The sequence below is a fragment of the Phyllobates terribilis genome, unplaced genomic scaffold (genome assembly GCF_046119375.1).
Source record: "Phyllobates terribilis strain yellow unplaced genomic scaffold, ASM4611937v1 Scaffold_5__5_contigs__length_657084704, whole genome shotgun sequence".
Taxonomy (NCBI): domain Eukaryota; kingdom Metazoa; phylum Chordata; class Amphibia; order Anura; family Dendrobatidae; genus Phyllobates; species Phyllobates terribilis.
In genome coordinates, this window is record NW_027362765.1 from 360,502,486 (window position 1) to 360,574,574 (window position 72,089).

A 72,089-nucleotide genomic window follows, 5' to 3' on the forward strand; every position below is an offset into this window, starting at 1 on the left:
GTAAGTAATATACACGATAGAGAGGGAGGAAGGGGATGAAGCTGCAGCAATATAGTAAGTAATAGACACGATAGAGAGGGAGGAAGGGGATGAAGCTGCAGCAATATAGTAAGTAATATACATGATAGAGAGGGAGGAAGGGGATGAAGCTGCAGTAAATAACAGACAAGATAGAGAGGGAGGAGGAGGATGAAGCTGCAGTGATATAGTAAGTAATAGACACGATAGAGAGGGAGGAAGGGGATGAAGCTGCAGTAATGTAGTAAGTAATAGACACGATATAGATGGAGGAGGGGGATGAAGCTGCAGCAATATAGTAAGTAACAGACACGATAGAAAGGGAGGAAGGGGATGAAGGTGCAGCAATATAATAAGTAATAGACACGATATAGATGGAGGAAGGGGATGAAGCTGCAGCAATATAATAAGTAATAGACACGATAGAGAGGGAGGAGGGGGATGAAGCTGCAGCAATATAGTAAGTAATAGACACGATAGAGAGGGAGGAAGGGGATGAAGCTGCTGTAATATAGTAAGTAATAGACACGATATAGATGGAGGAGGGGGATGAAGCTGCAGCAATATAGTAAGTAATAGACACGATATAGATGGAGGAGGGGGATGAAGCTGCAGCAATATAGTAAGTAATAGACACGATAGAGAGGGAGGAGGGGGATGAAGCTGAAGTAATGTAGTAAGTAATAGACATGATAGAGAGGGAGGAAGGGGATGAAGCTGCAGCAATATAGTAAGCAATAGACACGATATAGATGGAGGAGGGGGATGAAGCTGCAGCAATATAGTAAGTAATAGACAAGATAGAGAGGGAGGAAGGGGATGAAGCTGAAGTAATGTAGTAAGTAATAGACATGATAGAGAGGGAGGAAGGGGATGAAGCTGCAGCAATATAATAAGTAATAGACACGATAGAGAGGGAGGAAGGGGATGAAGGTGCAGCAATATAATAAGTAATAGACACGATAGAGAGGGAGGAAGGGGATGAAGGTGCAGCAATATAATAAGTAATAGACACGATAGAGAGGGAGGAAGGGGATGAAGCTGCAGCAATATAGTAAGTAATAGACACGATAGAGAGGGAGGAAGGGGATGAAGATGCAGCAATATAATAAGTAATAGACACGATAGAGAGGGAGGAAGGGGATGAAGGTGCAGTAATATAATAAGTAATAGACACGATAGAGAGGGAGGAAGGGGATGAAGCTGCAGCAATATAGTAAGTAATAGACACGATAGAGAGGGAGGAGGGGGATGAAGCTGCAGTAATGTAGTAAGTAATAGACACGATAGAGGGAGGAAGGGGATGAAGCTGCAGCAATATAGTAAGTAATAGACACGATAGAGAGGGAGGAAGGGGATGAAGATGCAGCAATATAATAAGTAATAGACACGATAGAGAGGGAGGAAGGGGATGAAGGTGCAGCAATATAATAAGTAATAGACACGATAGAGAGGGAGGAAGGGGATGAAGCTGCAGCAATATAGTAAGTAATAGACACGATAGAGAGGGAGGAGGGGGATGAAGCTGCAGTAATGTAGTAAGTAATAGACACGATAGAGAGGGAGGAGGGGGATGAAGCTGCAGCAATATAGTAAGTAATATACATGATAGAGAGGGAGGAAGGGGATGAAGCTGCAGTAAATAACAGACAAGATAGAGAGGGAGGAAGGGGATGAAGCTGCAGTGATATAGTAAGTAATAGACACGATAGAGAGGGAGGAAGGGGATGAAGCTGCAGTAATGTAGTAAGTAATAGACACGATATAGATGGAGGAGGGGGATGAAGCTGCAGCAATATAGTAAGTAACAGACAAGATAGAGAGGGAGGAGGGGGATGAAGCTGCAGCAATATAGTAAGTAACAGACACGATATAGATGGAGGAGGGGGATGAAGCTGCAGCAATATAGTAAGTAATAGACAAGATAGAGAGGGAGGAAGGGGATGAAGCTGAAGTAATGTAGTAAGTAATAGACATGATAGAGAGGGAGGAAGGGGATGAAGCTGCAGCAATATAGTAAGTAATAGACACGATAGAGAGGGAGGAAGGGGATGAAGATGCAGCAATATAATAAGTAATAGACACGATAGAGAGGGAGGAAGGGGATGAAGGTGCAGCAATATAATAAGTAATAGACACGATAGAGAGGGAGGAAGGGGATGAAGCTGCAGCAATATAGTAAGTAATAGACACGATAGAGAGGGAGGAGGGGGATGAAGCTGCAGTAATGTAGTAAGTAATAGACACGATAGAGAGGGAGGAGGGGGATGAAGCTGCAGCAATATAGTAAGTAATATACATGATAGAGAGGGAGGAAGGGGATGAAGCTGCAGTAAATAACAGACAAGATAGAGAGGGAGGAAGGGGATGAAGCTGCAGTGATATAGTAAGTAATAGACACGATAGAGAGGGAGGAAGGGGATGAAGCTGCAGTAATGTAGTAAGTAATAGACACGATATAGATGGAGGAGGGGGATGAAGCTGCAGCAATATAGTAAGTAACAGACAAGATAGAGAGGGAGGAGGGGGATGAAGCTGCAGCAATATAGTAAGTAACAGACACGATATAGATGGAGGAGGGGGATGAAGCTGCAGCAATATAGTAAGTAATAGACAAGATAGAGAGGGAGGAAGGGGATGAAGCTGAAGTAATGTAGTAAGTAATAGACATGATAGAGAGGGAGGAAGGGGATGAAGCTGCAGCAATATAATAAGTAATAGACACGATAGAGAGGGAGGAAGGGGATGAAGGTGCAGCAATATAATAAGTAATAGACACGATAGAGAGGGAGGAAGGGGATGAAGCTTCAGCAATATAATAAGTAATAGACACGATAGAGAGGGAGGAAGGGGATGAAGCTGCAGCAATATAATAAGTAATAGACATGATAGAGAGGGAGGAAGGGGATGAAGCTGCTGTAATATAGTAAGTAATAGACACGATAGAGAGGGAGGAAGGGGATGAAGCTGCAGCAATATAGTAAGTAATAGTCACGATAGAGAGGGAGGAAGGGGATGAAGCTGCAGCAATATAGTAAGTAATAGACACGATAGAGAGGGAGGAAGGGGATGAAGCTGCAGCAATATAGTAAGTAATAGACACGATAGAGAGGGAGGAAGGGGATGAAGCTGCAGCAATATAGTAAGTAATATACACGATAGAGAGGGAGGAAGGGGATGAAGCTGCAGCAATATAGTAAGTAATAGTCACGATAGAGAGGGAGGAAGGGGATGAAGCTGCAGCAATATAGTAAGTAATAGACACGATAGAGAGGGAGGAAGGGGATGAAGCTGCAGCAATATAGTAAGTAATATACACGATAGAGAGGGAGGAAGGGGATGAAGCTGCAGCAATATAGTAAGTAATAGTCACGATAGAGAGGGAGGAAGGGGATGAAGCTGCAGCAATATAGTAAGTAATAGACACGATAGAGAGGGCGGAAGGGGATGAAGGTGCAGCAATATAGTAAGTAATAGTCACGATAGAGAGGGAGGAAGGGGATGAAGCTGCAGCAATATAGTAAGTAATATACACGATAGAGAGGGAGGAAGGGGATGAAGCTGCAGCAATATAGTAAGTAATAGTCACGATAGAGAGGGAGGAAGGGGATGAAGCTGCAGCAATATAGTAAGTAATAGACACGATAGAGAGGGCGGAAGGGGATGAAGGTGCAGCAATATAGTAAGTAATAGTCACGATAGAGAGGGAGGAAGGGGATGAAGCTGCAGCAATATAGTAAGTAATATACATGATAGAGAGGGAGGAAGGGGATGAAGCTGCAGTAAATAACAGACAAGATAGAGAGGGAGGAAGGGGATGAAGCTGCAGTGATATAGTAAGTAATAGACACGATAGAGAGGGAGGAAGAGGATGAAGCTGCAGCAATATAGTAAGTAATAGACACGATAGAGAGGGAGGAAGGGGATGAAGCTGCAGTAATGTAGTAAGTAATAGACACGATATAGATGGAGGAGGGGGATGAAGCTGCAGCAATATAGTAAGTAACAGACAAGATAGAGAGGGAGGAGGGGGATGAAGCTGCAGCAATATAGTAAGTAACAGACACGATATAGATGGAGGAGGGGGATGAAGCTGCAGCAATATAGTAAGTAATAGACAAGATAGAGAGGGAGGAAGGGGATGAAGCTGAAGTAATGTAGTAAGTAATAGACACGATAGAGAGGGAGGAAGGGGATGAAGCTGCAGCAATATAGTAAGTAATATACACGATAGAGAGGGAGGAAGGGGATGAAGCTGCAGCAATATAGTAAGTAATAGTCACGATAGAGAGGGAGGAAGGGGATGAAGCTGCAGCAATATAGTAAGTAATAGACACGATAGAGAGGGCGGAAGGGGATGAAGGTGCAGCAATATAGTAAGTAATAGTCACGATAGAGAGGGAGGAAGGGGATGAAGCTGCAGCAATATAGTAAGTAATATACACGATAGAGAGGGAGGAAGGGGATGAAGCTGCAGCAATATAGTAAGTAATAGTCACGATAGAGAGGGAGGAAGGGGATGAAGCTGCAGCAATATAGTAAGTAATAGACACGATAGAGAGGGCGGAAGGGGATGAAGGTGCAGCAATATAGTAAGTAATAGTCACGATAGAGAGGGAGGAAGGGGATGAAGCTGCAGCAATATAGTAAGTAATATACATGATAGAGAGGGAGGAAGGGGATGAAGCTGCAGTAAATAACAGACAAGATAGAGAGGGAGGAAGGGGATGAAGCTGCAGTGATATAGTAAGTAATAGACACGATAGAGAGGGAGGAAGGGGATGAAGCTGCAGCAATATAGTAAGTAATAGACACGATAGAGAGGGAGGAAGGGGATGAAGCTGCAGTAATGTAGTAAGTAATAGACACGATATAGATGGAGGAGGGGGATGAAGCTGCAGCAATATAGTAAGTAACAGACAAGATAGAGAGGGAGGAGGGGGATGAAGCTGCAGCAATATAGTAAGTAACAGACACGATATAGATGGAGGAGGGGGATGAAGCTGCAGCAATATAGTAAGTAATAGACAAGATAGAGAGGGAGGAAGGGGATGAAGCTGAAGTAATGTAGTAAGTAATAGACACGATAGAGAGGGAGGAAGGGGATGAAGCTGCAGCAATATAGTAAGTAATATACACGATAGAGAGGGAGGAAGGGGATGAAGCTGCAGCAATATAGTAAGTAATAGTCACGATAGAGAGGGAGGAAGGGGATGAAGCTGCAGCAATATAGTAAGTAATAGACACGATAGAGAGGGCGGAAGGGGATGAAGGTGCAGCAATATAGTAAGTAATAGTCACGATAGAGAGGGAGGAAGGGGATGAAGCTGCAGCAATATAGTAAGTAATATACACGATAGAGAGGGAGGAAGGGGATGAAGCTGCAGCAATATAGTAAGTAATAGTCACGATAGAGAGGGAGGAAGGGGATGAAGCTGCAGCAATATAGTAAGTAATAGACACGATAGAGAGGGCGGAAGGGGATGAAGGTGCAGCAATATAGTAAGTAATAGTCACGATAGAGAGGGAGGAAGGGGATGAAGCTGCAGCAATATAGTAAGTAATATACATGATAGAGAGGGAGGAAGGGGATGAAGCTGCAGTAAATAACAGACAAGATAGAGAGGGAGGAAGGGGATGAAGCTGCAGTGATATAGTAAGTAATAGACACGATAGAGAGGGAGGAAGGGGATGAAGCTGCAGCAATATAGTAAGTAATAGACACGATAGAGAGGGAGGAAGGGGATGAAGCTGCAGTAATGTAGTAAGTAATAGACACGATATAGATGGAGGAGGGGGATGAAGCTGCAGCAATATAGTAAGTAACAGACAAGATAGAGAGGGAGGAGGGGGATGAAGCTGCAGCAATATAGTAAGTAACAGACACGATATAGATGGAGGAGGGGGATGAAGCTGCAGCAATATAGTAAGTAATAGACAAGATAGAGAGGGAGGAAGGGGATGAAGCTGAAGTAATGTAGTAAGTAATAGACACGATAGAGAGGGAGGAAGGGGATGAAGCTGCAGCAATATAGTAAGTAATATACACGATAGAGAGGGAGGAAGGGGATGAAGCTGCAGCAATATAGTAAGTAATAGTCACGATAGAGAGGGAGGAAGGGGATGAAGCTGCAGCAATATAGTAAGTAATAGACACGATAGAGAGGGCGGAAGGGGATGAAGGTGCAGCAATATAGTAAGTAATAGTCACGATAGAGAGGGAGGAAGGGGATGAAGCTGCAGCAATATAGTAAGTAATATACACGATAGAGAGGGAGGAAGGGGATGAAGCTGCAGCAATATAGTAAGTAATAGTCACGATAGAGAGGGAGGAAGGGGATGAAGCTGCAGCAATATAGTAAGTAATAGACACGATAGAGAGGGCGGAAGGGGATGAAGGTGCAGCAATATAGTAAGTAATAGTCACGATAGAGAGGGAGGAAGGGGATGAAGCTGCAGCAATATAGTAAGTAATATACATGATAGAGAGGGAGGAAGGGGATGAAGCTGCAGTAAATAACAGACAAGATAGAGAGGGAGGAAGGGGATGAAGCTGCAGTGATATAGTAAGTAATAGACACGATAGAGAGGGAGGAAGGGGATGAAGCTGCAGCAATATAGTAAGTAATAGACACGATAGAGAGGGAGGAAGGGGATGAAGCTGCAGTAATGTAGTAAGTAATAGACACGATATAGATGGAGGAGGGGGATGAAGCTGCAGCAATATAGTAAGTAACAGACAAGATAGAGAGGGAGGAGGGGGATGAAGCTGCAGCAATATAGTAAGTAACAGACACGATATAGATGGAGGAGGGGGATGAAGCTGCAGCAACAAGATAGAGAGGGAGGAAGGGGATGAAGCTGAAGTAATGTAGTAAGTAATAGACATGATAGAGAGGGAGGAAGGGGATGAAGCTGCAGCAATATAATAAGTAATAGACACGATAGAGAGGGAGGAAGGGGATGAAGCTGCAGCAATATAGTAAGTAATATACATGATAGAGAGGGAGGAAGGGGATGAAGCTGCAGTAAATAACAGACAAGATAGAGAGGGAGGAAGGGGATGAAGCTGCAGTGATATAGTAAGTAATAGACACGATAGAGAGGGAGGAAGGGGATGAAGCTGCAGCAATATAGTAAGTAATAGACACGATAGAGAGGGAGGAAGGGGATGAAGCTGCAGTAATGTAGTAAGTAATAGACACGATATAGATGGAGGAGGGGGATGAAGCTGCAGCAATATAGTAAGTAACAGACAAGATAGAGAGGGAGGAGGGGGATGAAGCTGCAGCAATATAGTAAGTAACAGACACGATATAGATGGAGGAGGGGGATGAAGCTGCAGCAACAAGATAGAGAGGGAGGAAGGGGATGAAGCTGAAGTAATGTAGTAAGTAATAGACATGATAGAGAGGGAGGAAGGGGATGAAGCTGCAGCAATATAATAAGTAATAGACACGATAGAGAGGGAGGAAGGGGATGAAGCTGCAGCAATATAATAAGTAATAGACACGATAGAGAGGGAGGAAGGGGATGAAGCTGCAGCAATATAATAAGTAATAGACACGATAGAGAGGGAGGAAGGGGATGAAGCTGCTGTAATATAGTAAGTAATATACACGATAGAGAGGGAGGAAGGGGATGAAGCTGCAGCAATATAGTAAGTAATAGTCACGATAGAGAGGGAGGAAGGGGATGAAGCTGCAGCAATATAGTAAGTAATAGACACGATAGAGAGGGAGGAAGGGGATGAAGCTGCAGCAATATAGTAAGTAATATACACGATAGAGAGGGAGGAAGGGGATGAAGCTGCAGCAATATAGTAAGTAATAGTCACGATAGAGAGGGAGGAAGGGGATGAAGCTGCAGCAATATAGTAAGTAATAGACACGATAGAGAGGGAGGAAGGGGATGAAGGTGCAGCAATATAGTAAGTAATAGTCACGATAGAGAGGGAGGAAGGGGATGAAGCTGCAGCAATATAGTAAGTAATAGTCACGATAGAGAGGGAGGAAGGGGATGAAGCTGCAGCAATATAATAAGTAATAGACACGATAGAGAGGGAGGAAGGGGATGAAGCTGCAGCAATATAATAAGTAATAGACACGATAGAGAGGGAGGAAGGGGATGAAGCTGCAGCAATATAATAAGTAATAGACACGATAGAGAGGGAGGAAGGGGATGAAGCTGCTGTAATATAGTAAGTAATATACACGATAGAGAGGGAGGAAGGGGATGAAGCTGCAGCAATATAGTAAGTAATAGTCACGATAGAGAGGGAGGAAGGGGATGAAGCTGCAGCAATATAGTAAGTAATAGACACGATAGAGAGGGAGGAAGGGGATGAAGCTGCAGCAATATAGTAAGTAATATACACGATAGAGAGGGAGGAAGGGGATGAAGCTGCAGCAATATAGTAAGTAATAGTCACGATAGAGAGGGAGGAAGGGGATGAAGCTGCAGCAATATAGTAAGTAATAGACACGATAGAGAGGGAGGAAGGGGATGAAGGTGCAGCAACATAGTAAGTAATAGTCACGATAGAGAGGGAGGAAGGGGATGAAGCTGCAGCAATATAGTAAGTAATAGTCACGATAGAGAGGGAGGAAGGGGATGAAGCTGCAGCAATATAGTAAGTAATAGACACGATAGAGAGGGAGGAAGGGGATGAAGTTGCAGTAAATAACAGACAAGATAGAGAGGGAGGAAGGGGATGAAGCTGCAGTGATGTAGTAAGTAATAGACACGATAGAGAGGGAGGAAGGGGATGAAGCTGCTGTAATATAGTAAGTAATAGACACGATAGAGAGGGAGGAAGGGGATGAAGCTGCAGCAATATAGTAAGTAATAGACACGATAGAGAGGGAGGAGGGGGATGAAGCTGCAGCAATATAGTAAGTAATATACATGATAGAGAGGGAGGAAGGGGATGAAGCTGCAGCAATATAGTAAGTAATAGACACAATAGAGAGGGAGGAAGGGGATGAAGCTGCTGTAATGTAGTAAATAGGCAGGATAGATGGTGAGGAGGGGGATGTAGCTGGTGCAATAATGTAGTACAAAGTAGATAGAGGAGAGAGGGAAGAGGGGGATGTAGCTGCAGTAATGTAGTAACTAGTTTACAGGATAGAGAGGGATGAACCTGCACTAATGTAATAAGAGACTGGATAGAGGGGCAAGAGAGGTATGTAGCAGCAGTAATGTAATAAATAGCAGACAGAGGAGAGGGGAGGAGGGGGATGTAGCTGTAGTTTCATTCTGACACCCATGCATTTGGATCCATGGCCTAAAAGCTTTGGCGTTCTAACACTGAGGCCTTATATCACCCAAGATATACGATATGCTCGATAATTATGTGTTTTAAACTTGTACCAGAGTCGGGACCCTACAGAAAGCGCAGAGGGAAGGAATCTGCAGATTACACCTCAGTCTCACTCCTCTAATCCTTTCTCCAGCTGCGGGGGAGGGGAGGGGGCTTAATACTTTTATTTCCTCTCTGATTCCTGAATCCTTGTCTCCGGTGAATTGTTGGCATTTTAGATGAATTTGCTTTTATTTCTTTTTACAGACAATCTTCCTGTGCTCATCGCAACACGCCGGACGTCCAGGAATCGGAGGTTTACCTGCGCTTACAATGCAAAACCTCAGAAGTTTGAATCTTGTTACTAAAGCGACAGACAAATGAGAAATCTGGAGCCTCCAACAGCGAGCGCCACGTGGTGTCATCTCTGTGCCGTGCGAGGAAACCAGAGGCGGAGATGTGCCGCTCTGCAGAGGAGAAAACTGCTGGAAGAGCAACTCCCTGGTGGTTTCCATCACCGCTCACATCACCGCCATCCACCACCTTTTCTCGCTGTATTGAGTTTAGCGGATTGTGCGAGGGGCGACACACGGCCACGTTTTTATACCGGTTTGGTGATCGTGAACCTTGCGCCACCAGACGTGGCTCATAATTGCACCCCCCCAATATTGCAGCGGGGGCACATATCGCCATGAAGCCCTGGTGTATTACTGAGAAATGAGGCCATACTCACACGCAGCAGACGGGTAGCAGATATTTCTTCTTAAAATCCGTTCACCTGTCATGTTTTATTCTGGTACAAGGATGTTTTTGCAAGTCTCACTCAGAAGTCACAAAAATGTCTGCAAAATATAGGAAGTATTTGTTAAATTGCCCCTTTTCCCCCACAGATCTCTCACCTCCTGCACAGCTTCACCTGCAGTCAGGGCAGCTGCCCTCACTCATCATGGCGGCGGCGGCTGCAGCTGCAGCTGAGGCAGCCACTGATGACGTCATCAATCCCCGGTGGAGGCAGAGTGCAGGAGAGGTGGCTCAGGGCGCAGTGCTGCTGCGGGAGCGGAGAGGTGAGTGCGCGGCGGCGGCGGCGCTGGGGTCACGTGTCCGAGAACTGATACATTGTATCTTCTGCTCTGCACAATGTGTCACATAGAATCAAGGTGACCCCCCCCCCCCCCATCACTGCCACATGGACTGCGCCGCTCCAGGCACACAGTGTGTCCCCTGCTGGAGCTGTACATGTGGGGTCTGCCTGTCTGACGACTCTGTGCTTATGTGTAGTGTGTATCCGTCTGACGACTCTGTGCTTATGTGTAGTGTGTGTCCGTCTGACGACTGTGCTTATGTGTAGTGTGTGTCCGTCTGACGACTCTGTGCTTATGTGTAGTGTGTGTCTGTCTGACGACTCTGTGCTTATGTGTAGTGTGTGTCTGTCTGACGACTCTGTGCTTATGTGTAGTGTGTGTCTGTCTGACGACTCTGTGCTTATGTGTAGTGTGTGTCTGTCTGACGACTCTGTGCTTATGTGTAGTGTGTGTCTGTCTGACGACTCTGTGCTTATGTGTAGTGTGTGTCTGTCTGACGACTCTGTGCTTATGTGTAGTGTGTGTCTGTCTGACGACTCTGTGCTTATGTGTAGTGTGTGTCTGTCTGACGACTCTGTGCTTGTGTGTAGTGTGTGTCTGTCTGACGACTGTGCTTATGTGTAGTGTGTGTCTGTCTGACGACTCTGTGCTTATGTGTAGTGTGTGTCTGTCTGACGACTCTGTGCTTATGTGTAGTGTCTGTCTGTCTGACGACTCTGTTCTTATGTGTAGTGTCTGTCTGTCTGACGACTCTGTGCTTATGTGTAGTGTATCCGTCTGACGACTCTGTGCTTATGTATAGTGTGTGTATCCGTCTGATGACTCTGTGCTTGTGTGTAGTGTGTCTGTCTGACGACTCTGCTTGTGTGTAGTGTGTCTGTCTGACGACTCTGTGCTTATGTGTAGTGAGCGTCTGTCTGACGACTCTGTGCTTATGTGTAGTGTGTGTATCCGTCTGACGACTCTGTGCTTGTGTGTAGTGTGTGTCTGTCTGACGACTCTGTGCTTATGTGTAGTGAGCGTCTGTCTGACGACTCTGTGCTTATGTGTAGTGAGCGTCTGTCTGACGACTCTGTGCTTATGTGTAGTGTGTGTATCCGTCTGACGACTCTGTGCTTGTGTGTAGTGTGTCTGTCTGACGACTCTGTGCTTATGTGTAGTGAGCGTCTGTCTGACGACTCTGTGCTTATGTGTAGTGTGTGTATCCATCTGACGACTCTGTGCTTATGTGTAGTGAGCGTCTGTCTGACGACTCTGTGCTTATGTGTAGTGTCTGTCTGACGACTCTGTGCTTGTGTGTAGTGTCTGTCTGACGACTCTGTGCTTGTGTGTAGTGTCTGTCTGACGACTCTGTGCTTATGTATAGTGTGTGTATCCGTCTGATGACTCTGTGCTTGTGTGTAGTGTGTCTGTCTGACGACTCTGCTTGTGTGTAGTGTGTCTGTCTGACGACTCTGTGCTTATGTGTAGTGAGCGTCTGTCTGACGACTCTGTGCTTATGTGTAGTGTGTGTATCCGTCTGACGACTCTGTGCTTGTGTGTAGTGTGTCTGACGACTCTGTGCTTGTGTGTAGTGTGTCTGTCTGACGACTCTGTGCTTATGTGTAGTGAGCGTCTGTCTGACGACTCTGTGCTTATGTGTAGTGTGTGTATCCATCTGACGACTCTGTGCTTATGTGTAGTGAGCGTCTGTCTGACGACTCTGTGCTTGTGTGTAGTGTCTGTCTGACGACTCTGTGCTTGTGTGTAGTGTCTGTCTGACGACTCTGTGCTTGTGTGTAGTGTCTGTCTGACGACTCTGTGCTTATGTGTAGTGAGCGTCTGTCTGACGACTCTGTGCTTATGTGTAGTGTGTGTATCCATCTGACGACTCTGTGCTTATGTGTAGTGAGCGTCTGTCTGACGACTCTGTGCTTATGTGTAGTGTGTGTATCCGTCTGACGACTCTGTGCTTGTGTGTAGTGTGTCTGACGACTCTGTGCTTGTGTGTAGTGTGTCTGACGACTCTGTGCTTGTGTGTAGTGTGTCTGTCTGACGACTCTGTGCTTATGTGTAGTGTGTATCCGTCTGACGACTCTGTGCTTATGTGTAGTGTGTATCCGTCTGACGACTCTGTGCTTGTGTGTAGTGTCTGTCTGACGACTCTGTGCTTGTGTGTAGTGTCTGTCTGACGACTCTGTGCTTGTGTGTAGTGTCTGTCTGACGACTCTGTGCTTGTGTGTAGTGTCTGTCTGACGACTCTGTGCTTATGTGTAGTGTGTGTCCGTCTGACGACTGTGCTTGTGTGTAGTGTGTATCCGTCTGACGACTCTGTGCTTATGTGTAGTGTGTATCCGTCTGACGACTCTGTGCTTATGTGTAGTGTGTATCCGTCTGACGACTCTGTGCTTATGTGTAGTGAGTGTCTGTCTGACGACTCTGTGCTTATGTGTAGTGTGTATCCGTCTGACGACTCTGTGCTTATGTGTAGTGTGTATCCGTCTGACGACTCTGTGCTTGTGTGTAGTGTGTATCCGTCTGACGACTCTGTGCTTATGTGTAGTGTGTATCCGTCTGACGACTCTGTGCTTATGTGTAGTGTGTATCCGTCTGACGACTCTGTGCTTATGTGTAGTGTGTGTCTGTCTGACGACTCTGTGCTTATGTGTAGTGAGTGTCTGTCTGACGACTCTGTGCTTATGTGTAGTGAGTGTCTGTCTGACGACTCTGTGCTTATGTGTAGTGAGTGTCTGTCTGACGACTGTCTATCCATGTATAAAGTATCTTTGGCCCTTGTTCACACTTTGACCTGCATTGCTTTCACATTGCATCACCTTATTGCATGTGGCTAATCTCCCTCTATGTGCAATGTATCTGCCTGACAACACTGTGCGGTGAATACATTGTTCAGCCTGAGAACTCCATCCCTCCCTGCACATTATCCACAGCAGCACCTCCACCCCTGGATGTATTTATAGCCTGCGATAAGCCCGGACCCTGCGTCCCCTCCGCGTCCTCTCCTGGTATCTGCGTGTGACCGTGGAGCACCAGTCCCCTTATTCCCCCCTGGAGCTCCTTATCCGGCTCCTTTTAACTTTTTTTATATTATATTTTATATCTTTCTTTTAATGCATGCAATAATATATTTTTCTTTTTTTGTTTTTTCCTTTTTAAACTTTTTATTACTTTTATCCATTGCAGCCACACATGCCATTTTCCCTCTAGGGTTGAATGGTTTTTACTTATTTGTCTCTTCACACAGTGGACCTTCCTTTTTCTTTCTTTTCTCATCTGGTCTGTATTGTTTTCTGGCCCCAGGAGGAGGCGGTGGTGGCGGTGGAACAGCTGCTGCGGTGACAACGGGGGGGAGGCTTCATCCTTGGAGGAGGATGGAGGAGGCTGGGTATTCCCTGGGAATGGCTGACATATCTTATCTGCCCAGCTCTGTGGATTATACATGTGGAAGGCTGAAAAACTGCAGCGAAGAATGGGTGAGTGTCGTCCTGCGCAGGAATATACGTCGCCCCCCTAATACTTTGTTGCTGTTAATATCCTCTGTGAGATTGGTGACTGTAATGCGGGGTCGTCGGTCTAAGCTGTCACGTGTCCCATCTGATCGCATTAGGCTGATGACCGCTGTCTTCTAATTGGCTGTGACGTGTTGCGCTGGATCTGTGACCTTATCTCCATGTAATGGGATCACACGGGGATCTTGTAGGTGGCATTTACGTCCTCCGTACAGTTCATTGTGGCAGAAAGTGGCCTGTTTTCTGTATAAATAGATACATTGCGCTCGCTGATAAAGGCTTCTCTGCAAGTGTCAGAAAGTAACAGTGCCAGGCGCGAGGAATATGGCGTTCAGCCTGAAAACCGACACAGTTTAGATAAAACTTCCGATGCAAAATGATAAAAGGGATATCATTTATAAAAATCATGATTTAATGTATTCTGATATATTTTGAGTAATGCAATACATAACTATTCTGACAGTTCGGGGTGCATACATTTTGGGTCTTGCAAGGTGCTGCTGTATCTATATATGTGTCTGTGTAAATCAGTGATTAATAGGACACTGTGGGATTGGCCTCCAGTCGTCTCCTTTGCATTTTGTTGGTTAGAATAGTCAGTCGGAGCTTTCAAGATCTGTTTCAAAACGGAATAGTAAAATGTGTGATATTAATACAATGTATACAGCATCCGCAGAGTCTCATAGTTTTAAATTACAGTACTTTCCAAAAGTTTGGGTTTTGTTTGTACTTGTCACATGTTGTTATTATTAACGCACCCAGTGGTGTAAAGCCCTATAGTGCTCTCATACGTTATATCCCTTATATAGCACCTAAAACATGTAAGAGACACACTTCATATGAAATAATGGGATGATTTCAGGGTCAGCTGTAGGGGTGCGCCGCGGCACGTGTGACTACACAAGACTCGTACATCCCTTCTGAAGGAGGCGCTATTGCTGTCCCGTCATCCAAGGCTTATAGTGCCGTATTTTTAGGTTACTTTATGCATTGAGTTGATATTTGTGCACTGTATGGCAGTATTTATTGCATTTTGTGGCACGGTGACTTGGTACTGTACAGTACATTGTTTTGCATCGTATGGTGGTGGCAGTACTGTGAGGCCATATAGAAGTGCTGTTTGGCTGTCTTTTGGCACTGTTATACATTATGGCTAAGTATGGTCACTTGTACAAAGTTGGGGAAAACACCAGAAGGTGGAATAGGTGCATCCGGGGCATTTACCCTGGGTGCTGGGTGTCGGGGGAGCCAGCCGTTCATGCTGCTTGTCCTTTAGATAAAGGATCAGGGCAGTATAGTGAACCCTGTGCCCTGGGTAAAGGAAGCCCTAGCTACAGCTCTGCCCATCACACAGGGCACCATCCAGGGCTTCTTTGTGCCCACACTTGTGAGCCAGATTTAGGTCTCCGGCATCTAAAGTTTATAATGTGAACTGAATTATTACTTTGGTTAAGTGCAGAATGGTCGCTGCCTCCCTCCATCAGACTCCAGTCCTTCATAAACCCTGGTGGGATGTAATCTTCTCCACTTATTGCACTAATGTATGCCAGTTATTGACCCTATAATATTGCAGTTCTATAATGAAACTGAAGATTATATTTAATTGAGAACAATCCTTTTATTTTACACTGAGAAATGTTCTTGTACCATTTATACCATTGCGGGCTGAATTACTGCCATATAGTGCCAAATACTGCCGTAGCTACAATAATGCTGCAATAAAGTGCCCAAATAATAACCCTGAACGTAACTACAATGGTACCGCCATACGGGGCTTATACAACAGCTGATAGTGTCCAAGTAATACATCATAATAACACTACCATATAGTTCCAAAATTGCTGATACACGGCTTATATACTGTTGTGTACATCTCACATATAAACTCATTGTGCCCAAAAAGACTACTACACTAAGCACAATAATACTGCCATACCATGCAGATACTGCAAGCAGTGCTGTTATAGACGTGCATTCAGTTCCTAAATGATACATTTTTGCTGGTATAGTAATTCATTAATCACCCACATAATCCCATTATTCTTCACCACATTAATACTGCTATACAGTGCTACTTAATAGCTCAGTGTCCAGATAAGCCCTACATGATAAACCACAATAGTACTGCCATACAGTGCTAGCATAGTAGTTCATTTAGTGACCAAATAATATCTTCATTCTTAGCCAATATAATACTGCAATATACTGTAGAGCAGCTCAATAGCTTGTATATGACCTGCATTCTGATCACTGATAATGTTGCCATATAGTGCTCATATATTGGCTCATACAGGGCCCAATAATAGTCATACCTTGCCTCCGTAATACTGCCATACAGTGCTAGTTAATAGTTCATAGAGGTCCCTCACGTTACTTGCAATTCTTAATGCTATTATACAAGAACCCACCATGTATCTTTCACATCACAAGGTCGTTTTCCTCAGTGTCATGAGACTGGCATGGGCCGCTGTGGGTCCCCTGGGCTGAGGGTCCCCTGGGCTGAGGGTCCCCTGGGCCACTGTGGGTCAATTCTACAATACAAGGACAAAGTCCAGAATACAGCAGGACTGGGTTTTCTGGCATTGGGTATAGTCATCATCACTTCTAAGGGGCCCCGATCCCTCCAGCTCTATGGGAAGTATAGAAACAGCCAAGAGCAGAAATGTCCAAATAACACGATACAATGTAACAACTTTAGTGTTTACTAATACTCTGTCTGTTCCTCCTGTCTCAGGGCGAGCGCTTCTCCAGCCCGGCCGTCTTTACATCTTCTACCCTGAAGTGGAAGGAAACTCTGCTGAGCCGAAAGCGCCCGTTTGTGGGCAGGTGCTGCTACGTCTGCTCGCCCCAGAGCCGGGTAAGAGGGTTAAGACGGATTGTGTGAGGGCAGATTGGGGTTAATCCTGGCCGCGCTGCAGAATCCCAAGGTTTATATCTTATCTGCTTGTCCTGTAATATAACATTGTAACATTCAGATATTACTTAAGTCATATATATATATATATATATATATATATATTCTTAAAGAGAAACACCAGCTGGAATTTGTTTCCTTTTGAGATGAAGAAAGTAAGTGTGATAGACGAGGCGTCTCCTTCCTAAAATCTTGTTCATCTCATTTGGCTGCTTAGATTGTTCCCAAAGAACGGACACAACTCTACAGTTATCATTCACTGATCCATAACTTGTGTTCACTCATTGTGATCTCGAGTTGTGGTACAGGCTCCAGAGCTGACATTCTCCCAGCATTCCCTGCTGTTCAGTGTCTGCAGAGTGTGCTCTGCTTAAGTGTCATCCTTACACCAGACACTATGGAGTCATCCAATGTACAACCTCAGCCAAGCTGTTACGAGACTATCAAGCTTGCTGACTGTTTGTTTCCCATAACAACCAGCAGAATAGTGAGTGCAGCTCTGGAGTGTAATACAGGAGGTAACTCAGGATCAGTAATCTATGTACACAGTGACTCCACCAGCTGAATAGTGAGTGCAGCTCTGGAGTATAATACAGGATGTAACTCAGGGTCAGTAATGTAATGTATGTACACAGTGACTCCACCAGCTGAATAGTGAGTGCAGCTCTGGAGTATAATACAGGATGTAACTCAGGATCAGTAATGTACAGTACAGACCAAAAATTTGGACACACCTTCTCATTTAAAGATTTTTCTGTATTTTCATGAGTATGAAAATTGTACATTCACACTGAAGGCATCAAAACTATGAATTACCACATGTGGAATTATATACTTAACAAAAAAGTGTGAAACAACTGAAAATATGTCTTATATTCTAGGTTCTTCAAAGTAGCCACCTTTTGCTTTGATGACTGCTTTGCACACTCTTGGCATTCTCTTGATGAGCTTCAAGAGGTAGTCACCGGAAATGGTCTTCACTTCACAGGTGTGCCCTGTAAGGTTTAATAAGTGGGATTTCTTGCCTTATAAATGGGGTGGGGACCATCAGTTGTGTTGTGCAGAAGTCAGGTGGATACACAGCTGATAGTCCTACTGAATAGACTGTTAGAATTTGTATTATGACAAGAAAAAAGCAGCTAAGTAAAGAAAAACGAGTGGCCATCATTACTTTAAGAAATGAAGGTCAGTCAGTCTGAAAAATTGGGCAAACTTTGAAAGTGTCCCCAAGTGCAGTTGCAAAAACCATCAAGCGCTACAAAGAAACTGACTCACATGAGGACCGCCCCAGGAAAGGAAGACCAAGAGTCACCTCTGCTTCTGAGGATAAGTTTATCCGAGTCACCAGCCTCAGAAATCGTAGGTTAACAGCAGCTCAGATTAGAGACCAGGTCAATGCCACACAGAGTTCTAGCAGCAGACACATCTCTACAACAACTGTTAAGAGGAGACTTTGTGCAGCAGGCCTTCATGGTAAAATAGCTGCTAGGAAACCACTGCTAAGGACATGCAACAAGCAGAAGAGACTTGTTTGGGCTAAAGAACACAAGGAATGGACATTAGACCAGTGGAAATCTGTGCTTTGGTCTGATGAGTCCAAATTTGAGATCTTTGGTTCCAACCACCGTGTCTTTGTGCGACGCAGAAAAGGTGAACGGATGGGCTCTACATGCCTGGTTCCCACCGTGAAGCATGGAGGAGGAGGTGTGATGGTGTGGGGGGGCTTTGCTGGTGACACTGTTGGGGATTTATTCAAAATTGAAGGCATACTGAACCAGCATGGCTACCACAGCATCTTGCAGCGGCATGCTATTCCATCCGGTTTGCATTTAGTTGGACCATCATTTATTTTTCAACAGGACGATGACCCCAAACACCTCCAGGCTGTGTAAGGGCTATTTGACCAAGAATGAGAGTGATGGGGGGGCTACGCCAGATGACCTGGCCTCCACAGTCACCAGACCTGAACCCAATCGAGATGGTTTGGGGTGAGCTGGACCGCAGAGTGAAGGCAAAAGGGCCAACAAGTGCTAAGCATCTCTGGGAACTCCTTCAAGATTGTTGGAAGACCATTTCCGGTGACTACCTCTTGAAGCTCATCAAGAGAATGCCAAGAGTGTGCAAAGCAGTCATCAAAGCAAAAGGTGGCTACTGTGAAGAACCTAGAATATAAGACATATTTTCAGTTGTTTCACACTTTTTTGTTAAGTATATAATTCCACATGTGGTAATTCATAGTTTTGATGCCTTCAGTGTGAATGTACAATTTTCATAGTCATCAAAACACAGAAAAATCTTTAAATAAGAAGGTGTGTCCAAACTTTTGGTATGTACTGTATGTACACAGTGACTGCACCAGCAGAATAGTGAGTGCAGCTCTGGAGTATAATACAGGATGTAACTCTGGATAAATAATGTAATGCATGTACACAGTGACTGCACCAGCAGAATAGTGAGTGCAGCTCTGGAGTATAATACAGGATGTAACTCAGGATCAGTAATGTAATGTATGTACACAGTGACTGCACCAGCAGAATAGTGAGTGCAGCTCTGGAGTATAATACAGGATGTAATTCAGGATGAGTAATGTAATGTATGTACACAGTGACTGCACCAGCAGAATAGTGCGTGCAGCTCTGGAGTATAATACAGGATGTAACTCAGGATCAGTAATGTAATGTATGTACACAGTGACTGCACCAGCAGAATAGTGAGAGCAGCTCCGGAGTATAATACAGGAGGTAACTCCGGATCAGTAATGTAATGTATGTACACAGTGACTGCACCAGCAGAATAGTGAGTGCAGCTCTGGAGTATAATACAGGATGTAACTCAGGATCAGTGCGGGGTCAGTAATGTATGTGCACCATGGCTTAGTACATATTCTTTAGGTCAGCATTTATTATTTGCTAATTCAGATTTACTCTTTAAGTTTGTGACAATATAAAGTTTGTGTAATATTTGTTCTTTTTATTTCAGGATCAGTTTTATAATCCCAGCATCCCATCATTGGGTCTACGTAATGTTATTTACATTAATGAGACCCACACGCGGTATGTTGAAATGTTAGAGATTTTTTGATTATTTGTAACATATGGCATCTGTGGACAGTGGAGCACCAGGAGCAGATCTTGTGTGCCGTATAGATTCACATTTCTATTTCACTTGTTTCTATAAAGAAGTTAATTTTCGTGTGTTTTTTATTTTGCTTTTTCCTTGGTTTGCTCCAGGATTTCTGTGCTTTCTCATTCTTCTGATTCTTCTGTGAGTTTAGTTGCTGTTGTCCTGTTTCATTGTTGCAGCTCCGCTCTTCACCCCCCTCACAGTAAATGTACAGACGGTGCCGTTCTCTGCAAATATTTGCACTTTATTATGCACACCAGACTTTACAGAGTTAATAATTACAATGAATTATCTCTTCATCTGAACTTGACATTTTTAACATCCCGGATTTCACCCGGAAGATGCGACATTATAGGAAAATGTTCTATAGATTTATGGAATGAAATGACTGATGACAATGGATCTCCTGCCCTGGAAAACCCCTGAAACCTTCCCTTGCTTAGGAAATCTTTATCGATGTGTAATAAATAACTTTCTAACTTTAAAATGTTGAGGAATTGAGAATGCTCTGCTGGCTGTCATCCAATGATTTACTTACACTGTTCCGATGGGTTTGTTACATTGTGTCCGGTGATTATGGATTTGTTTCTTGACCTCTTGGATTTGTAGACTGATACATTGTAACAAACTCATCTGCTGTGTGAAGGGCAGTATATGTGTAACAATCCATCAACAGCGAAATTAAATGCAAGTTGTCAGAGTTTGGATATAAGCAATAAAAAGGTTTCTATTTGCAGCAAGCAGAGATATTGAAATGTCATTTAAACACCGTGATATAAAAAGTTTCTGCTTTGTCTTGAGCTTTCTTGTCACATTATCCAGTGCTGTCAGGTCTTAGCGGTCCCCTGAGCATGGTATGGCGGCATTATCTTGGGACTATATGGCAATGTTAAATGTGCACTTCTTAGTATTTTTTGAATGCTGCAACTTTGGCTCTATATAGTGGTATTACATGGGCTGTGTATGGCAGTATTACGTTGGCATTATATGTCCATCTGTACATAAACCAGCCGTGCCTCTTCTGTCTAATAAGATGTGAGACGTCTGGCGGCTGCCGGGCGCTGCGGGTTTATTGCCCCATTACATGTATAGGAAACTGATAACACAGCCATCACCCCTAGGTTTACAGTCCACAACGATGAGAAGTCCTATTCCTTCTGTGTGAATGTATTAGAATATTTAATTGTAGATTTATGTTCTTTTTTTTATTTTTATATCTCTTATGCCGTCTTCTGTGCAGTCAGATGATGCAGCCAGGTTTTACAAATGTCCCTGGTGGTCTGAGGAAGTGCAGGGGTTAATGCCGCTGATGACGGAGGTCTATGGTAGTGGCTCTTGGTGTTGTAGTGGAGAGGAGCGGGTTCATATGTTAATCCATAATAGTAGAATTTGTAAAAATTCCTACATGTGGTCTATGGTATATAATAGGGGGGGTCTATGTGTTTTCCTGGTGGCCTTGTGTTGAGTAATTTATCCCGTCACCCCCAACATCACTCTCCGTTAAGGCGAGAGCTGCACCCACAGTCATTGTCCTACATCCATTTATTAATTTGCAAATTACAAAGCGCTGGCTGACAGTCGGGGGGGGGGGGGAGCCGGCAGGAGTATCGCCAATGAAATATGAAAATCGGTGCAACAATTCGATACATTTTATATCAATATTATTGTTACTAAAATATAACATGTCCTGACAATAATACAATGTTATATTGATGAAAAACATCCCGTCCGTCTACAAAACCCGGTCCTGGTCATGAATCGCAGCTGATTTCAGGTTCTCGTGCTGACTGTGCGGTTATAGACAGCCGCTCCGTTCTCTATGATCAGGCAGACCTCTTCATGAGCACTCTGCCCAATCATTACTATAGTGATCTGGCTCTCCAGATTATAAGTGCAGTGACTTTTCAGCCATACAAGCTGTGCGTAATATGTCCGGTAGTGACACTGTTCAGACTGGCACTGATACCATCACATGCCCGCTCTCTGTGAAGAGCTACATTGGTAAATTTCGGATTAGCTGGGAGTATTTATCTCGCATGCAGAGTTTCCAGAATTGATGCCAGATTAATAGGATCTCTCTGTTCGTTCTTTCGTGTGTTTTGCCATTTGATTGTTTTCCTTCTGCTTCTTTTGGGGCCGGTGCATTATCCGACCAGTAGGTGAGCGCTCGCTGAGGGGTGTTGTGTGTCCTCATGTTTTTGTGATCAATGTGCACAGATAACAGTCCGGACCCCGGGTTCTGACCTCGCTTTGTCTCGCAGACACCGCGGATGGCTGGCTCGTCGCCTCTGTTACGTGCTCTTTGTCCAAGAGCGAGATGTCAACAAGAGCATGTTCTGCAGCAACATGGCGGAGACGGTGCTGAACCAGAGCAGGTCAGGACACGGGCGACGCGGGTAATGGTTAACGAAGCCGTGGTCACTCATTGTCTGCTGATACATAATGTTCCTGTATGTAGCAAATAAACTCGCCGGGGTCTCCGGTGGTCCGTGCTCTAAGGCAGCGCTCCAGCAGCCAATCGTGGATGAGCTCTGGGGTCTCAGGTTTGTAGATCGATACAATAAGTGGTTACAAAACGTCGGGAAGAAATGTAACATAAGATCTCTCAAGATTCATGAAAACGGCCCAAATCTAATCTGACTTACATGAGAAGTTCTGACAACTTTCTGACTGTGACCCCGATTCATCATTCTCCACTTTTCAGGAGTAATTTGCTCTTTATTTGTGATTTTAGTATTTGCGCCTCACTCTCTGTACATTTTGTGCCACTTTTTACACTTTCTTTAATGTTTTTAAATCTTTTTTTTTTTTTTTTTAATTCTTATTTGTTTTTAAGATCTTTACTTATCCGGATACTTCAGTCAGACTCATGAAATGCAACTTTTACTAAGTATTTCTTCTTTGGGCTCTTCTCCTTCCTCTCCCTTTTTTGGAGTAAGAATTTTTTTTCAAAAGTTTTCAATTTGCCGCATTTTTTTAGAGAAACATGAAGCTTTTCAAATGTTCTGCGACTTTTGTACTGAAAAGTCCCAAAAAACTGGTGAAAGGCAGAAATAATGTGCATTTTAGTTGTTGTGCCATGTTGAAGAATTTGGCACAAAAGAATGGCAGAGAATACCGCAAGACAAGAAAGTGACTTCAGTAAGTCTCAGATGATGAATTGTGGCCTTTGTGTTTTAAGAAGATCCTGGTTTTCCTAATTTCTGCTTTTCAGAGAATAGAAATGTTCCTGTTTTTACCTCCAGGAGCTGAAATCCTGCCGGCTCTGATATTCGTCACTGCTGAGGGTTTCTTCTCATGCATTGTAAGTGGAGACCAGCAGCACCAATGTCTCTCCTGTGCTGAAGGGTTGTTACACTGTATCAGTCTGGATATTTCGCTCACAGACTGGATACAATTGTAGCAAACTAACGGTGAGATGAAGGTCCGGGCAGGTTATCCTTCGATCGTAGGTTCGAATTTCGCCTGCATGACTCTTTACCTGCGCTGATACATTGTAACAAACCGTATGGGATGAATGATTGTATTTAGATGCTTGATACATTGTAACAAACCATTCAGCTGTGAAGATAATCAGGAATGTTCCCATTCCCTGAAAGCAAACAGAGGTAGTGAAATATGAAGTAAAGCAAGAAGTCGATGGGGAAACTTCCACCGGATCCAGCGATTGATCGCAGAGATCTCAGACTGTGACTGGCTGCAGGGCTCGCGGCGGGAGCGGCGCTGGTCATGTCACTGCCGTCTCCCGTGTATTCCCGCTCTGCGCCGACGCCATTATTTTCTGTCATTCGTTTTCTGGTTGTCGTCGTAGGGTTTTACAAGCCATTGAAGAAGTCGCCACGGAGAAAAGTCCCACGGGGACCGCGGACCCCAAGACTGTTAATAAAGTGAAGAGGAGGGCCAAGAAGAGTCTGCAGGAAATGGTCGCGTGTATATCGCCCACCATGATCAGGTCGGTGCAGCTCACGGCTCTGTCCCATCGTGTTCTACTCCAATCACATCCAAAGCTGCAGCTGCCGCTCTCGTGGCTTTCTGCTTGAGATCTCTCCAGAGCTGCAGGTCTGACTGCCGACTTATGGCGGTGCAGGAGATGTAGTGATTATTTTCTGCAGCACGTTACTGTGCAGCACTACATCTCCCATGATGCTCCGCAGCAGAGCCGGCAGCGAAGGATGGACGGATCACGTTCTGCGCTCGTGGATTCCCAGCGCCTCTCGCAGATCTGGGGATTGTTGTGTTGTCGGGATATTGATTGTAGTCTCCGGCTTTTATATCTCTCCTCTTATCTGTAATTCTCCGGACGCTGTGGGAATCCGCTGGGGGTTGTGTTCCCAGCAGACGTCAGCCGCGTGATCATGTAATCCCTGATGGAATTTTTATGGTCAAATGTAGCGAGATTCTTATCAGCCGGGAATTGTCGCAGTTTTGGGGGTTAATGAATCATTACCCGGCTCCATCCCGGCCTCCGTTCCCTGCAGTTATGGGATCACGTCCGTCTGATGATCAGTTTGTAGGATCAGCTCCTTCCTCTGTCTGAGATCCCAAGATATTAATATTATAGCAGAAAATCCAGCGACGTCCATCAGAAGAAAACCTGCCCAGGGCAAAACCTTTCTCCTGCTTCCCCTGTGGGGTTACTATGGATTTCCCTACAATTTGTATGAGATCTGCTGGATCCTCTGGGAGATTTACTAGATTTTTTTTTCCCCTTTTGTGAGATTTGCAGGTTTTTCATCCTTCATCTAGAAAAATCCACAGGTTTTTCATGTTTCCCTGCTGAGATCCACTAGTGGCTCAGCGTTCCTGTAGTGGGTTTGAATAGTTTCTCTGTTTTACTATGGTGGGATCTGCTGGTTTCCGTGGTGCCCCCATCTTGTGGGATCTGCTGGTTTCTGTACTTCCCTCTGGCGGCATCTGCTGGTTTCCGTACTTTCCTCTGGCGGCATCTACTGGTTTCCGCGCCTCCCCCCACCTGGCGGCATCTGCTGGTTTCTGCGCCTCCCCCCACCTTGCGGCATCTGCTGGTTTCCGCGCCTCCCCCCACCTGGCGGCATCTGCTGGTTTCCGCGCCTCCCCCCACCTGGCGGCATCTGCTGGTTTCCGCGCCTCCCCCCACCTGGCGGCATCTGCTGGTTTCCGCGCCTCCCCCCACCTGGCGGCATCTGCTGGTTTCCGCGCCTCCCCCCACCTGGCGGCATCTGCTGGTTTCCGCGCCTCCCCCCACCTGGCGGCATCTGCTGGTTTCCGCGCCTCCCCCCACCTGGCGGCATCTGCTGGTTTCCGCGCCTCCCCCCACCTGGCGGCATCTGCTGGTTTCCGCGCCTCCCCCCACCTGGCGGCATCTGCTGGTTTCCGCGCCTCCCCCCACCTGGCGGCATCTGCTGGTTTCCGCGCCTCCCCCCACCTGGCGGCATCTGCTGGTTTCCGCGCCTCCCCCCACCTGGCGGCATCTGCTGGTTTCCGCGCCTCCCCCCACCTGGCGGCATCTGCTGGTTTCCGCGCCTCCCCCCACCTGGCGGCATCTGCTGGTTTCCGCGCCTCCCCCCACCTGGCGGCATCTGCTGGTTTCCGCGCCTCCCCCCACCTGGCTGCACCTGCTGGTTTCGGCGCCTCCCCCCACCTGGCGGCACCTGCTGGTTTCCGCGCCTCCCCCCACCTGGCGGCACCTGCTGGTTTCGGCGCCTCCCCCACCTGGCGGCACCTGCTAAAATTCCGCGCCTCCCCCACCTGGCGGCACCTGCTAAAATTCCGCGCCTCCCCCACCTGGCGGCACCTGCTGGTCCTTCATACTGGTACATTATCAGCTCCTCTGCTCCGCCTCCCTCTTTCTCTGCAGCCTCATCTCCCCCCTCTCCCCTCTTCTGCTTTTGCACTGACACCTTGTTCTTCTCTTCTGTTTTCTTCCTTTCTGCAGATTGACCGGTTGGGTTTTGCTGAAACTCTTTAATGGCTTCTTCTGGAATATTCAGATCCACAAGGGTCAGATGGAGATGGTGAAGAAGGCGGCGGCCGAGGTACGAGGCGGTGCAGACCTCCCGGCATTGTATAAATGTTGCGCCATTATTTATAAGTACCCGTCTCACGGACACAAGTCCTGATATATCTGATGCGACATGTCGGTGCCACTGATCATGTGACCGACCCGGATCCTTCTCTTTGTAGATGAAGGCTCCTCTCATCTTCCTCCCCGTTCACAAGTCGCACATCGATTACCTGCTGCTCACATTCGTCTTGTTCTGCCACAACATCAAAGCTCCGCACATCGCGGCCGGGAACAACCTGAACATCCCCATCTTCAGGTGAGTAGTGTCCTCTCTGACAGTGTCAGTCTCTACTGTGGGGCTCGTGTTCTATTCATGAATCAGGAGGCTCAGGCTGAACGCTCAGTAGGTCTATGGTAAGGCGATACATTGCAGCAGTGCTGCATCTGTGACTCCTGCGGCGCTGGGAATAGATCTTCGGTACAGGACGAGACTATGAATTTAGGTCAATGTCCTGGTCTAAAAATACAAAGTGACCTCGTTCCCCTGCGTCTGCCCTTGGATGATGACACGTGTGAATGTTATCCCGGGTACTACTACCCCCAGCGGACGCATCTGACTATTCTCGTCTTCTCTGACAGCACATTGATCCACTTACTGGGCGGATTCTTCATCCGACGGAAACTGGACGAGACCCCAGATGGCAAGAAGGACGTTCTGTACCGCTCCCTGCTGCACGGGGTACGTGCGACACTATAACAGTCCGATCGCACAGCGCCGAGCAATGTGCAGCCGTGACTGCCAAGTATCACACTGGGAAGGATTAGATACACGGCTCAGCAGACAGTATCACACAGGATAGGATTAGATACACGGCTCAGCAGACAGTATCACACAGGATAGGATTAGATACACGGCTCAGCAGACGGGATCACACAGGATAGGATTAGATACACGGCTCAGCAGACAGTATCACACAGGATAGGATTAGATACACGGCTCAGCAGACAGTATCACACAGGATAGGATTAGATACACAGCTCAGCAGAGAGTATCACACAGGAGAGGATTAGATACACGGCTCAGCAGACAGGATCACACAGGAGAGAATTAGATACACAGCTCAGAAGACAGTATCACACAGGAGAGGATTAGATACACGGCTCAGCAGACGGGATCACACAGGATAGGATTAGATACACAGCTCAGCAGACAGTATCACACATGATAGGATTAGATACACAGCTCAGCAGACAGTATCACACAGGATAGGATTAGATACACAGCTCAGCAGACAGTATCACACAGGATAGGATTAGATACACAGCTCAGCAGACAGTATCACACAGGATAGGATTAGATACACAGCTCAGCAGACAGTATCACACAGGATAGGATTAGATACACAACTCAGCAGACAGTATCACACAGGATAGGATTAGATACACGGCTCAGCAGACAGGATCACACAGGAGAGGATTAGATACACGGCTCAGCAGACAGGATCACACAGGAGAGGATTAGATACACGGCTCAGCAGACAGGATCACACAGGAGAGGATTAGATACACGGCTCAGCAGACAGTATCACACAGGATAGGATTAGATACACAGCTCAGCAGACAGTATCACACAGGATAGGATTAGATACACGGCTCAGCAGACAGTATCACACAGGATAGGATTAGATACACGGCTCAGCAGACAGGATCACACAGGATAGGATTAGATACACAGCTCAGCAGACAGGATCACACAGGATAGGATTAGATACACAGCTCAGCAGACAGTATCACACAGGATAGGATTAGATACACAGCTCAGCAGACAGTATCACACTGGAAGGATTAGATACACGGCTCAGCAGACAGTATCACACTGGAAGGATTAGATACACAGCTCAGCAGACAGGATCACACATGATGGGATTAGATACAGCTCAGCAGACAGTGTCACAGGTAGAGATCTCTATAGATTGTCATCACTGTCCCCATTGGGGCTCACACTGTCTGTACCGCGCTATGGAATATGTTGGCGCTACATAAGATAAATGATCTTCATTCTGGGGCAGTGGTGCGCAGCGCCCTCTGGTGGTGACTTCAGACGTTTCCCTGGTTCCACACTTAACCCTGTAGTGTCTGTCTTCCAGTACATCGAGCAGCTCCTCGGCCAGCAGCAGTTCCTGGAGATCTTTCTGGAGGGGACGCGCTCCCGCAGTGGGAAGACGTCGTGCGGGAGGGCCGGCCTGCTCTCCGTCATTGTGGACACCCTGAGCAGCGGATCAGTCCCCGACGTCCTCATCATTCCGGTGGGAATTTCCTACGATCGTATCATAGAAGGACATTATAACAGCGAGCAGCTGGTGAGTGGCGCCGCTGATCGCGCTGCAGGTATAAAGTCTCCCGGATGAAGCTGCTTCTTACCTTCTATCATGTCTTAAGGGGAAGCCCAAGCAAGACGAGAGTCTCTGGGGCATCGCCAGGGGGGTCTTCAGGATGCTCCGGAAGAACTACGGCTGCGTCCGCATGGACTTTGCACAGCCCTTTTCTCTTAAAGTAAGTGACCCCTGACATAAAGCGCGACTTTATCTTGAGTCCATTCAGTCATCTCCTATCCGATTCTGGGAAAGCTGATTGACAACCAATGTGGCCGTCAGTACATCCTACATTGGGTCCCAATACCGACCACTAAACAGGAAAGCTGGGTGACAAATCCTGGTAATGGCTGCACCGTCTGCTGTCACTCGGCTTTCCAAGAATCGAATACAAGTAGCAAGAAAAGAAGAAAATTTTTAAAAGTGATAAATAAGTTTTATTAAAGTTGTAAATATCTTTCCAGGAATATCTGGAGAGCCAAGTCCAGAAGCCGAGCCCCGCGCCCCTGTGCCTGGAGCAAGCGCTGCTGCCCGCCATCCTCTCCTCCAGGTGAGGCCCCAATGATAACACCGTATAGACCCACGGCCCCCCTATCAGTATTCGGTCAGTATTTTTTCTCAGGAGTGGGAGCCAAAACCAGGAGTGGGTGATAAATGCAGAATTGGTGACTTGTTTCTATTCTACCTTTTCTCTGATTGTTCCTCACCTGGTTTCGACTCCCACTCCTGAGAAAAAATACTGACCAAATACTGATAGTGGGGCCGTCCCATAAACCCCTCTTGACATTATGCTCCTCACAACTTTGTTACAAATGTATCCGGGCCAGAAAATCCGCTGTGAGCTAAACGGCAAATACTCCAGACTGATACATTGTAACAAACTTTCATCACATCTGTTGATGTGTGATACCTGCAAATACTTGGAATGTGGTCTGAAACAATCATCTTCATAAACTTCCCCAAAAATATTTAACGAGGACCTGACACGAAGTCAAAAAGACAAACCGCACCAGAAAAACAATGGAAAAAAAAATTACCACTAAATAAAAAAGACCCTCATCGCTGAAAACCGTCTGGTGGATTTTAAAAATGCAACAGATAAATTACTGCAGCAGCGGAAATAAAATTACAGAAAAATCTGTACACGTCTGACCTGACGACTCGTCCTCAGAAAGCTGCAAAAGATTTTATCAAATGTTAATGGAACTTTATGGACTGAGGTTGGGACGCCGGCCCTTTAAAAGACGGAGCTTTGTGTTTTTGTTTGTTTGTATCAATATTTGACAGTTTTGTTCACTTAGTTTTTCTGTTTTGTTTTTTTTTTTAGACCGACTGATGCTGCGACTGAAATCACGGTCAGCGCCATCCCCGACCTGCGAGTGGACAGCGCCATCCGGAGGCAAATCATCACCAACCTGGCCAATCACGTGCTGTTCAGTGAGTGGAAAGTAACGTAGAATATAATATACAACCGAACACAGAGGGTGATAAACTGTAACATCCCAGCTGTTACTCCCTGTTATCAGCCATTACTGGGGGGGGGGGTGACTGTAGGACAGGAGACTACAATCTATTACTCCCTGTTATCAGCCATTACTGGGGGAGGTGACTGTAGGACAGGAGACTACAATCTATTACTCCCTGTTATCAGCCATTACTGGGGGAGGTGACTGTAGGACAGGAGACTACAATCTATTACTCCCTGGTATCAGCCATTACTGGGGGAGGTGACTGTAGGACAGGAGACTACAATCTATTACTCCCTGGTATCAGCCATTACTGGGGGAGGTGACTGTAGGACAGGAGACTACAATCTATTACTCTCTGTTATCAGCCATTACTTGTTCTGGGCCTGTGACGCTGACTGTATTCCTGAGCGTTTCCCCGTGTTAACCCTTCTCAGGCTGCATCTCTGGATTCATCTTCATGTTACCTTTTGCTTTCTCCTGGTTTCTCCTGCAGCCGCGGACCAGTGCTGTGCCGTCATGTCCACCCACATCGTGGCCTGCCTGCTGCTGTATCGCTATCGGGAGGTGCGTCACGGTGGTTTTTGCTGGTCTCTGTAGTGCTCCAGTCTGGGCGTCTGACCGTCATGTTTCCACAGGGCGTCAGTCTCTCCTTGCTGGTGGAGGACTTCTTCTCTATGAAGGAGGAGGTCCTCGCACGGGACTTTGACCTGGGATTCTCCGGCAGCTGCGAGGACGTGGTCATGCACGCCATCCACCTCCTGGGGAACTCCGTGGTCATCACCCACTCCGGCCCCAGCAACGAATTCTTCATCGCCCCCAACACCAACATCCCGGCTGTGTTTGAGCTGAACTTCTACAGTAATGGAGTGCTGCACGTCTACATCACCGAGGCCATTGTGGGTGAGTCCGCACGACATTTATACAGAGGGTGACATGGCCCTTATGTACGGAGTTACAGCTTCCTCCAGAGCTGCACTCACTGTTCAGTCTGGGCTCAATATATGTTTTATGCCACTTTTTAATTTTTTTTTTCTTTAAAGGGAATCTGTCACCCCCTGGGAGATATCAGACCACTACTATGGGGATACAGGGTATAAAAAAGTGAATCTATACTTACCTCTATTGGCCATAGCAGAGCTCTGATTGCAGAGAAATCTGTTTTTATAAACTCCGTTGTGCACAGGCTTGGCGTCCGCCAGGGGGTGACGCATTCCCTTTTATTAAGTCTTTTTTTTTAATTTTTCCTCCACAACTTTGTTTCTCCAGATGTTTTAGACAGATTCATAAAATGCGAATTTTACCTAATGTCTCATTTTCCAGGACGTCCCTCCTGACAGAGCCATCAGGAGGTCGTCCTTCATATCCTTGATAGGGACAGGAAACACACAACAGGTTAAAAGGCATTCCTCCCCTCCCTTCTGCCAGGGTCCGGAATCCAACACCCCGCTGAAACTAGGGGTCCCTCAGCCTTTGTCGGTAGGAGCGGAGACTCCTGAGAAAGAACAGTCTCCCCCGCAAAGGGGTCTCTGGGTTCTGGCGGCTGCAGCCCTGCGCTCAGCTCCAGTGTGCGCCGCAAGATGGTGAATGCAGCACTTCCGGTTAGATGGAGCGATACGCGAACCTCTAGTGACCAGCATGTTTTCCAACGTTAAATGCACTTCCGGTCTCTTTGAACAAAAATGGGACCAAACTGAAAATTAAAGGGGAAACGCCTTTTTTTTTTTTTTTTTTTTTTTGACGATTCAGATGGAGGACAGGTGAGAAATGCTATCAGTCAGCCAGATCACCAGTAATGGCAGATCTAACCACTGGTCGCTCTGATACACCGGCTGAACTTCCAATCCAAGTAAGTTTGCTGAATAATTCCCCTCTTGATACCTGTTCCCATGTTGCGGTAGTAAAACGTCTTGTGCTCCTTGTCATTTTAGGACAAGGAGACGCCTAAAAAAAGACACGATGACATCAGCTCCTAAGAAAAGGAGGTGTCATCTGTAACAAGAAACTACCGGACACATACGGGAAACAGTTATGCTCTGCATGTAAAAGTTGTTAAGAACTTTCCTCCTTTATGTCCGATTTAAGGGCCATAGTAAGAGAGGAAGTGCAGAGCACTGTCACAGACGTAGTCTCTCCGCAGGGTGTGCCCCGTCAGAAAAGGCCATGCCAGGAGCTGGAGACCAGTTCAAGGGAGGAGTAGTTGTCGGATTTCTCTGCCCCCGATCAGGACAGGGAAGGATCTATCGCAAACCCCCCCCAGAAGAAAAGAACAAATATCTCTTCTCCTGGGACGATACCGATACACAGTTGTCTGCAGCGAGGAACACTATGCAGATAGAAGACCCTAACCAACCATCATCAGTGCAGTATGAGATGTTTGGGGGGTCGAGAACCCACAGGAATAAGGTATTTCCCGTTAATAATCACATTAAGGCCATGATTCTGGAAGATTGGGAGGACGCGGAGAAGAAGCTGGTCATTCCTAGAAGCTTCAAAACTCGCCTGCCATTTGAGCCAGAAGATATAAAATTTTGGGAAGAGACCCCCAAAATTGATATTAGGGTAGCGTGAAAAACTTCGTTCCCATTTGAGGACTCGTCATGTCTAAAGGATGCTATGGACAGGAAGGCAGACAGTCTCCTCAAAAAGACCTCTGCGGCAATAATAAAAAACCAATATCGCATCCACTTCAGTTGCAAGGTCCATGAGCATATGGCTGGAGCAGCTGGAAGACCACCTGAGGAGGAAGACCTCCAGAGAGGAGACCCTCGACTCCATTCCGCTACTTAGAATGGCAACAGGATCTATTGCCGATGCTTCGGCAGAGTCCATTAGATCTGCTGCTAGGAACAGAGCCCTTTCTACTGCATCCAGAAGGGCAATATGGCTAAAAACCTGGTCGGGGGCTGGCCACCCTAGAAGCAAATTATGCACCATTCCCTTTTCAGGACTCCGGGTTATTGGTCCAGTATTGGATGAAATACTGGAGAAAGCCTCTGATTGAAAAAAAGGGGTTCCCAGAGGAGAAACCTAAGAAGGTGTCCTTTTTTCAGAAGCCACGTTACCAGCAGAGGTCGGAATATTCCGGAAAAGGGAAGTCAGGGAGGTGGAGGTGCCAGAAGGGAGGTGGAGGTGGAGGTGCCAGAAGGGAGGTGGAGGTGGAGTTGCCAGAAGGGAGGTGGATCGAGAAATCCCCTTCCCGCTACAAGTGTTATCACACGTAGAAAATGACGCCAGGAAAGTGGGAGGGAGACTCCATCATTTCCACAGAGCATGGATGGAGGTTACCAACAGTCCATGGATTCTCCAATCCATTGAGCAGGGCTACAAGATAGAATTCGAACAGATCCCACAGGGAAAATTCCACCTGACAACTCGGTCCCCTCAGGTCTCCAAAAGACTACCGATGGACGTGAAAAATCTAATAAACTCAGGAGCAGTGATGCCAGTACCAGAGGCAGAACGGTTCCTGGGTTACTACTCAAGTCTTTATTTTTTTTTCAATAAAAAAAAATCCCTGGGGAGATTATCGCACGATTATAAATCTAAAATCTCTAAACAAATCAATTCAACTTGGAATCAATCAGGTCAACGATTCCCCTAATCAGACACAACATGGTGATGTGTACAATAGACCTCAGAGGCTTATTATCATGTCCCAATTCACCATCACAGCCAAAAGTTTCTACGTTTCGCACTAAAGGAAGGAGACCCCATACTATGTTACCAGTTCACTTGTCTTCCGTTTTTGGTCTTTCCTCGGCCCACGTATCTTTACCAAACTGATGGCGTTTCTCAGAGAACAAGGAATATTAATAATTCGGTATCTAGACGACTTCCTTGTGTTGGCAGAATCTCCACAACTGCTAAAGGCCAACCTAACGTCAACCATCCTGACCCCAAGAAATCCAGGATGGATTATAAACTGGGAAAAAATCACATCTTATTCCAGAAAAAAGAAAGATCTTTTTAGGAATCCTCCTAGACTCTGAACAGCAAATGTCATTTCTACCGGAAAAGAAACAAAAGGAGCTCGGGGTCAGAATCAAGGAATTCGGTAGGAAAATGAAAGTCTCCCATCTGAGAATGTATGAAATTCTTGGGTCTCATGATCGCTCCCATACCGGAAGTGAGGTGGAGCCAATTCCATTCGAGACAGCTTCAACAACAGATTCCAGTCAACCTGGAACCGGAAGATGGTCGATCTAGACTAGAAGATATCCTTGTCAAAAGTAACCAAGAGATCATTAACATAGTGGACCTCCAAGGCCAAACTACAGGAAGGAGTCATGTGGAAATTGGCTCCATTCGTCACTCACTATCGATGCGAGCAGCTGTGGCTGGGGGGCTCACAAAAATGAAGAATACCTACAGGATCTCCCCAGATCATCAAATCAAATCTAAGAGAGCTTCAGGCCATCTGGGAGGCATTGAAAAGGTGTTGAAAATATCTAAAAGGTCAACATGTCAAGATTGTTGTCAGACAACATGAGGACAGTGGCCTTCCTCAAACATCAGGGAGGTCCACGACACCACCTTCTACAATCCTTAGCAGGAAAAATTTTCCAGTGGGCAGAAAGATCAGTCCTTTGGATAACAGCTATACTCCAAAAGAGTTCCCAAAATACAGTAGCAGATTTCATGAAAGTTTTACAGTCAGAATGGGAGTTAAACTGGGAGGTGTTTCATCACATAACACATGAATGGGGCTTTCCCCCAATGGGATCTGTTCGCTACAAGAACGCAAAGGCGGAAAAATTCTTCTCCCTCAATCCAGGGGACGGACCGGCAGGGATAAACGCCTTATCTCAAAGGTGGAACATGAACCTAGCATACGCATTCCCTCCTTTATCCTTACTACCGTCAGTACTAAGAAGGATTCAGGAGGACCAGGGCAGGGTAGTAATAATCCTTCCTTTCTGGCCCAGGAGATGTTGGTTCCCCTTACCGAAGAAGATGTCCCTGGAGGATCCAATAATCCTCCCAGAGAGGCAGGACTTGCTGTTTCAGGGTCCGATATACCTTCCCGATGTGAAGTTTCTCCAGCTTTCGGCCTGAACCCTGAAAGGCAGATCCTGAGATCTAGGAACTTGTCAGATGCTGTAATCTCAACCATGCAAAGTAGTAGGAAACCAGTAACATCGGCCATCTATACAAAAAGCTGGAAGAGATTCTGTTGGCAGTATCGGCCAACATCGAGAGAGTTCTAATCCAAACTTTCCCAAAATACTAGAATTCTTGAAAAAGGCCTAAGACCCAGCACATTGAAAGTACAGATTGCTGCACTGAGCGCTTTCATGGATTATCCGCTAGACCACCATCCATGGGTAGAGAGATTCATTAAGGCTGCAACAAGGTTAAGACCAACAATTAAATCCTACGTCCCACCATGGGACTTAAACATGGTCCTGAGGAGTCTATGCAACGAGCCCTTCGAGCCTCTCCAAGAATCGAGCATAACATTTCTATCACAGTGTTTCTAGTCGCATTAACCACATCGAGACTTATAGGGGAGATGCAAGCATTCTCAATCAGAGACCCATACCTGAGATGCCTAGACGATTGTATTATCCTCAGGTTAGACCCAGCCTTTTTTTTTTACCAAAAGTGGTTACCCCTTTCCATATGAATCAGGAGGTGGTCCTACCCTCTTTTTCTCAGGACTATAAGAATGATCAAGAATTAACCTTGCACTCACTAGATGTTAGGAGATCAGTGCTACAGTACTGAGAGGTCACCAAGGACTGGCGTATACATCCCAACCTGAAGACCAATAAAATAGTTGCATCCATTCTGGTGTGGGACTTGAAAAATCACTGGTGGTGGGGTGGGTGGAGGGGGCCTTTTAAGCTCTTGTGTGTTTCCTGTCCCTATCAAGGATATGAAGGACGACCTCCTGATGGTGCTGTCATGAGGGACTCCTGGAAACCCTATTACCGGAAGGTCTACTTTTTTGGTGCCTTTCGCATAAGTCCCCTATTGAGGAAGGTTTCTGGAGTTTTCGGCACATTTTGTTGCTGAAAAGTCTCAAAAAACATTTAAAGACAAAAATAATGAACTTTTTTTTTTTTTAAATTTTGCGTCAAATTTTTGACCAACGTACGACATTTCGAAGAGTTGATCTGTCGCTGCAGCGATACATTGTAACCAGGGCTGTGGAGTCGGAATAAAATGGACCGACTCCGACTCCTAAAATATATAATAAATTGGGTGCAGTAGTTCAATGCAGTTTGTGGGGAATATTTTTTTTCGTAAGAATTTGGGAAAGTTCTGAAATGTCCTATAAATGTCTGTCCTATTCCTGATCTAAGGGTCTAGACTTTTAGCGGAGATGAATCTGTGCTACAGTAAATGTATCACTTAAACATGAGCCGTGTATGAAGGAGTCGGAGGTTTGTCTTATGGACTCCACAGCCCTGATTGTCACAATGTGTTCTGCCTCCTGTGCAGTGCAGACTACATCTCCCACAATGCATCACTATCAGCAAGCGCTGTGTAGGGACTGAGGGGTGATGTGAGTGCAGCTCTGGGTGTGACTGGAGCAGCTCGAGAGGATAATTAATCAGACAGTGATGCAGTCCCCTAATTTACGGCCCAGGATGAAGTCTATCATTAAGCCTGATGGACGGCGATCTGTCCGGGCCTCTCCCATCGGGTGCACGCGCCTCTGCTGTTTCTGGGTAGAGTTCTCCTTTACGTCTCTTTGGTGATTTTCAGCGTGCGCTCTGCATGTGGAGCTGAAGAGGAGGACGACCGAGCCGACGCCGGGAGCCTGTGAGGGAACCATCAGCCAGGAGCGACTGCTCCGCACCGCCGCCGCCCTCTGCTACCTGCTCGCTAATGAAGGCATGATCGCCCTGGTAAGAGGTGGCGGAGCTGCACGTCACTGTCCGGGCTCTGGGGGTGATGGGGGCATTGTTCTGCACGGCCTGTGTATCCGTGCCTGGTCACTCACAGTATTAAATAATACCGCCATGCAGTGCCCATGTGGTGGCGGCATACACTAATCATATACCACCACTCAGTGTGATAGTGGCAGGACCATATAGTAGATGAATAATACCGCCATATGCTGATCATATTACCGCCACTTGGTATTCATGTAGGAGAATCATATAGTGGATGAATAATACCGCCACTCTGTGAATATGGCAGGACCATACAGTGGATGAATAATACCGGCATGCAGTGCCCATGTGGTGGCGCTATATACTGATCATATACCGCCACTAGGTATTCATGTAGGAGAATCATACAGTGGATGAATAATACCGCCATACACTGATCATATACCGCCACTTGGTATTCATGTAGGAGAATCATATAGTGGATGAATAATACAGCCACTCTGAATATGGCAGGATCATACAGTGGATGAATAATACCGCCATATGCTGATCATATACCGCCACTAGGTATTCATGTAGGAGAATCATATAGTGGATGAATAATACCGCCACTCTGAATATGGCAGGATCATACAGTGGATGAATAATACCGTCATACGCTGATCATATACCGCCACTTGGTATTCACGTAGGAGAACCATACATTGGTCCCATACAGATACTTGGTGCCCTCGTGGCCGTGCCGTACACTGGATGAATAATACTAACACTCGGTGCCCATGTGGGGGCTCCACCCAGTCCATATTGACCAGTAACACCGCCATATGGCTACAGAACCCGCGGAGGCGAGATGAATACATCCGTGCTTTTGTCTTTCAGCCGTGTCAGATGTTTTACCAGGTTTGCCACGAGGCCGTCCAGCGGCTGATCACATACGGGGTCTTCCTGGTGGCAGAGGTAATTGCTTGTTATGTTCTCTACTCCTCCAGTCACATCCAGAGCTGCATTTACTGCTCTGCTGAGATCTCGGTGTCAGTATGGCGCATACGTTGTTGTGCCTTGTCGGCTGATGGACGTACATGGGCTTCGCTTATCGGTTAGCAGAAGTGACTGCAGCTCTGGATGTGACTGGAGTACAGGGGGTGACTGCACCTGTGATGGATGGCGGTATTATGTCCGGAGATTGCTGGAGACACTGAATGAACCTGGTTTTGTATTCTTTATTTTTCACCCCAAGGAAGATCAGGAGGACGGGAGCCCGAATCTCGCCGAGCCCACCTGGGACAACAAGATGGCGGAGCATGTGCGATGGAGGAGCGACGAGGAGGATGAGGACAGCGATTTTGGAGAAGAGCAAAGAGATCGTTATCTGAAGGTAGAAAAAGTGACCTTCACCGGTGTATTTAGCGCCCCTGTGTGGCCGCGTGCACCGTATGCGGGGGGTCGTCCTGGGATAGGAGCCAACTACAAAAGTAGACACTGCAGACCCGGCCATACTCCTCCCTAGTAGTCATAGCAGGGTCTCTGTCAGGACATCGCCTTTACCAGTTTCCTTACACCACTGTGTCACCTTCCCCCCCCCTACTAGTCACAGCAGAGATTACAGAATCAGAGTAAAGGCTCCTCCACCGAGCCTTCACCTTCCTGCCCTGCTACTTGTCACATCAGATTCTCCCATTTAATTGCCACCACGAATCACTGCACCCCTCAGTAATCACATCAGAATAACATATCTAGTTGCCACTTGCCCTACTAGTCACAGCAGGCTCCTAAATCTAGTCCCAGTGGCACAGTCTTGCCTAGCCATCTCGCGCCTCCCTGCTAGCTACATCAGGTTGTTATATCTAGTTATCACCTCCCCCATTAGTCATAGCAGGCTCTTATATCTCATTACCATCTCCCCCCATTAGTCAGAGCAGGCTCCGATATCTCATTACCCTCTCCCCCATTAGTAATAGCAGGCTCCGATATCTCAATGCCAACTCCCCCATTAGTCAGAGCAGGCTCCGATATCTCATTACCATCTCCCTCATTCATCATAACAGGCTCCCATATCTCATTACCATCTCCCTTATTAGTCATAGCAGGCTCCGATATCTCATTACCATCTCCCTTATTAGTCATAGCAGGCTCCGATATCTGATTACCACCCCCCCCCATTAGTCAGAGCAGGCTCCGATATCTCATTACCATCTCCTCCCCCCATTAGTCAGAGCAGGCTCCGATAGCTCATTACCATCTCCCTCATTCATCATAACAGGCTCCCATATCTTATTACCATCTCCCCCATTAGTCACAGCAGGCTCCCATATCTCATTACCATCTCCTCCATTGGTCAGAGCAGGCTCCGATATCTCAATACCATCTCCCCCATTAGTCATAGCAGGCTCCGATATCTCAATACCATCTCCCCCATTAGTCATAGCAGGCCCCGATATCTCATTACCATCCCCCCCCCCCCTCCATTAGTCAGAGCAGGCTCCGATGTCTCATTACCATCTCCCTCATTAGTCATAGCTGGCTCCCATATCTCATTACCATCTCCTCCATTAGTCAGAGCCGGCTCCGATATCTCTATACAATCTCCCCCATTAGTCATAGCAGGCTCCCATATCTCATTACCATCCCCCCCCCCCATTAGTCAGAGCAGGCTCCGATATCTCATTACCACCTCCCCCCACCATTAGTCACAGCAGGCTCCTATATCTCATTCTCATTACCATCTCCCCCCCCCCCCCCCCATTAGTCAGAGCAGGCTCCCATATCTCATTACCATCTCCCCCATTAGTCATAGCAGGCTCCGATATCTCAATACCATCTCCCCCCCCATTAGTCATAGCAGGCTCCGATATCTCATTACCACCTCCCCCCACCATTAGTCAGAGCAGGCTCCGATATCTCATTACCACCTCCCCCCACCATTAGTCAGAGCAGGCTCCCATATCTCATTACCATCTCCCCCATTAGTCATAACAGGCTCCGATATCTCAATACCATCTCCCCCAATAGTCATAGCAGGCTCCGATATCTCATTACCACCTCCCCCCCCCATTAGTCATAGCAGGCTCCGATATCTCATTACCACCTCCCCCCCCCATTAGTCATAGCAGGCACCGATATCTCATTACCACCTCCCCCCACCATTAGTCAGAGCAGGCTCCCATATCTCATTACCATCTCCCCCCCCCCCCCCCCCCCATTAGTCAGAGCAGGCTACCATATCTCATTACCATCTCCCCCATTAGTCATAGCAGACTCCGAGATCTCATTACCCCTCATTAGTCACTGCATGGATTATATAATCTGAATACAGATGGGGGTCCTAGTTCCCCTCACGGTCAGTATTTCCGCCCAGTACGTTGATATGAGCGGTGTGTGATGCAGGTGAGCCCAGCGCAGGAGCATCGCGCCTTCATCGCTTTCCTGCAGAGGCTGCTAGGGCCGATCATGGAGGCGTACAGCTCTGCCGCATCCTTCATCCACACCTTCACCGGACCCATCACAGAACGAGAGTTCACCCAGAACCTGCACAAATACCTGCTGGCCAGGACGGAGCGGAAAGTCGCCGTCTACAGTAAGTCGTCTTCCTATCCTAGTGTTTGGCGCATTTTATTTTTGTTGCGGCTCAATAGCAGTACAAGGACTGTGCAGTAGATGGCGCTCCAGGCCTGTATGTGAAGCGTACGGCTCGTATCCCCCTGAAATGCAGTCCTGTATGGAGACAGCCTTCAGATAGTGGTGGTCCCTAGCGAGACCCACGATGCATTGGGGCATTGCTCCAAATTTCTATTTACGTTTAATATTGAGGTTTTAAAAAAAATAGAAATCCAATAAGGGTCTTCAAATGGTCCTATGGTGGGTTTGTGCCTGGTGTCTGGTAGCAGAGATTTGACTTTCTGGATGGTTTTGGCTGCAGTGCCAGATCTGAACACTGGGGGGCAGCGTTGGAGTGATTGTTCAGATGTGCAGTAAACCGCTCCTCTTCTCTCGTCTCCATCGTCGGTTTTATCATGATTGTGAGGCATTTATATCGGGCCCCGGGGGCCTCAGAACCATGGTTTTTAAGTATTAGACACTTCCTTAAGTAGCAGTTCCCTAATGAATCTGTTACATCAAGGTAAAATCTACGGAACGGTGAGAGATTTATTATAGGACTTGAATATTAGCAATTACTCGATGGGTAATTAGGGTCCCTCTTGGTGGAGGCGAGCGGGCCTGTCCCCCCCCCCCGTCCCTCTTGGTGGAGGCGAGCGGACTCTCCCCCCGTCCCTCTTGGTGGAGGCGAGCGGACTCTCCCCCCGTCCCTCTTGGTGGAGGCGAGCGGACTCTCCCCCCGTCCCTCTTGGTGGAGGCGAGCGGACTCTCCCCCCGTCCCTCTTGGTGGAGGCGAGCGGACTCTCCCCCCGTCCCTCTTGGTGGAGGCGAGCGGACTCTTCCCCCCCCCCCCCCCCCCCGTCCCTCTTGGTGGAGGCGAGCGGACTCTCCCCCCCCCCCCCCCCCCCCGTCCCTCTTGGTGGAGGCGAGCGGACTCTCCCCCCGTCCCTCTTGGTGGAGGCGAGCGGGCCTGTCCCCCCGTCCCTCTTGGTGGCGGCGAGCGGGCCTGTCCCCCCCGTCCCTCTTGGTGGAGGCGAGCGGGCCTGTCCTCCCCGTCCCTCTTGGTGGCGGCGAGTGGGCCTGTCCCCCCGTCCCTCTTGGTGGCGGCGAGCGGGCCTGTCCCCCCCCCGTCCCTCTTGGTGGAGGCGAGCGGGCCTGTCCCCCCCCCGTCCCTCTTGGTGGAGGCGAGCGGGCCTGTCCCCCCCGTCCCTCTTGGTGGAGGCGAGCGGGCCTGTCCCCCCCCCGTCCCTCTTGGTGGAGGCGAGCGGGCCTGTCCCCCCCGTCCCTCTTGGTGGAGGCGAGCGGGCCTGTCCCCCCCCCGTCCCTCTTGGTGGAGGCGAGCGGGCCTGTCCCCCCCCCGTCCCTCTTGGTGGAGGCGAGCGGGCCTGTCCCCCCCGTCCCTCTTGGCGGCGGCGAGCGGGCCTGTCCCCCCGTCCCTCTTGGTGGCGGTGAGCGGGCCTGTCCCCCCGTCCCTCTTGGTGGAGGCGAGCGGGCCTGTCCCTCTTGGTGGAGGCGAGCGGGCCTGTCCCCCCGTCCCTCTTGGTGGCGGTGAGTGGGCCTGTCCCCCGTCCCTTTTAGTTCTCTAATCTTGTCCAGGCCGGCTCCTTTGCTCGGTGGCTTCCGCTGTCCCAGCATTTCTGATACGTTCTCTGTGTCTCATTGTCGTTGTCATTGTCCTTTTTTTCTCTTTCAGCTGAAAGCGCCACTTTGTGCCTCGCGAGAAACGCGGCGAAGACCTTCGTGGATCTTGGGGTGAGGATTTCCACTTTCATTTCTCTCGTCTAAGCTCATTTATTACCGGCAGAAGCGCCTGATGACTGACGGGCGATGAAACGCAGCGCTCGCCCCGAGCTGAAGCAGAAAGAATATCCGGGAACTGCAAGAAATTTACTGGAAAAGCATTTTGTATTTTTATTTTTGCTGTTATTTGTTCCCTTTTTTCTGTTCTCTTTTTCGCTTTTCTCTTTGTGTCTCCTCTTTTCCTCCCGCCGCCTCCATCGCTCTGCACTGAGGATGACCTGTCCTCCAGCCGCCGCTCGGCCACTTTTGCCGCCGCAGTATTGATCCCTTTGAACAGCGCTGCCCCCGGGATTGATGCACTCAGGATTGTTTTGCCGCCTCTTTGTTTTTTATCTTCTAGTAAAATGAAAAAAATCCCCATGTCTGATATGTGAGGGTCCCGGGGGTCAGCCAGAGGGATATGAGGAGGGGGCAAAGGGAGCAGGAATAAACCACGACATAAGGCAATGTATCCGCGCCGCGGCGGAGAGGAAGAGCCTTTGAGGAACCACCGTCATGGAGAGACCAGAGGGGCCTCTTACCGGACTCTGCGCCCGGGGGGGGGGGCCTCTTACCGGACCCTGCACCGGGGGGGGGTGACTCTTACCGGACCCTGGGGGGGGGGGGGACTCTTACCGGACCCTGCACCGGGGGGGGGGGGTGACTCTTACCGGACCCTGCACCGGGGGGGGGGGTGACTCTTACCGGACCCTGCGCCGGGGGGGGGACGACTCTTACCGGGCCCTGGGGGGGGGGGGCCTCTTACCGGACCCTGTACCGGGGGGGGGGGGAGGGGGGTGACTCTTACCGGACCCTGCGCCGGGGGGGGGACGACTCTTACCGGGCCCTGGGGGGGGGGGGGACTCTTACCGGACCCTGGGGGGCCTCTTCATCTGCAGATGTCATTGTTCTCTCTATCGCTTGGATTATTCGGGTTTTTATTTTCATCTGAGTTTTCTGAATCCTTTAAGATTTCACTTTGTGGTGGCCATAGTGGACGTGACGCTCGCACACAGCAGGGGGGCTTCCGTCATGAAGGCTCATGTATGGGGGTGCTGAGCGCTGCTGCAGAGGTGCATGATGGGAGGTTATAGGTCAGGGTCCTGGCGAGGCGGATACACACGGCGTCTTCGCTATTGCTGTTGGTGCTTTTGTTATTATTTTACAAGGTAACAGGAATTTGTTTCCAAAAATATTTTTTTTAAATTGTTAAACTTTAGAGAATTAATTACCAGGTATTATAATTATAATGCAAGTATAATAAATAGGTGTCAGGTGATAATACGTGATCATCAAGGTCGGGTTCACAGAGCGGTTTATGCTGAGTAGAAATGTTCAGATTCTGCCCCACAAAGCAAATACTTCAGTTTTATGGTGCGATACAGATGTATTAAAGATCTATATATCATAAGCTTTATACTCTAATATGTATGCCTGAATACTGCCATAGAGTATCTAAACAATATGTGTAATACTGCCATACAGTGTCTAAATAATATATATAATACTGCCATATGGTGTGTAAACAATATAGAACACTCCCATACAATGTGTAAATAGGATAAATATACTGCTGTTCAGTGTATGTGTGTGTGTATATATGTATATATATATATATATATATATATATATATATATATATATATATATAATAAAGAATACCATCATACAGTGTCTAAATAATCTAGAAACATTCCGTAAAGTATTCACATAACTTTGCCAAAATATGACCGACATTTGGTGTCCCATGAATAGCGCTGCACAGTATCCACATTATATTGAATATATTCCCCAGACCCGCCCCGATAGTCTGTGCCCCCCCACACCCCGGACCCTTCATGCTTATTTTGTGCCGTCTTACGCGCCTTTCTGTTCTTTCTTTTCCAGGTTTTTCAAGTTCACAAAGAGAATCGTAATAACGTCTTGGACTTGAGCAGCACGTTCTTACCTCAGAGCGCCCGCCACAAACTGCTGGACTTTATTGTCACTTTCATGGTGTTGTAGACAAGGGCCAGTGACGACATATGGCGGTACGTCTCGCTGTGGTTACATTACAGACCGGCGCAGCAGCTGAACATTACACATCGACTGACAAGTGCCTGCAACAAGGAATCCAGGATCTTCCAGCCCCATAAAGCTGTGACCCGTCGCGCCCATTTTTTAATTGCAGCTCTTCAGACTAGTAAGCTAAATAGTAACTATTTCTGGGCATGCCTCCTGACGCGCGCCACGGATCTTACAATTTCAGGACTTTATCTTCTCTAGTTTTCCCATTACTGTAATTGCTGTGGTATCTGCCCATTCAGTCTCTGCTGCAAATCCGCAAATCCCGGCAATCCTGTGAATGTGAGGTTTGATATTTGGCTTCTCTATTTGGTTCCTGCAAATTTATTTAAATATTTTGCAACTTTTTTTTTTTTTTGTACAATTAACTTTATTTAAATTGTTTCTTTTATATTTTCGGCTCCGGTCACTGCAGTTGCTCATGCGTCTTCGTATAAGTCATGAGGGCCGCTACGTGTTTCAGCACTATAGTACGGCACTCTGCGGCTTGTGCCACGTGATGCACTGCGGCCACTTTCTAGGGCTGCAAAGCGGTTATTTTTTTTCGGGGTGGGGCTGGAGCCTTTTTTAATGCAACAACCATTAATTTCACATTTCATTTGAATTCATTTTTCTCTTCATTTTAGGCATTAATAGAAATTGCATGCAAAAAAATGTAAATCTAAAAGTCTGCAAAAGTTCTATTAACTTTTTTCGGGGTTAAATCTTGGAAAAAAAAAAAAAAAGTTGAATGTGAAATGATCTGAAGTTTTGGCCTCTTGGCTTTTCAGTCTCCGTTTAGCCTTTAGATTGAATATCTCGGTCGGACGTGATCCACATTTGTCTCCGGAGTTGGTTACTCAGTTGTTGCGCTGCTGCTGACACGGCGGTGTGACGTACTGCGACTGTTGTGTGCGGCGGTCTCTTGCCGCGGACGTCTCTTGCCGCGGACGTCTCTTGCCTGTTTGTAGTTGATTTGGATTTTCATGGCGTCTATGGAGCTTTTCAATAACTTTAAAGCACAAATGACTGGAGGAAGGAGCGTCATTCCGGTGTTGCCCGTGGATGTACAGCTTCTAGGGCCGCATCCTTCATCAATCATTTTACTTGTTAATAGTTTTCAGCAATTGACATTTTGCATTGTTGCACATGAGTCCTACTTATATTTGGCTAGGAATAGATTGTTATGGACAGGAATAAATTGCAGGGATGAACTGGGTCCTCAGATGAAAAAGGGTCCCAGACCACTTTATTAATGTTTAAAGATATAAATCTGCATGCAGTGTGATCCCCGTAGTAGTAAATTTCTATGCAGTGAGCTCCCCCTAGTGGTGACTGTATAAATGGGTATGTAGTGATCTCCCCCTAGTGGTGGCTGTATAAATCTGTATGTAGTGATCTCCCCCTAGTGCTGACTGTATAAATATGCATGTAGTGAGCTCCCACTAGAGGTGATTGTATAAATCTGTATGCAGTGAGCTCCCACTAGAGGTGATTGTATAAATCTGTATGCAGTGAGCCCCCCCTAGTGGTGACTATATAAATCTGTATGCAGTGAGCTCCCCCTAGTGGTAACTATATAAATCTGTATGCAGTGAGCTCCCTCTAGTGGTGGCTGTATAAATCTGTATGCAGTGAGCTCCCTCTAGCCGTGGCTGTATAAATCTGTATGTAGTGAGCTCCCTCTAGTGGTGGCTGTATAAATCTGTGTGTAGTGAGCTCCCCCTAGTGGTGACTGTATAAATCTGTATGCAGTGAGCTCCCCCTAGTGGTGACTATATAAATCTGTATGCAGTGAGCTCCCTCTAGCGGTGGCTGTATAAATCTGTATGCAGTGAGCTCCCTCTAGTGGTGACTGTATAAATCTGTATGCAGTGAGCCCCCCCTAGTGGTGACTATATAAATCTGTATGCAGTGAGCTCCCTCTAGTGGTGGCTGTATAAATCTGTATGCAGTGAGCCCCCTCTAGTGGTGGCTGTATAAATCTGTATGCAGTGAGCTCCCTCTAGTGGTGACTGTATAAATCTGTATGCAGTGAGCTCCCTCTAGCGGTGGCTGTATAAATCTGTATGCAGTGAGCCCCCTCTAGTGGTGGCTGTATAAATCTGTATGCAGTGAGCTCCCTCTAGTGCTGACTGTATAAATATGCATGTAGTGAGCTCCCTCTAGTGGTGGCTGTATAAATCTGTATATAGTGAGCTCCCACTAGAGGTGATTGTATAAATCTGTATGCAGTGAGCTCCCTCTAGCGGTGGCTGTATAAATCTGTATGCAGTGAGCTCCCTCTAGTGGTGACTGTATAAATCTGTATGCCGTGAGCTCCCTCTAGTGGTGACTGTATAAATCTGTATGTAGTGAGCTCCCTCTAGCGGCGGCTGTATAAATCAGTATGTAGTGAGCTCCCCCTAGTGGTGACTGTATAAATCTGTATGCAGTGGGCTCCCTCTAGCGGTGACTGTATAAATCTGTATGCAGTGAGCTCCCTCTAGCGGTGGCTGTATAAATCTGTATGCAGTGAGCTCCCTCTAGCGGTGGCTGTATAAATCTGTATGCAGTGAGCTCCCTCTAGTCGTGACTGTATAAATCTGTATGCCGTGAGCTCCCTCTAGTGGTGACTGTATAAATCTGTATGTAGTGAGCTCCCTCTAGCGGCGGCTGTATAAATCAGTATGTAGTGAGCTCCCCCTAGTGGTGACTGTATAAATCTGTATGCAGTGGGCTCCCTCTAGCGGTGGCTGTATAAATCTGTATGTAGTGGGCTCCCTCTAGTGGTGACTGTATAAATCTGTATGCAGTGGGCTCCCTCTAGCGGTGGCTGTATAAATCTGTATGCGGTGAGCTCCCTCTAGTGGTGGCTGTATAAATCAGTATGTAGTGAGCTCCCCCTAGTGGTGACTGTATAAATCTGTATGCAGTGGGCTCCCTCTAGCGGTGGCTGTATAAATCTGTATGCAGTGAGCTCCCCCTAGTGGTGGCTGTATAAATCTGTATGCAGTGAGCTCCCTCTAGCGGTGACTGTATAAATCTGTATGCAGTGAGCTCCCTCTAGCGGTGGCTGTATAAATCTGTATGCAGTGAGCTCCCCCTAGTGGTGGCTGTATAAATCTGTATGCAGTGAGCTCCCTCTAGCGGTGGCTGTATTAATCTGTATGCAGTGAGCTCCCCCTAGTGGTGACTAGAAGCAGTGGGGAAGTATAAGCAATAATGCATTTTCAAGAAAGAGGGCTGAGATCCCTCCCTAATGCTCATGGTCATCAGTCTGTTCGATTGCCAAAATAGTCAAATCTGCCCCTGGTGTACAGTCTGCTAAGCAGTGATGATGATGATGGTAGTGTTTGTAAAAAGGGCGGGGGGTTGTAGACCTCTCATTAATGTATGTAGGGGCTGCTGGTATTAACTGCTGTCTTATGTAGGGCAGAAATCTGAGGAGGGCTGCCGGGAGAACGTCCGTACAGGAATCCTTTGTCCGGTGACGGAAGTTCTACCATAGTTGTAGCAAGAGCGACATCCTTAGGGTGACGCTGACGCCAGGATTCCCTACGGAGACTTATACCTCCCGAAACTGAAATTTCTCTCCTTGGGAAATGTTAGTAATGCACAAAAACATTCCAGAAGCGGAGATATTGGGGAGTATTTGTCTAATCCACCTCTTTATTAAGGTTTATTTCAAGGGGATTTGTGAAAATAAAAACAGGAATCCCGGGATGTTGGTCAAGTCTGACCTGACGCAGTAGTGCCCCAGTACCCTGTGGCCACTTTGGGTACTGCAGTGTATTGACCAGGCCCTGAATTAGTATGTGCACCCACCTGACACTACAGAATGATGCTTAGATGATGATCCCTAATCTCCTGCTCAAGACTCTGATTGATTGACACTTTGTTGACTCTTCACTGATACATTTCTTTGTTGCTATGGAAACCTTTGAGAACACTCTGATAAGCGATCTTTTCAGGGGCTGAGAATCTGTAACTGACCAATGTCACGATGTATCCGCAAAGCATTTATCCTGGATCCTCAGGGCTTACAATGCCGGTACTTTTACCTTATTGATCTTGTTTAAATCCCGAGATCCATCATGTCTTATACTCTAATCACAACCAAAGCTGCATGTAAATCTTGTACACCATGCGATGCTACAATGGAAGATGCATTTGCACCACAGATTTCATCTTCCCCCGATGTTCAGTGGCCCGACATGTTATGTACGGAGACTGCGGCAGCAAGAAGATGTCACTAGCAGAATGGTGATTGCAGCTCTGGGTGTGACTGCAGCAAAATACATGATAGACTACAAGTAAGCAGACTGTCTTCAGTCCCAGGAGCACAGGCATACAAGGGTCACCTGACCTTAATTACATGATGCTTCATGGGCTGGTGCATGCTGAGAGTTGTAGTTGAGATCTGTAGGTTGCGGACCACAAGCTTTGTGCTGTGGGCAAAAAATGAGGGGTCCATGTCGATGCCATCACACCCCTCTACCCTGGAACATCCCGATCCCCATCTACTGTGTAATGTGTTTCCTCTGGCTGCGGCCCCTGCCCTCCCGTGCCCTTGGTGCCCCCACAATGGCTGCGTGTTTTGTTTTTTGTTTTTTTTTCCCTTTCTCTTAACAATATTTCACTTTTTTTTAATCTATATAAAAATGTATTCCCTGTGTGAGTTATTCTCTGTAGTTCTCCACTCACAGCTAAAGCTGCTTTGCTTTTCTAGATCGTCCCCTTGGGCATAAATAGCAGTTGCGCCCCCCGGAGTGTGAGCCTGTCACCTGCCGATGAGCGCTGCTCTGCAATCCTCTGGAGTTATTCAGGAATTTTTTTTAGTGGATCTGCTCCAGAAAAAGATGAAAAATTGCTGGAAAAAAACCTCTTGTGACTTTTTTTTTTTATTAATTTTTATTATAAAACCCTTTCCTGCTCCCGCAGTCGTCTTTTAACCTTTTTTTCTTCCACTTCAAGTTTGGAAAAGAGTGCAGCCACGACTGGGGACTGGATCCTGATGGGGAAACGATCCCCTGGGCAGTGTCCAATCAGAAGGCTGCACAAAAAAAAACGGAATGGAGCGTTTGCTGAATCTGTTTCCACTGGAAAACGTCTCATTTTTGACCACTTTAAAAAGAAACCTGTGTGCACACAGCCTTACAGTGCACTGACCAGAAACCAGAGAGTTATAAGCGCAGCTTTGGATGTGACTGGAGTATGAAACATGATGTTACTCAAAAAGCAGAACAGGGGAATGAAAGCAAAGTACATTGTCGTGTCTTGTCTGCTGCTGCAGACCGCACCCGAGACCCCGTTCTGCGGACCCCTGTATCAGTCGTTTGTGTTATTTCTACATGATTGTGTATTAACCAATTAATTGCTGTGCAAAATGTAATCAATGCTGCTAATTACCTTCAGGTAACTCTTAGGTGCTTGTGAGTCAGGACCGGACCGACCCAGCAATATCAAAACCCTATTAACCTAATCAGTCGGCTTCTGGTAGAAACGGAGACCCCAAGAAGCCTGCGAGGGGCAGTGCAAGGTCTGTGGGGTAACAAGCAGTGGTGGCACGGATACTCGATACCCCCTATAATGAATATAGGTCGGGTCCTGGTACTGTGTGCGCAGAGCCCTCCAAGGAGGATTGTGACCGGTATGGAGGTGGGCTCCATCTGTGCAAGATGAGGGTCTCTGGACCCCTCTACAGAAGAACAGAACTATGTCCAAGCCAGCTGTAATATTGCTAATACTCTGCGCTTCCCTAATAATACTTCTGCCATAATGTGACAGTGACGCAAGAAATGAATTTAAAGGGGGTCTCTGGGATCCAGCGCAAAATAGCAACGCTAGCATTGTTTCTCTATGTCCACCGCTGACTATGCACAGGAACGGGGGGGATTTCTGAGTGCAGTGGTCTTCAGTGCAGGACCATGTATGAAAAGGCCTTAGAGGAGAGCTGTCAATCATTCTGCAGCCCCTCCCACATAGAGGGGCAGCTGTCAATCATGCTGCAGCCCCTCCCACATAGAGGGGCAGCTGTCAATCATCCTTGACCTTGGCTGGTGGTTACAGTAACTGATGAAATGTTGTTGATAGTATTAACCCTTCACTGTTGGGATTCCAGCTATACTTGAATTTCCAAGCACCTTCTTCTAACTTTATGCAAGTCCCGTACTGATTTCTGTGTCCGGCCTCGTCGCGGCCTCTGGTTGGCGTCTACATCCATTGTTAACAGAAAAAAAATGTCAGATCCTGTGAATAAAAGTTTTTAGAATAAATCTGAGCTTATGTGGTTATTTCTCTTGTGTGTCAGGGGCTAAAAAGTTCCTAATGTTCCACTGTAACAATCCACACACACCTGTATGGAGAGCGATGATTACAGCTCCGCAGACTGAATACAGTCATACGGTGATAGGTTTCCTAACCTTGAAGCCACTAATAGCCCGGATGTGGAAGGAGCCGGCCAGATTCAATTATATGGAAAGGCTGTCGATTAAAGCTTTTAATCTTCCCGAGCCGCAGTAATGGATTCACATCAGTCTGAATTTACATAGAAACCGGGAGATGGAGCAAGACAAGTTTTCATCGGTCACTTTACCTATTTCTTTTTAACTTTTTCATTCTCTTATTCTACTTTTATATCATTCACTACATATAATGTGTATCTGATACCTATAATGGGGTCCATGTGGGAGATAATGCAGCCGACGCCGCGTGCGTCCTCTACTGAAGTCACAGGTATTTGTAGCCAAAACCAGGCGACGGTGATAAATACAGAAGTGGTGACGAGTTTCTATTATACTTTTCCTCTGATTGTTCCTCTCCTGGTTTTGTCTGACAAATACTGATGTAAAATACTGACCAAATACTGAACGTGTGAACGTGACCTAATGTGCAGTCATCATGGGTCCTGATGTTGGAGTTGCAACCAAAGCTTAAAGGGAATTATAGAAATTAAGATACATTACTATATAATGTGTTTCAGTTCACATTGTCAGTAAACCTGTACATATCAATCAAGTCCTGCTCTTGGCTGAGAAGTAGCTACAATCTCTCCAGTACAGAGATCCTGGACTTCAGACTGATACATTATAGCGAGCTAGCAGAGCGCTTGGTGTTTGGCTCACAGAGCATTGTCTACACTGGATACATTGTATCCTCTTCTCAGCTGAGAGCAGCACCAGCAATGTGCAGGATTAGAGCCTCTGCTACAAAGTGTTCTCATTCAATGACCTGCAGCAGAGAGATTGAAAAACAACAAAGTATCTTCAAGAAGTGCAGAATTTTTAAGGAGGTGCGCTCATCGTCTTTCTTTTAGAGCGCACCTAAAGATTGGCGGTTCAGACCAGCAACATTAGATCACCGCCGATCCGAACTGTTCGCTCTCCTGTGTTACAAGCAGAGCGCTCCACATTTACAGCTCCCGGGAAGGTCGGCGATCTGCAGAATGTACGGCCAAGAAACACGTCTCGGCCCCGATTCTTTAGGCGTCTTGTCTTGTAGAGACACTCGAGTAAAAGGCGCCAAATTCATTATGAGGTCTTCCTCCCATTAATGGGTTCAGTGAATCTCTCAGCCGCCATGCGCCACTGCGCGAAGAGTCCGCCCGTCAGTGAGTGGAGAACGTTTCTGGTGCAGTTTGCGTCACTTTTTGTAGCAGACATTATGATTAATTTTCGGCCGGGTCACTGCAACATAAGCCACGGAGCCAGCCAGGACTGCAGTAAAACATTTTTGCTGAACTGTCAGATGTCATGACATGTCGTGACATTTCATATACTTTTACCCTAGAAAATGTGACGCCCCGACCAAGGGCAGGACAAAGAGGGAGCTTAACTATTCTGATACAAAGCTCCGAATCCCCTGCTACAATGAGCGCCAGCTTCTGTGCCCGGCTTCCTCCTGCCATGCGTCCTCTAGCAGCTCTGTGGATCTGTCCCTGTGCCTTGTGTGCCTGCACCCGTGCCTTGTGCCCATGTTGTGGAGCCCAATGATCACCGCATTATGGCGGTGGGCCTGACCCCTGGGACTCCCATAAAGCTGCAGTCATGGGGTGCATGGAGCTAGCCTCCCCTTCAGGTGAACTACACTGAGGTGTCGCTGTCCCTAGTCCTGATCCACGTATGGCTCGGAGCTGTAGCACCAGTCATGGCCGCTGGTGTGGGTGAATGGCGCGGCCATCAGATTGTGCTGTGGTCCCGGAGGTCATGATGAAGAATATGCAAAGTTGCTATTAAAAGTATCTTCAAGGGCAAGATGAGAGTTGTAGTTGGCATCCTTGTACAGATCCATGATCCCGGGGGCATCACATATGTATTCAGGACGCGATGCTGCACGAGAGCCCCCCATCACCGCGTCCTGACAGTGACGAACCTCTCACCACTGATGAGGATCCTCGCCTCGCTGCAGGAAAGGAAATTATAAATGTGACCTTTACAATGAAGGATAAAAAAAAGTCCTCAAACCGTAATCAAGAACCGGCGTGATGACAACGGCGCCATCATCCCGCGACCTCATTACTGCGATCACGCGTCCTCATAGTTTATAATGGCGACTCTGCAGGATCTGCTGTCTGTCCGTGGACCGAGCACTCGCCAATGTCACGATCACGGCCCCAAAATAATGTCACGTTTACTATAAAATCCATCGCACAATGAAGGCGTCCAAGATCTCAGCTTACTGACAGTGAATGGGAACTTACTGATTACTGGAAAGTGAAAACCTCTACAGACCTAAAGCATCTCACAGCTGAGGCTTTGTTACAGTTGTATCTTTGAGCTATGCAATTTGTCTCTTCAGAAGGGAAGAGGACTAGAACTCTAGCGCCACCTATAGGAAGTAGCAATCCTACAAGTCACTATCTACCCTTTTAACATCACATGACTTAAGATAAAAGCAAACCAGAATCCCAATTTGCAGACATTGTGTTTCGGGGGTTTTCCCCTCATTAGTGCAAACTATGAGATCTGATTTGGCTAAGTAAGAGGCTCTGGGTCACTCTCCACAAGGAGAAACAAAACATTACCCCTCAGAGTCCAGTCTTGAGTCTCTCACCCAGCCAAATCAGATCTCTTACTTTGCACTGATGAGAGGCAACAGCCCGAAACACAGTGTCTGCAAATTGAGATTCTGGTTTGGCTTTTATACCAAGTCATATTGCAAGACTTGTCAAAGAGTCGATATTGATTTGTAGGATTGCTGCTTCCAGTAGGTGGCGCTAGAGTTCTAGTCCTCTTCCTCTCTGAAGAGACACTTTGCATATTTAATTTCCCAGAGGTGCGCATGCATGGCGTACAAGTCTCCTCACTCTGACATGGCATTCTTATCTTGGAAATAAACAGTCTGGACTCCAAAATGATACATTGTAACGGACGGGGGGGGGGGGGGATTCGGCTGCTGATGTGTTTACTGGACACAATTGTACTTGTTAGAATAGTTCTAATCAAAGATAGAGAGCAGAGGTATTGAGAAAGTGTAACAGGTGGGATTGGGCCATAGCTCTGGTACCTTCTCAGGGGGGACCCTAATGCTCTAGGGCCTGGGTGGTCTGTCACTTCTACACCCCTATAGATACAGCCCTGCCATGGCCACTTTATGAGAGGTGATGGGGCCCGTCTCATCATGGCTGGGGGTCCTTCCTTGTATCCGTTTAGTATCCAGGGCCCAAAAGCTTCTTGAGACGTCTCCAGCTTTGAGGCAAAAGCCGTTTTCTTGTGTAACCAGAGAAGCAATTACTTTGGAGGCCACGGCAGATTGAAGGAGACACAATGGTCTCCAGCGGACGAGCGCTTCCCCTTTAATGTGTAATGCATTTTCCTCGGTGCTGGAAGCAAAGAGCGGCCGTCTTCCTGCACTAATCGCATAATGTGCGCTGATTAATGGACCCGAGGCAGCTGAAGATGTGCATAATCCAATTACATCACCTCATCGGCTCCGTTTCCCGTCATGCCCCCTCCTCCGCCCGCCCCTCCATCCCTTGGCATCACCTTCATCCACTTCTTCAAAGCGAATCTCATCTGCGGACGCGGCGTTCGGTCTCTGTCTTCCATCAGACGCCTCATCTGTATACACATCTCGCTGTGGACCCCCGCGGCGAAGCGCTGAAGACTCCAAACAAATGGCGTGTCATCCTCCAGCCGCTGTGACCCCGCGCCAGCTTGTGTAATAGGGGCGCGAGCAATAAGGCGGTAAACGGCGATGTCCTCAATCTCATGCCGGTCGCCGATGACAAACGAGACCGCCATTTCCTGTCCGCCATTATAACGTCGCTTGCCATCCAGTTTGCCCCGTTCACCAGCCGTGGCCAAATCCACCAAATGTTTGAAAAATGGGGGGAAGCTTTGCCAGGAATGGATGTGGCTGACGCAGCCAACAAACCTGTCATCATTTATGCCACAAAAATGCACAAAGTATGACCGTAATGGACGTCAGCCCCTGAATGGAGTAACACTTGTTGCGGTGGTGCACGACAGCTGAGAGTACACCCTCCATAATGAATATGGTGCATCTTACTCCACCGCAGCCTTCATAAAGGCTGGAGTACAAGACCCCAATCTTAATGCATCGGCCCCTTTATTTCCAGTACCCGGAGCGCACCGTGGATATTATTTTGCACAGCCGCGCCACTTCACATGTTACTCCTTGGATGGACAAGTACTAGGGGTGCACAGAGTATAGCTGAGCCTATTGCAGGGGCTAGAACCTCGGCAGCTGCACAGGGGCCCCAGAGATCAGGGGGCCACTACTGCCTCCAAAGCAGGAGGAATTGTGCATTATGAGGAGCCCATATACTGTCCTTGCACAGGGACCCCTTCTTGTCCGCTCCTGGCCTATTGCTACTGCTCATGTCTTTGCGGCTGTTAGTCAGGGAGCTGAGATTGGCGCTGGACTCTCGGTGGGTTCTGTGACTGCGCCGGGGCACTGAGGATCCGGTGACTTCGCTGACTTACAGCAGTTGGCACTGTCAGACATTATTTGTCATGGTCATACTTGGCCAAATTCATTCAAAATTGCAAAAAAATGGCAGAGGCGGATTAGTGTGCGCGGTGGGTGCAGCTAAATATTCTTTAATTTGACATTGAAGTTGTGATAGATATAAATTGTCATTACTCCTATCATCCCAGTCCACAGCTGGGATCCTACATGATGCCTCTCTATCCCGGACACACAGGAAAACCAAGTTCAAAGGAAGCGTCAAGTTTATTTCTGGGGTGAGGGAGTAAACTGGAGGTAGCCAGCGAGAACATGGGAGGACGTATAACCTCGTGCGGATGCTCATAACTGACCCCAGGACCGCAGAGCTGTATGATGACCGCTGAGCCCACCGCCTGCTTGTGCCTGACGTGGGCCACATCTCTCTGTTGCACCGGATGTTCCCGTGTTCGTGCGCCTCTGATTCACCCGAGCTCTGTGTTCCCTTCCTATTCTTAGGTTTCGATGTCGTGTCCATGAACTCTGAAATGACGACAATTTTCCTGAAGAGTAAATTTCTGCACCGTGCATTAATATAATGGCAGCGATCAGGCGCCTGCGATCCGAGCGTGTAATCACCGACAGACATTAAGATGAGTGGGCGGACGCTGCCGAATACCGCGTCAACCCAAAGTCTGAGAACATGGCGTTAAGCGGCGTCATTCCAATTACTATTAGACGATTACGAGCGTTATCTCAGGACATCAGATTTATTAGTGCATCAGATCTCCTTACAGGAAAGTTTATTGAAGCGTTTTCCAGTTAATAGGACTCCGATCCTCCACTACCGCCCACCCCCCATATGTCAGAAAATGTCAGATTCATGCCGTCTCCACTAAGAGGCGATTTATAATCCGCTGCATGTGCTCCTATTGATCGAAGTCTGGATACAGAGCGCCTCCTGGAGGCTGCAGGAAGAAGCTGATATTTTTACAACCTGTTCGGTGCCAAGTTTGGGTTCAACAGAAAAAAAATAAAGAGAATTTCCTGGACACAATTGATGGTTCCTGTAATTTAATATTTAGTTCCACGACCTTTTGGGGGCGATTGCTGCACACGGAGGATTTCTGTGCCTCTCAGTGAGACTTCTCTCCCCATCCACAGGTATTTTGTCCACTCTTCATAAGCAAGACGGCTCCTTGTGTCTCAGGTGTGGAAGCGTCTTCTCCAGACTGCAGATCTCAGCTCTGTTCACAGATGTTCTATAGGACTTAGATCAGGGCCATAGTAGCATCTTCAGAAGTGTCCGATTCTTTGCTCTCAGACGCTCTTGGAGTTTTTTTTTCTATTTTGGGTCATTTTCCTGTTGGAGGAGCCACGACCAGTGATCAGACCGAGCCTTTTGACACTGAACAACACATTTGTCCCCAGAATGCCTCAATGGCCTTGAGATTTCATTGTACCCTGCACAGATTCAGGACCCCCTGTGCCAGATGCAGCAGAGTTGCCCCAAAACATAACATAGCCTCCTTCATGTGTCAGATGCAGGAGAGCCACCACAGAACATCCCCGAGCTCCTCCATGTGCCAGATGCAGCAGAGCCTCCCCAGAGCATCCCCGTGCTCCTCCATGTGTCAGATGCAGCAGAGCTGGCCCAGAACATCCCCGAGTTCCTCCATGTGTCAGATGCAGCAGAGCCGCCCCAGAACATCCCCGAGTTCCTCCATGTGCCAGATGCAGCAGAGCCGCCAAAGAACATCTGCAAGCTCCTCCATGTGCCCGATGCAGCAGAGCCGCCCGAGAACATCCCCGAGCTCCTCCATTTGCCAGATACAGCAGAGCTGCCACAGAACATCCCCAAGCTCCTCCATGTGCCCGATGCAGCAGAGCCTCCTGAGAACATCCCCGAGTTCCTCCATGTGCCAGATGCAGCAGAGCCGCCCCAGAACATCCCCGAGCTCCTCCATGTGCCAGAACAGCAGAGCTGCCACAGAACATCCCCGAGCTCCTCCATGTGCCAGATGCAGCAGAGCCGCCCCAGAACATCCCCGAGCTCCTCCATGTGCCAGATACAGCAGAGCCTCCCCAGAACATCCCCAAGCTCCTCCATGTGCCAGATGCAGCAGAGCCTCCCCAGAACATCCGAGTTCCTCCATGTGCCAAATGCAGCAGAGCCGCCCCAGAACATGCCCGAGCTCCTCCATGTGCCAGATTGTCACGGGTGTGTCGGACAGTCGTCCTGCAGTGGCCTGTAGGAGATCTCCACGTTTGGCATTGCAGACAGCTTCCTACATAGGAGGTTGTCTTTAGGACCCAGCGACTACCTCCCTTTGGCCTGGGTGTATATATATACCTGGTCGCTCTAGGTGGGCGTCGCCGGTTATACTTATTCCTACTTGGAACTTGGCTGAAGCAGCATCACGTCCTCTTTGGAGTCTTGAGGCCGTGTGCCCTGTTGGAGTTTCTTCTAAAGCTAAGTTGTAATTCCCCTGCGTTGTCTTCCCCTTTTGACTTTAGAGTGCTAGCGGAGGTTGACTAGTGCTCATCTCCTTCCACCCCCAGTTGTAGCCTTACGCCAGGGATAGTAGGGCGAGGCACGTGATCGGCGACAGCTGCGGAGGCTGTATAAGGATGGTAGGGGAAGACAGGGTGACGCTAGTCCAGTTTACAAAGCCACCCCTTCCCCTTTCCCTAGTGTCTGGGCTCCCTTTACCTTTCCCCCCTGTATTGCATTCACACCTGGCGTGACACAGATGCAGCAGAGCAGTCCCAGAACATCCCCAAGCTCCTCCATGTGCCAGATGCAGCAGAGCCGCCCCAGAACATCCCCGAGCTCCTCCATGTGCCAGATGCAGCAGAGTCGCCCCGGAACATCCCTGAGTTCATCCATGTGCTAGATGCAGCAGTGCTGCTCCAGAACATCCCCGAGCTCCTCCATGTGCCAGATAGAGCAGAGCTGCCACAGAACATCCCCGGGCTCCTCCATGTGCCAGATGCAGCAGAGCTGCCCCAGAACATACCCGAGATCCTCCATGTGCCAGATGCAGCAGAGCCGCCCCAGAACATCCCCGAGCTCCTCCATGTGCCAGATGTAGCAGAGTCGCCCCGGAACATCCCTGAGTTCATCCATGTGCTAGATGCAGCAGTGCTGCTCCAGAACATACCCGAGATCCTCCATGTGCCAGATGCAGCAGAGCTGCCCCAGAACATACCCGAGATCCTCCATGTGCCAGATGCAGCAGAGCCTCCCCAGAACATCCCCGAGCTCCTCCATGTGCAAGATGCAGCAGAGCCGCCCGAGAACATCCCCGAGCTCCTCCATGTGCCAGATAGAGCAGAGCTGCCACAGAACATCCCTGGGCTCCTCCATGTGCCAGAAGCAGCAGAGCTGCCCCAGAACATCCCCGAGCTCCTCCATGTGCCAGATACAGCAGAGCCTCCCGAGAACATCCCCGAGCTCCTCCATGTGTCACAGCAGGTACAATGTTTTGTTCCTTGCTCCATGTTTGCGTCTGTGAACATAGAGCTGATGTGACACTACAAAGCTCCAGTTTTGTCTCCTCCATCCACAGGACGTTCTCCCAGAAACTTTGTGACTTCTCAATCTGCATTGTGGGAAATTCCAGTATGACTTCTTTATGCTTTCAGTGGTCTCCTCTGAAGTCTACTTTGGCCCTGACAGCAATGGATGAGCCCCCACATAGCATCCTATATACAGTATGAGCCCCCACATAGGCTCCTATATACAGCACTCACATAGCCCATACATATAGGCACATATACCATACACATATTAATAAAAAAACACAGTCACCTCAATCCCGTTCCCCCGGCGCACTTCTATGGTGCCCGAGGCTCCACTTTTGCACGTCACAGCAGAGGCAACCGGAGAAGAAGCTCCAGGAAAGCTCCCTGCCAGGATATGTGCACAAAACTGCCCCCCCGGTAGCCCAGATTGCCCTCATGCCCTCATTATAATCCACCTTTGGGTACATACCATGATAACAAACAGCACAATGACTACTTTTCACCCTGTAAATAGGCGGTTGACTGATCACAAGTCTGTAAACACCTGTGATGCTAATTTCAGGACGCTTCTTAGTGTCACACATCCCTATTTTCAATCTTTTCTAGGGAAACCATCATCTGTGTCTGAGACATTTTCATTAGTTTGTTTTCTTACATTTTTCTGTTGAACCAAGATTCACAAACAAAAAAACAGAGTCTGATTCTCATTCTTGATATTCAGTAAATTTACAATGAAAATTACTTTTCTCAGTTTCTGGTTTTTCAGTGACCAGTGGGGGGTTTCTTATTTTACCAAAAGGGACCAACAATTGTGTCCATGTGTGAATATATAGAGAATGTGTGTACTTTTTACTGCTCCTCGTGGATTATATATACAGTATGTACAAGTCTGGTTTTATGTATCAGGACATAAAAAAACATCTAATCCTTAGAAGATCTTAAAAATACAGTACAGACCAAAAGTTTGGACACACCTTCTCATTTAAAGATTTTTCTGTATTTTCATGATTATGAAAATTGTATATTCACACTGAAGGCATCAAAACTATGAATTGACACATGAGGAATTATATACTTAACAAAAAAGTGTGAAACAACTGAAAATATGTCTTATATTCTAGGTTCTTCAAAGTAGCCACCTTTTGCTTTGATGACTGCTTTGCACACTCTTGGCATTCTCTTGATGAGCTTCAAGAGGTAGTCACCGGAAATGGTCTTCCAACAATCTTGGTGGTCCAACTAAACGCAAACCGGATGGAATAGCATGCCGCTGCAAGATGCTGTGGTAGCCATGCTGGTTCAGTATGCCTTCAATTTTGAATAAATCCCCAACAGTGTCACCAGCAAAGCCCCCCCACACCATCACACCTCCTCCTCCATGCTTCACGGTGGGAACCAGGCATGTAGAGTCCATCCGTTCACCTTTTCTGCTTCGCACAAAGACACGGTGGTTGGAACCAAAGATCTCAAATTTGGACTCATCAGACCAAAGCACAGATTTCCACTGGTCTAATGTCCATTCCTTGTGTTCTTTAGCCCAAACAAGTCTCTTCTGCTTGTTGCCTGTCCTTAGCAGTGGTTTCCTAGCCGCTATTTTACCATGAAGACCTGCTGCACAAAGTCTCCTCTTAACAGTTGTTGTAGAGATGTGTCTGCTGCTAGAACTCTGAGTGGCATTGACCTGGTCTCTAATCTGAGCTGCTGTTAACCTGCGATTTCTGAGTCTGGTGACTCAGATAAACTTATCCTCAGAAGCAGAGGTGACTCTTGGTCTTCCTTTCCTGGGGCGGTCCTCATGTGAGCCAGTTTCTTTGTAGCACTTGATGGTTTTTGCAACTGCACTTGGGGACACTTTCAAAGTTTTACCAATTTTTCGCACTGACTGACCTTCATTTCTTAAAGTAATGATGGCCACTCGTTTTTCTTTACTTAGCTGCTTTTTTCTTGCCATAATACAAATTCTAACAGTCTATTCAGTAGGACTATCATCTGTGTATCCACCAGACTTCTGCACAACACAACTGATGGTCCCAACCGCATTTATAAGGCAAGAAATCCCACTTATTAAACCTGACAGGGCACACCTGTGAAGTGAAAACCATTTCCGGTGACTACCTCTTGAAGCTCATCAAGAGAATGCCAAGAGTGTGCAAAGCAGTCATCAAAGCAAAAGGTGGCTACTTTGAAGAACCTAGAATATAAGACATATTTTCAGTTGTTTCACACTTTTTTGTTAAGTATATAATTCCACATGTGGTAATTCATAGTTTTGATGCCTTCAGTGTGAATGTACAATTTTCATAGTCATGAAAATACAGAAAAATCTTTAAATGAGAAGGTGTGTCCAAACTTTTGGTCTGTACTGTAGGTAACGCCAACCTCAGATGAAGAACAACAAAACAGGATAAAATACACAGTGCCATCGTTTATCCGAAACTGATCCAAAATGCAGAAGCCGTGTGTGAAAAATTAAGCATACCCCATGAATCAGTATCATGTAGAAGCGCCTCCAGCACGATGACTTGCAGTAGTGGTTTTCTGTAGGATGTTCTGATGTAGATCTGCTGCTCGGGATCGTAGTCCGGGTACATGACCCACATTTGGCTGGACTTCAGTGTTTGGACAAATGGCCTCACTTTGTAATACAGCTCATGGTTGACTCAATGACTGTGAAGTGTCAAGGTCCTGTGGTGGAAAACCAGCCCAAATAATCCCACTCCTCCACCAGGCTGGACGTTTATTGTGAAGTTTAGATGCAATTTTGCAAACTTTAGCCGTGCTGCCATGTTTCTTTGGGAAAGGAGAGGCTTCTTCCTGACAACCCGGCCAAACAAGACAACTTTGTTCAGTTTTTTTTCTAATTGTACTGTCATGAACTTGAACATGTAAAAAACTTACTGTGGCCTTTAGAGTCTGAGCTGTAGTTCTTTGAAATTTCTCTGGGCATTGTTTAGTCTGACCTTGGGGTGAATTTTCTGGGAAGACGGTCAGCTGTCTTGAATTTTTTCCCCTTATGAATATTCTGTCGCACTGTAGAATGGCTTATAATCCTTCTCAGACTGATGAGCAGCAGCAATTGCTTCTCTAAAATCATCGCTGATGTCTTTCCTCCTGGGATTGTGGTAACATGTCTGAATTCTCCAGACCAGCAAAGTGACAAATCTTCTGCTCTTATAAAGTTCTTCGCTCCTGTTGATGTAATCAGGGGCATTTCATTGGCAGAATGTGGATGTTACTTACCCTTAATTCCACTGGAAACAGTGAGGGTGTACTTAGTTTTTCACAGATGGCCTAGTTTTTGGCAAATGAATCATGACCTGCTGTGATTTGTCATGTGTTGGTCTTCATCAGCCGTGGGATTTAATAATTTTTAGGACCTTCTAAGGACCAGATGTTTTTTTTTTTTATGTCCGGATACGTAAAACCACGGAGAACTTTTCTCATGACGATAAATTCTGAAATATAATATTCAATCGAAGCAAAAGGGAAATTGCAATAGAAATTTGTATCTTTGTGTTTGATTGCAGCATCCAGAGGACATGGAACAATGCAGGGAGCTGCGTACAATATACGATGTACTAAAAGCATTAAAGACTCAGAAGGACGGGGCTGCGCTGCGCAACATGTCTGAGAGCTGCAGAGAATAGCAATCGTCCTGACCCCGTATCTATCCGTGATGTAGAATCTGTACGTTCTGTTCTGATACAGCGATGACGACGCCAGAACAAAGCCGCAGCTCAGACACAACCGTGAGCGACCGCAGACCCTCATTGCTGATTCTCCTCACTCTCCGAGCTGGATAAGGACATAAGTCCGAGCATAATATATTACCTGCTGCCCAAATGGACTGTGTGCTGATTGGCTGCAGAAGTCACCCCAGTTTTCCCCCATTGAAAATAAAGATATTACATTTTTTTAAAAAAATACACATATGTGGTATTGCCGTGTTAAGAAAATAAGAAAAGTCCGATCTATCAAAAAATATAAAAACAATTAACACGATCGGTAAACATCATAAATTAAAAAAATTCAAGAACGACCAAAATTAAGTTTTTTTTGGTTGCCACGATTCCACAAGAAAGCCTGTAACAAGCGATCGAAAAGTCACATCTATCCCAAAATGGTATTAATAAAACGTTGTTTCGCCCCGCAAAAAATAAGCCATCACACAGTTCCATTGGTTGAAAAATAAAAATGTTATGGTTCTTGGAAAATGGTGACACAATCCAAAAAAATTTTTTTTGTAAACTTCTGTTTTTTTTTTTTCACCACTAAAATAATAAAAAAAACTGGACATGTTGGATATCGCCGTAATTGTATTGATGGGGAGAATCACACTGCAAATTAATTTTTGAAAGAAAATGTACACCGTAAAAACAATTCCCAAAAAACAATGTCAGAATTTGCGTTTTTTTTTTCACAATTCACTGCACTTAGAGATTTTTTTTCCCCCATTTTTCCGTACACTATGTGGTAAAATGAATGGTGTGATTCAAAAGTACAACTCGTCCTCCCGCAAAAAACAAGCCCTCCTATGTCTATGTGGACAGAGAAATAGAAGGGAGTTATGGGTCCGGGAAGAAGGGGATGGAAAAAACGGAAACGCAAAAATGGAAAGTGGCCCCGTCGTGAAGGCGTTAAAACATTTAGAGGTTGAAAGGGTTAAAAACATACCGCTGTATACATATATATACAGAGGGAAAGCAAGTGTTAGATCAACATAGTCACTTTTTTATTGGGTGAAATTATCATTGGCTGAGAGGATGGGGGGCCGAGGTTAGGGGGATTCTGTGTGCACGTAGGAGTATTGTGGAAATCCTTCATTGCCTTGTTTTCGAGGCTGGAAGATTAGCTGAAGTTTTGCTTTTGTCAGGTTTTATATTTTTGAGATCTCGACAAAAGTATCAATATATTTGTATTGAGGAAATGCTGCAATTATTATAGATTTGGCTCTGAGTGAAGCAGACGTGGAGGCAGAAGGCTCGATTTCCACAGTTTGGCTGCCTGTTCCTCTCTTTTACTTAACGAATTAACATCATGATATTGTGTTTTATGGAGTTTACGTAGTGTATAAGTAATTTCATTAGAAGGGATATGTGTGCTGCACTTAGTTGCAGAGAGGAGAGATTAAACATTTATGGATCCTCATTGCTTCTATTTGTTGCTGCAGGATGAGCCCAGCAACATCCAGGACTTCAGGGCTAGAACTGCATCAATGGCCCAAAAGTCCTCAATGCAGAAGTAATGCAGCAAAGGACTATACACCTGCATGGCGCCAACACTGCTGGAGTTCTCTTTCAAGGCTAATATAAGAAAGTATCAAGGACGATGAAACAATGACGGAGTCTGCAGAAAGCCACAATTTGCAGATTAATGAAGCGTCTTCCTGGTGACCGTGAAGTCCTCGCCCAGCACAGCCCCCCATACACATAAGCCATTTATTCACCCCAGTCATCCCTGTACACTGACAGCTCCAAAGATCATGTCACTAATTCTTGGACTTCAAGCTTTTCATTTTTTAAAGTACTATTTTGGCGATTAAGGGTGAAACTTCAGTAATCCAATCATCAACATCCTTCTGAAAGTGAAATAAGGTTAAGTTTATCAACACACAGTGTCCTCTGACCAACATTGTACATTTTCCAGCATTGTACTACATGAAATGTTACTTACTGATCTTGAGTTACATCTTGTATTATACTGCAGAGCTGCACTCACTATTCTGCTGTTGCAGTCACTGAGTACATGCATTACATTACTGATCCTGAGTTACATTCTGTATTATACTCCAGAGCTGCACTCACTATTCTGCTGGTGCAGTCACTGTGTACATACATTACATTACTGATCCTGAGTTACATCCTGTATTATACTCCAGAGCTGCACTCACTATTCTGCTGGTGCACTCACCGTGTACATGCATTACATTACTGATCCTGAGTTATATCCTGTATTATACTCCAGAGCTGCACTCACTATTCTGCTAGTGCAGTCACTGTGTACATACATTACATTACTGATCCTGAGTTATATCCTGTATTCTCCTCCAGAGCTGCACTCACTATTCTGCTAGTGCAGTCACTGTGTACATATATTAGATTACTGATCCTGAGTTATATCCTGTATTATACTCCAGAGCTGCACTCACTATTCTGCTAGTGCAGTCACTGTGTACATACATTACATTACTGATCCTGAGTTACATCCTGTATTATACTCCAGAGCTACACTCACTATTCTGCTAGTGCAGTCACTGTGTACATACATTACATTACAGATCCTGAGTTACATCCGGTATTTTACTCCAGAGCTGCACTCACTATTCTGCTGGTGCAGTCACTGTGTACATACATTACATTACTGATCCTGAGTTACATCCTGTATTATACTCCAGAGCTGCACTCACTATTCTGCTGATGCAGTCACTGTGTACATACATTATATTACTGATCCTGTACTGATCCTGAGTTACATCCTGTATTTTACTCCAGAGCTGCACTCACTATTCTGCTGGTGCAGTCACTGTGTACATACATTACAGATCCTAAATTACATCCTGTATTTTACTCCAGAGCTGCACTCACTATTCTGCTGGTGCAGTCACTGTGTACATGCATTATATTACTTATCCTGTACTGATCCTGAGTTACATCCTGTATTATACTCTAGGGAGAAAACTAGAGAACAAAATTTTCGGGACTTTTTAAATAGTTGCAGTTGATAAATTGCATTATACATTATGGAGGACTATGGGGAGTGCATTATACTATATGGAGGACTATGGGGAGTGCATTATATTATATGGAGGACTATGGGGAGTGCATTATACTTTATGGAGGACTATGGGGAGCGCAGTATATTATATAGAGGACTATGGGGAGTGTATTATACTATATGGAGGACTATGGGGAGTACATTATACTATATGGAGGACTATGGGCTGTGCATTATACTATATGGAGGGCTATGAGGAGTGCATTATACTATATGGAGGACTATGGGGGTGCATTATACTATATGGAGGACTATCGGGAGTGTATTATACTATATGGAGTGTAACATCCCTGGCGGCGTGCTTGCATGGCTTACCATCTCTCACCATGCAAGACCGCCATCTTACCTATCAATCCAGGCTGCACACTTTGCTCCAGTACCTGCTGTGTCTCTTGTCTGATTGCTTAGGGCGGCGGCGCGGTGACTGCCTGATTCTTATAGTTACTGTGTGCGCACTCCTAATGCCTCCCCAGCCTATTGCTGTGAGTCACTGGATACTTAAACCCCCTCCACCCAGTAGGGGGTGTCTGAGCAACATTTTCATTCAGTGTGTTCTGTGCAAGTGATTTGCCTTGTCCTGTCCTGTATCTTGTCTGTTTCCGCCCCTGGGGGCTGTATACCCAGGCCTGTTACCTGTATCTGTGACTTCTAGGCTGTCTCCGCCACCCTGGGGGCTGAGTTCCCAGGCTCGTTCCTGTATCTTATTCCTGGTTCAGTTCCTTTCTGAACTGTGTCCTAGCCCGTTACCTGTTTCTCTCTATGTCCGAACCTTCCCTTTTCCTGCAGTGTCTGAACCTGCATCTAACTCCAACTCGTTGTCTCTGAACTTCTGTTTGTGAGTTTTGTGTACACTCGCTACTTCATTGTAAGTACCTTGTGTGTATCTGGTTCCGCTTGTTCACCGCACCTGCGGTTTTGCTCCGCTCTGCTTGTCCATTGCACCTGCAGTTTCGCTCCGCTCTGCTTGTCCACCGCACTGGCGGTTTCGCTCTGCTCCACTTTGCTTGTTCACCGCACCGGCGGTTTCGCTCTGCTTGTTCACCGCACCTGCGGTTTCGCTCTGCTCAGCTTGTTCACCGCACCTGCGGGTTTTGCTCTGCTCTGCTTGTCTACCGCACCTGCGGGTTTTGCTCTGCTCTGCTTGTTTACCGCACCTGCGCGCTCTGCTCTGCTTGTCTAACGCACCTGCGGGTTTTGCTCTGCTCTGCTTGTCTACCGCATCTGCGGGTTTTGCTCTGCTCTGCTTGTCTACCGCACCTGCAGGTTTTGCTCTGCTCTGCTTGTCTACCGCACCTGAGGGTTTTGCTCTGCTCTGCTTGTCTACCGCACCTGCGGGTTTTGCTCTGCTCTGCTTGTCTACCGCATCTGCGGGTTTTGCTCTGCTCTGCTTGTCTACCGCATCTGCGGGTTTTGCTCTGCTCTGCTTGTCTACCGCACCTGCGGGTTTTGCTCTGCTCTGCTTGTCTACCGCACCTGCGGGTTTTGCTCTGCTCAGCTTGTCTACCGCACCTGCGGGTTTAGCTCTGCTCTGCTTGTCTACCGCACCTGCGGGTTTTGCTCTGCTCTGCTTGTCTACCGCACCTGCGGGTTTTGCTCTGCTCTGCTTGTCTACCGCACCTGCGGGTTTTGCTCTGCTCTGCTTGTCTACCGCACCTGCGGGTTTTGCTCTGCTCTGCTTGTCCACCGCATCTGCGGGTTTTGCTCTGCTCTGCTTGTCTACCGCATCTGCGGGTTTTGCTCTGCTCTGCTTGTCTACCGTTCTTGCGGCTCCGTTCCTGTGTCCCAGTCTGTACTGGTCCCTATCCTGCCTGTGTTCCTACCTGCCAGTACCCGCCTGTCAGCATGCCAGCCGTGCCTGCCAGTGCCCACCTGTCTGCATGCCAGCTGTGCCTGCCAATACCCACCTGTCTGCATACCAGCCGTGCCTGCCAATACCCACCAGTCTGCATACCAGCCGTGCCTGCCAGTACCCACCTGTCTGTATGCCAGCCTAACCTGCCTGTTCCTGCATTCCCCGGTGTGGGTCAACAGCTGTGACCGGGTTCTGACCTGGAGTAGCACCTGGTCCCTCTGCTCGGTTCCTCCCTGGTTCACGGAGTCGACTGAGCCGCCGTGTGACCTTGGTCGAACCGAGTTGATACTTAGTTACGCCCCTCCAGACACTCCTTGGTTCATGGTCCAGTGGGATCACTAATCATGCTCACGCCAGTCAGTCTGGGCGTGTGCGTAACATGGAGGACTATAGGGGGTGCATTATACTATATGGAGGACTATGAGGAGAGCATTATACTATTCTAGATGGTGGCCCGATTCTAACGTATCGGGTATTCTAGAATATATATGTGGCCGACCGGGCACAATCAGAAAAGCGGTGTTTAAATTTGGCGCCAATATCGCTGATTGGTTGCCGGCCGCGACCAATCAGCGAACCATGTTAGTGAGGACCGGAGAGCATGTTTAAATTTGGCGCCAAAATCGCTGATTGGTCGCTACCGCCGGCCGCGACCAATCAGCAGAGCGGTGTTTAAATTTGGCGCCAATATCGGTGATTGGTCGCGGCCGGCAGCCACAACCAATGAGCAGAGCGGTGTTTAAATTTGGCGCCAATATTGCTGATCGGTCGGCGGCCGCGGCCAATCAGCGAATCGTATTAGTGAGGACCGGGGAGCGGCGCCGCTCCCCGGTCCTCCCTTCACACTTGCCGTCGGGAGATCAGCGGCCCTAGCCGCTGATCTCCCGACGGTAGCCGCATGGAGGTCAGCGCCGGTCATCTCCCGGCTGCATCGCCGCTGACCTCCGTGCGGCAGATGAGCCGCTAACAGTCGCCATCTTTTTCTGAAATCCCGCGTCACTGATTGGTCCGGCCGCGGCCAATCAGCGACGCGGTATTTCCTGGACAGAAGGACAGACAGACAGACAGACAGACGGGATAAGACGATTATATATATTCGATGGAGGAATATGGACAGTGTATTATACTATATGGAGGACTATGGAGAGTGTATTATACTATATGGAGAACTATGGGTAGTGCATTATACTATATGGAGGACTATGGGGCGTGTATTATACTATATGGAGGACTATGGGGCGTGTATTATACTATATCGAGGACTATGGGCTGTGCATTATACTATATGGAGGACTATGGGCTGTGTATTATACTATATCGAGGACTATGGGCTGTGCATTAAACTATATGGAGGACTATGGGGAGTGCATTATACTATATGGGGGACTATGGGGAGAGCATTATACTGTATGGAGGACTATGGGGAGTGCATTATACTATATGGAGGACTATGGGGGAGTGCATTATACTGTATGGAGGACTATGGGGCCCATTATAATATTTGGAGGGCTATGTGTGCGCCATTATAGTATGTGGAGGGCTATGTGGGAGCCTTTATACTTCATGGGGGGCTAAGTGGGGGCAATTATACTGTATGCAAGTAAATATACAGTGTGAAGGTTTGTGTGGGGGTCATTATAGTGTTTGGAGGGCTAGTGGGGTCCATTATACAGTGTGGTGAGGTGTGGGGCCATTATACAGTGTGGTGAGGTGTGAGTATATTATACTGTATGTAGGTCCATTATACAGTATGGAGGGCTGTGTGGGGGTCACAGTTGGGAGATCATACTGTGTTGGGGTCACCATACATTGCAGGAGGAGTTGACATGGGGTACAGTAGGGTCATCATACTGTGTGTGTGGAGGGCACAGTGGAGGAATTCACTGTGGGGGGATCATACAGTGTTTGTGGGGCACTATTGTTTGCATCATACTCTATGGGTGCAATTAAAGGGGAATCTATGGATCCAGTGGGAAGAAAATTACTTTGTAAAGGCTGGAAAGTTGTGAGACATGCTCTTCTGTGACCCCGCCAAATATTAACTGTTTGCTGTTGTTGTTGTTTTTTTTTTGGGGGGGGGGGGGGGGGCAGCCCAATTAGAACCTCTCCTATGGGGCACCATGATTTCTATATTTTCCCTGGCTTCTCAGTGGTTTAACTTTCCTTAAGGTCCTAGGATGAAATTGTAAGGGGAGTATGTCGTTGGATCTTTATTAATATGAAAGGTGTAATGCTCTTGCCATTTGTGCCTTGTGCCTAATTAAGGCATAAAAACTATTTCACATTGGTGGTCCAAGACACAGTGGTCTAGCCATGGGTGCTCCAAGATCCATCTTTATCCCTGGTGGCCAAGTGGTTTTATACTTATTGCGATCTAGGAGATCTCATGATACAAGGTTGCAAAGAGATCTTTCTTCTAGGTATTCAATGGTCCATTGTCTTTGGGTTATAGGGTCATTTTCCCCCTTCAGTGGTAAGGGTCTCCTGCTTGATGGTCCATTGTTTTTTGACCATGTAACATACGCTGGTTGTGCTCCGGTATTGATAAGTATCTCAGAGCCCGTGCGGTTCTCCAGGTACCAGACGTGACTTCCCCATTTAAGTGATTCAAAAACTGAAACTTTTCTGAGTTTATATATAAATCTGATGTTGTTAATAAAATAGAAAATGTTCTCAACATTTATACCAGAAAAGAAAAAACTCAATATCCAGGTATGAAATCTCCGCTGTATTGTGATTTTTCATTTCTGAACATTCATCTCTCTCTTATAACACAATAGACTCATGTGAAATATCAGGAGCAATAAAAAAGGATCAATAACCTCTGTTCTTTTATCACATGTGAGTCCAAGCACCTGTCACTAGGATGATACACTATACACGGACTACATACCTGATACCGAACAAGAGCTCACAATGACAAATTCTGTTCATTGACCGCACAATAACCGTGCTAGTACTGAGAAAGATTCTACAATAACTACTGTAATACTAACCTCTATATACAAGAACATAACTACTATAATACTGCCCCCTATGTACAAGAATATAACTACTATAATACTGCTCCTATGTGCAAGAATATCACTACTATAATACTGTTCCTATGTACAAGAATATAACTACTATAATACTGCTCCTATGTGCAAGAATATAACTACTATAATACTGGTCCTATGTACAAGAATATAACTACTATAATACTGCTCCTATATACAAGAATATAACTACTATAATACTGCACCTATGTACAAGAATATAACTACTATAATACTGCCCCTATGTACAAGAATATAACTACTATAATACTGCCCCTATGTACAAGAATATAACTACTATAATACTGCCCCTATGTACAAGAATATAACTACTATAATACTGCTCCTATGTACAAGAATATAACTACTATAATACTGCTCCTATGTACAAGAATATAACTACTATAATACTGCCCCCTATGTACAAGAACATAACTACTATAATACTGCCCCTATGTACAAGAATATAACCACTATAATACTGCCCCTATGTACAAGAATATAACCACTATAATACTGCCCCTATGTACAAGAATATAACTACTATAATACTGCTCCTATGTACAAGAATATAACTACTATAATACTGCTCCTATGTACAAGAATATAACTACTATAATACTGCCCCCTATGTACAAGAATATAACTACTATAATACTGCCCCTATGTACAAGAATATAACTACTATAATACTGCTCCTATGTACAAGAATATAACTACTATAATACTGTCCACTATGTACAAGAATATAACTGCTATAATACTGCTCCTATGTACAAGAATATAACTACTATAATACTGCTCCTATGTGCAAGAATATAACTACTATAATACTGCTCCTTATGTACAAGAATATAACTACTATAATACTGCCCCTATGTACAAGAATATAACTACTATAATACTGCCCCTATGTACAAGAATATAACTACTATAATACTGCTCCTATGTACAAGAATATCAGTACTATAATACTGCCCCTATGTACAAGAATATAACTACTATAATACTGCCCCTATGTACAAGAATATAACTACTATAATACTACCCCTATGTACAGGAATATAACTACTATAATACTGCCCCTATGTACAAGAATATAACTACTATAATACTGCCCCTATGTACAAGAATATAACTACTATAATACTGCTCCCTATGTACAAGAATATAACTACTATAACACTGCTACCTATGTACAAGAATATAACTACTATAATACTGCCCTTATGTACAGGAATATAACTACTATAATACTGCTCCTATGTACAAGAATATAACTACTATAATACTGTCCCCTATGTACAAGAATATAACTACTATAATACTGCACCCTATGTACAAGAATATAACTACTATAATACTGCTCCTATGTACAAGAATATAACTACTATAATACTGCCCCATATGTACAAGAATATAACTACTATAATACTGCCCCTTATGTACAAAAATATAACTACTATAATACTGCTCCTATGTACAAGAATATAACTAATATAATACTGGTCCTATGTAGAAGAATATAACTACTATAATACTGCCCCTATATACAAGAATATAACTACTATAATACTGCCCCTATGTACAAGAATATAACTACTATAATGATCTTTTTATTTAAAACTGACAACCAAATATTACAGAATAATTACATTAAAATCACAAAATAATAAATATTAAAGAAAATAAATACTGTGTTGTTACATCACTTACACAATGACATTAGATAACATTGATAAATCCCGCCACATGAATGTTCCTCCAGTTCACATTACCTGAGTTAATCTTTATGTCCTTCTTATACACTGACTTGAGACTTTCCAGGATCTTATACCTGACACTATCACAGGACAGGACCTCCTTATTGATGAGCAGGCAGCACCGTGCACACCACAGATGATAGATGGTCACCACATTTATTACATATAGTGACCTTCGGTTATACGCCCTGAGCTCAGGCTGGAAGTCTCCGTAC

The 72,089-nt window shown here is 46.5% G+C and overlaps 1 protein-coding gene across 1 annotated transcript; it reads left to right on the forward strand.

Moving 5' to 3' along the window:
• The first annotated feature begins 10,305 nt into the window (after nt 1-10,305).
• GPAM (glycerol-3-phosphate acyltransferase, mitochondrial) lies at nt 10,306-50,286 on the forward strand. The gene is made up of 21 exons (XM_073684732.1): nt 10,306-10,383; nt 13,699-13,871; nt 16,642-16,764; nt 19,801-19,874; nt 22,206-22,319; nt 23,756-23,896; nt 25,859-25,958; nt 26,107-26,243; nt 26,567-26,666; nt 28,075-28,287; nt 28,367-28,480; nt 28,764-28,849; nt 29,627-29,736; nt 30,262-30,332; nt 30,404-30,668; nt 36,483-36,625; nt 37,493-37,570; nt 37,851-37,988; nt 39,998-40,187; nt 41,901-41,959; nt 43,874-50,286. The coding sequence occupies exons 2-21, from the start codon at nt 13,770-13,772 to the stop codon at nt 43,988-43,990; spliced, it is 2,475 nt and encodes an 824-aa protein (XP_073540833.1). The 5' UTR covers nt 10,306-10,383; nt 13,699-13,769; the 3' UTR covers nt 43,991-50,286.
• The last annotated feature ends 21,803 nt before the right edge of the window (nt 50,287-72,089 follow it).

Bases quoted from the DNA above. Each gene is read 5' to 3' on its own strand.
- GPAM (XM_073684732.1), top strand. From the start codon at position 13,770: ATGGAGGAGGCTGGGTATTCCCTGGGAATGGCTGACATATCTTATCTG. The intron at 28,481-28,763 runs GTAAGTGACCCC...ATATCTTTCCAG, and splicing joins CACAGCCCTTTTCTCTTAAA to GAATATCTGGAGAGCCAAGT. The intron at 30,669-36,482 runs GTGAGTCCGCAC...GGTGATTTTCAG, and splicing joins CATCACCGAGGCCATTGTGG to CGTGCGCTCTGCATGTGGAG.